Raw genomic sequence first — 72089 nt, forward strand, 5'->3', positions numbered from 1 at the left:
CCGCCAGTAAAACTTTATGACCTTACTACCAAAAGTACTAGATCCCGGGGTCCAGCTCTCTACAAGAAGCGTTTACAGGCAAAACCTTGTTTCTTCGGACACGAGGCCCGGGTACCATTCAATTCGGCCTAAAAGACGCTTTGAATGGATCCAGCTGCATGGCTAGCCCGGCAAGGAGTGCGCCAATGGAGCTCAGCACAGAACATCTTCACTCGTGACCAACACCGTAGACACTGGCAAAAAAAACTGGAGGTACTCCCAGTAGTGGGGGGGGGGGGGGAAGAGGGGTTATATAGGGAGTGTACTTTTTGTCTTAGGGCATGGCAGTGTCCATCACCTAAAGGTGGCCTATAACCCACATAGTAACTACTGTGGCTCTGTGTACCGTGATGTACGATAAGAAAATGGATGGGGGCAAAATACCAAATTCTTGAGGAAAATCTGCTGCCTCTGCCAGAAAGTTGTCAATAGGAAACAGTTTACCTTTCAACACGATGACCCAAACAGGGCCGGTGCTACCACTAGGCAAACTAGGCAGCCGCCTAGGGCGCACTGCTGTCTAGGGGTGTCTGGCCACTGGTTTTCCTCTGCGTCTGCATGCTCTGCAGGCTGCAGCATGTAACTCAGTCCCCAGGCAGCTGCTCCGCCTGACCGGTACTGTAATTCGCAGCACTGGAGCCAGTGCTAGAGGAAGCAGAGCCGATGCTTCCTGAATATCGCCGCTTCCTGTCACATGTGTAGAGCAAAGGGGGTGGAGCCAATGGGGGCGTAAAAATTAGGTTTTGCCTAGGGTGTGAAAAATCCTTGCACCAGCCCTGGACCCAAAGCATACAGCAAAAATTACCACACATTGAGTGGAAGGGAAAAGAGTGAATGTCCTTGCATGGCTTAGTCAGAGCCCAGACTTAAACCCCATAGAAAATCAGATTACAGTACTGTATAAAAAAATTACACACCCCCTTTGTCCCTAGTGGTCTGTCCAGTGCCCTGCATGCACTTTTATATTATAAATACTGTTTTCTGCCTGGAATTTGGAGATTTGACATAAAGGGACAGTTTTTGGTTGCTATGGACAAAGTAATTTTAGACCAACTAGAAAACAGCGATAAATTATAATCACTTGCAGAATTGAGCAATAGCGATTTGTGGGGAAATTCATCATCAAAACACCAAATCTAATGACAGCGACAATTCTGTAAATTAGCAAATTTCAGTGTTTTTGGATTTGATTACATTATTGAATCATTTTTATCATCATTATTTATTATATTATAAACTTTATCATACCCGGGATGTCTGCTAGACTCTGGTTTGAACAGAGAGTTATTCCTAAGAATTGCAGGCCTACAAAATAAAACACCAAATTTCCATGCAAAAAAAAAAATTGTACCGCTTTCAGCACCTAAAATCAGAACTAATCATACCGCCAGGGAGGTTAACTGAACTTGAGCAGTTCAGCAAAGAAGAAGAGTAGGCAAATATTGCAAAGTCTAGATGTGCAAAGTTAGTAGACACATATCCCAACAGGCTGTAATGAAAGCATAGGGTAGCCCAACAAAGTACTGACATAAGAGGGTGATCATTTTTACAACTCAGCGATTCTGTTTTTGATTTCATTTTCTGACATGTTGGTGTTATATCTTTCACTTGGATGTTATAAGTTGCACTGAGTAAATACAGCTAGATAAAACAAAAACGGTCTCTTCATTTCAGGCTGCAAAGTAACAAAATGTTATTTTAAGGGGTGAGTCTTTTGTATACCCACTGTAGCCTCCATTCACGACAGCTTGCTTACTATTGGGAATGCCGTTATTGGCCCACAGCTATCACATGGTACCTGGCATCCTGTACTATGCGATTACAACTTAAGAAAACGCACCATGCCTCTTACTAAAGAACTTTCCAAAAAGTGGTAATTTTGTACTGTCCTGGCATTTTAGGGGCTCAAGAAATGAGACAGACCATAAAGCCCCTTTCACACTGGGGCGGTGGGGGTATCGGCGGTAAAGCAGCGCTATATTTAGTGCTGCTTTACCGTCGCTAGTCGGCCGCTAGCGGGGCGGTTTTAACCCCCGCTACTGGCCGAAAAAGGGTTAAAACCTCCAACAAAGCGCCGCTGTAGCACCGCTTTGCCAGCAGTATAGCTGCGCCGCCCTATTTATTTCAATGGGTAGGAGCGGTGAATACACCGCTGCAAAGATGATGCTAGCAGGATTTTATTACCATCCTGCTAGTGCACCGCCAGAGGGATTTCACACTGGAGTAAAAGGAGTAGCTTTTTTCAGGCGCTATTTATAGCGGTGTAGCGCCTGAAAAATGCCTTAGCGTGAAAGGGGCCTTAGTACATCAAGTGATCGATTTCCAAATATAGGTACACCATAGCTTTTGGACTCTAGATTGCACACAGACTAAGTAATATACACAGATATGGGTGTTTCTTTTTTTTAACCAAGGAAATGTAGTGGACTACATTTTTGAAGAAAGTATTCAAAATTCTCTAACAGAAAGTAAAGAGAAAAAAAAAGGGTCTGGTCATGAAATAAACAGGGTAAAACCTTTCCAGAGGTCAAGTGGTTAATTTAAAGCATAAAATAGAAGTTCGATAGTAGGTTGAGCAAAGTTGTGTTTCTAGGGGGCACAGTGAACCCATCTTCCTTCATTTGTGAAGACCCCTCCCACCAGACACCTACTCTTTGCACTTGCGGCACAAAATTAAACAAGCTTGTATTCTGATGGATGAATTTGATCTGCAAAAATACGACCAATTCTTAAACTTCAACTATAACTGAAAGTTTTTATTTTGAATGCAGCATCAAATAAAAACATCATTAAAATATTATTCTTTCACACTTATAACTTGTCAATTCAACTGAAATGTCTATGCAGCATGTCAAAATTATTTTGCAGAATTCTAAAAGCTGGAGATCCAGTATGTATTTTAATACCAAATTTGGTATTTTTTTTTGCTTTTAATATGCAGACAGCCTCAGGGTTCTTAAGCGCCTATTGACACCTATGCATTTTTTCCATTGAAGTTAATGGAAACTTATAATAATGCATGTTTACACTCAATACTGTGAATTGTCACACAATGCAAAGTGCTTTGTATTGAATGTCAATACACGTCGTACATTTTGATTAATTGAAGTGTGTGTTAACATATGCATTGATATATACGTTTATGGTTTATGCAAACCAACCAAAGATGCAAAGCTGGGAATCCAGCCCTAGGCCCTGTTCACATCTATGCATGAAGACACATCAAAGCACACGTCACATGGCATCCCACTGTTTTCAGTGAGTCTGTTTCACACGTTTTGTGCAATGGAAAATAGTTGGAGTTTTTATTTTTTCATCTGCTGAGGTGTCGATGTGCCCACAGAAGTGAAAGGGCATGAAAAATATTTTGTTTCCCTTTTTCTAGGTGCATATCATGGCATCTGTTTGTGAAAAAAAAACAACAACCCCCCCCCCCCCACCCAAAAAAAAAAATTGAAAAAACAAAACTTTGGGCCATTTAATCATGTCAAATCCTCTAATGTCTGTGCACATGCCAAGAATTTGTAAATCTGATATTGTGCTACCCACAGAAAATCAAAATGTCACAATTATGTAGAACAATGTAGTTAAATAAAACACAGGTTAAAAACACACTGCGCTCTTCACCTCAGACCTAACTGCTTGCGCCGTGTATTATTTTCCACAAACGCAGTCACCTTGATAATTTTAATATCAGACAACACAATTAACTTGTGCTTTTTAAATAATAAAAATATCTAGTTTGAGCACAACTTACACAGTGGAATCCCAGATCTGCATTTCCATCCAGTACATCCACTCTCAAGCTCCCTCTTCATTAAAGAACTGCTAGTTCACCAGCTGGATGTTACTGTAACAGAATCAAAGCACAAATAGTGCAGTCCCAAGGGTGTAGCTATTAAACATTTTAATATATTCACATTCGGAATTAAATGAAAGCATTACTCCTATAGATTTAGCTTTTTCAGGGAATCTGCTTGCAGAGAGTTCCACTTGGAGGACTTTCAGTCCACTACCACAGACGAAGCCTTAGCCCCTGTACACACGCTCGGACATTCTGCCAACCAAATCCGTTGGATTTTGTCTGACAGATTTTGTCCGACGGATTGTGTCCGAAACTGTTGCATACACACGGTCGGACCAAGTTGTCGGAAAATCCGATTGTACATAACGTGATGACGTTATTTCGTTACGACGGGACTACGTTCAGGCTAGTAGCCAATAGCTTTGGTGTAGGAATTTGATCTGAGCATGCGTGGCACTTTGTCCAATCGGAATTCTCTACACATGATCTGAGTATGTCCGATCGGACCAGTTTGTCAGAAAATATTTCCAACAAGTTGGAAAATTGGGTTCGACGGAAACAGTACGATGCATACCACACACAGTCGGATTACCGACAACACGGTCCGATAGGACACATTCCGACGGATTCTCCGACCGTGTGTACAAGGGCTTAGTGTGGATATGCTACTGGAATGTGGATTCACAGATCCTGGATTCCACTGCATAAGCTTGTACTGAGTGAGTGGTAAATCAGTTTTAGTATCCAGCAGGAAATTTAATTTCTATTAACAGCAAAACAAAGAAAACACCTATTCCTTAGGAGTCAGAAACCTCTTCATCTGCATGAGAGGATTCTCTTCCTACAGAGGTCTGAGTACATTGCTACAGACTTTACTTTGTTTTTCCCCAGTTGCTACAACAGGATAGTTTTAATACAGCTTAATTGTTACTGCAGTTTTTGTAGTGTCTAGGATACAATAGAATCAAAGACACTTTTTTGTGAAAAATTGTTAAAACTTGAAACAAACCGTTTGATCCAAGATGGAGAACGCAGTGTGATTTAATATACGTAATTGCAATATAAACATGCATGCTCTTGTCAGCACACCCGGTCCTAGCCATATATCAGGGCAATTATTGCGATGGTCCAGAAAATTCCATATGCTTCCTAACCTTGTTGGTCCAGGGGAAGCTGCATATGATCCAAAGTGCTCATTGCTGCAAATAGGTGTGGGCTAATTTCAACAAAGTGCTGTTTATTCAAACCACCTACAATGTTCACTGCATCTTAATCTTGTTTCAGTGCCAAGACAGGGTATTTTGAGGATTATTTATTTAAGGGGTAAACAAAAACAATGCACAACATAACCTTAATATTTTAAAGAAAAAGCTGGCAAATGTCTGTGGAGGGCAGTCCCATGCTGCAGAACCAAAGGGATGTGGCTCCTCCACAAATAATATCCATAACGGACTATGCAAAAAAACAAAACAAAAAAAATGTAGTCGTCTTTCAGCAGCCTCCTCTTAGGGCAAGCACCAAATGTAGAACTGAACCACCCTGTATCTTATAGTCTGAAGCAGTCTTCTCATCATTCCTGTAAAAATACATACAATAAAAAAAAGGATTGGAGACCAATTATCACTACAGCTACTTAATCTTTAAAGAACAAAAATTACATTTAAACAATATCTTAACCAAAAAACTGAATATATTGCAGCTTACCAGTCCTTAGGAAATATGCTACAGTATGTACTAGGAAGGGACAAATGCTATGCCTCAAAGGTTCTGATGTCTTACACCTTTCACTGCGGAGATGCTTTTTACTGGGTGTTAAGGATGCCAGCGGCTGCTGGTTCGTTAAAAAAAAAAAAAATCACATGCCGCGACCACTACTTATTTACTGCATGGATTTTTTTATTTTATTTTATGAATTGACTTTCTCTCCTGTTTTATGCGCTATTTACCGAGCGTTTTTGCTTTATGCATTAAATACCGCATAAAGCAGTAGTGAATTGACATTTTCATGATTGAATGTGGTATTTGGGAAAACACCTAAAGGCCGCATGCAATTTGGTTCTGTGAATGGAACTCAATATTAACTTTAGCAACTAATGTCGCCAAAGGAGGGGTAATGATGGACTTCCAATATTGGAAGATTAGTTGTCTGCCAGCTGATAGGAAATGCCTCAACAGCAACTGACCCAGGAAGCACCGAGAGAAGTCATATGTGTGGTTGATGTAAGGGACTCACTATTAATATTAGATATTGCAAAGATAGATTGCCAAAAAGGGACGCATTTTGTCACAGTGTAGAAAAAGTAGGGCTTTAAACCAATCCTTGGATGTGAGCTTTGTGCCCAGTTCCTTGTTCCAAGCAGATATAAAAGGGTATGACTTAATTTAAGCTGGGAAATTGTAGAAATCTAGAGTTGAGATATAACATTAGAACACCATCAACTAGTGGCATCTCTCTCAAAAGGGAAAGACCGTAAAGAAAATACCTGTTGATAATACTAGAAAAGCACTGTCCTTGTTACTTCTTATGCGCTAAAGTGAAAGCACAACATTTTGACATGCCTTACAAGCTGTCCCCTGTAAACGACCAATTATCCTCCCCTGACATAATGGAAATGAACAGAGAAAGGCACCTTGGTAGCCCAAAACTGAAAGAGCCATATCTAAGGCAATAGATTACATTTTGTTTTTGGGTTTAGATATGCTTTAAATTCCTTTTACCAACCCAGAATCTGTAAAAGTATATCACTTTAGCACAGTACAGCCACACATTGGGATGAAGCTTCAAAAGAATTGCACCAAAAAGAAAAAAAAAAAAATCCACAGAACGAGGCAGAGCTGGTCCAACAAAATAGATATGCTGCTATTTACAAAAGAATTGATGACAAGGGTCACCAACTTACTTAGGTAAGACCATCTGACATCACTAAAGGGCTGTATAATATATGTAAAAGTTTCCTTAAAGATTGGACTTTGATTCCCTCACAACTGGCCAGCAAAAGTAAATGGCAGCTTTACTGTAAAGATGGTGGTTTTGAGTGGGGCAGAGCTCAACTTGGTTCTGGTTTGAATGTACATTTAAGTGTAGAAAATCCTCATCTATCATCCCCTGCTTCTGGAATTGGCTCAGTACTTCTCCCATAAGTCTGCACTGAGCTGCAAATCAAGTTGCAGTCATCCCCTACAATAGAATAATTTTTGAGAAAATGCTAAGGCCTCATTACCATGGGTGCAGTGGGCTGTCCAGCGGGCTATTCGGCTTGAATGAGGCATTTGTTAATGCGTCCAGGGCCATGCATTTGTGCCTGCACAAGTCTATGCTTGCTGCTATGTGTGGGAAGATTTTGCCATAGTTGCACAAAATAACTGTCAAATACGGGTGCTTTCCAAACACAAACAAATGCCTCAATCACACTGGATTCACTCAGTGTCCATGTAAAAGTGACCTAAAGCCTCGTACACAACACAATAGGATTTTCTGCAGACAAAAGCTCGGACTTTTGTCCGAAGGGCATTGGCCAGGAACTTGTCTTGCATACAAACAGCAAGGAATTGTCGGCCAACAAACACGAACGTAGTGACGTACATATTTTTTCAGCTCTTTGGCTCCTTCTGTTAATTTTGTGTTAGTAGAAGTTTTGGTGAGTGTTGATTTTGCGCTTTTCATTTAGTTTCTGAATGGCTGTTTGTCAACCAGCCATGTTGCCGAATTGGAGGAGATAACATGTTATATATTATTGGCCTTGGGAGGAGGAGGACCACAAATTGGTTGCTTTATTATTCATAACCAATTATGTCATATGACTTTGCTGCAAGAGCTCCAGGAGAATAATTCAGATGATTTTCATAAATTATGTCCGGATGACGGACCCCTGCTTTCACCAACTCTTGGCATTGTTGACCCCCTATATTAAGGAGCAGGACACATGCATGAGGCCTTTACTTTATTTTTTGGTTGAATAATGATTTGGTATATTTTCTATATTTTTGGATGCATAGAATGCACTTTCTGGTTAAGTTCTATTGGCAGATAGCATGTCTAATTTTGTTTTCTTTTTTTAATGCACAATAAAAAAAAAAAAAAAAAAAAAAAAAAGTCGAGACTACTACTTGGCTATATGTTTTACTTCAAATGACAGTTTGGTAGTAGGCAGTTACATTTAAAAAAAATACAATATAAAATTAACAAGGGACACCAACATAGTTGTATCTTTGATCTTAAAAGCTACGGGATAATGGTGGTGTGGTAACTTGCACCAAAAAAATAAAAAACACAAGCGTAATTTTATTCTTGCTATCACTAGAAAAAAAAAAAAATTAGTTTGCTAAAACTCCATCAGCATCACCAGAAAAGCAGCTTCATTATTATCCCATTAAAGAAGAGAATGTGCGCTGCATTTCGAGATTTCAGAATTTGCAGCATTGCGAATGTTAATTACCCATTACGAGCGCTAGTTTACAAGACCGACCGCTTCTGGCTCGTCCTTGCTTCCGAGCATGCGTGTGTGTATTTTGGACTTTTGTCAGACTGACATGTGTACACACGCTTGGAAAATCTGACAACAGACATTAGTCTGCGGAAAATTCGAATGCCTGCCATCCAACATCTGTCCGTGGAAAATCTTACAATTGTCTGCTGGAGTGTACAGTCCGATTTTTTGCCAACAGCCTGTCATCACACAATTCCTGTTGGAAAATCCAATCGTGTGTACGAGGCTTTAGGCTCAGCAATGCTTAAAGTGTTTGTAGAGGCAGAAGGTTAATTTTATCTTAATGCATTAATGCCTTCTGTGTGCAGCAGTCCCTCTCAGCCCCCTCTCTATCCAGTGATGTTGTAGGATTGTCTAAACCTGCCCTGAGAACCCCCCCATTGGCTGAGACAGCAGTGTGGCAACATTGGCTGCCGTAAAATTCAGTCATCCAATGAGGTGAGAAAGGGGGCGGAGCGAGCCATAGCTCCATGTCTGGACACAAGGAGCTGCGGCTCGGGTGCCCCCACAGCAAGCTGCTTGCTGTGGGGGCACTTGTTGGGAGGGAGAAACCAGAGAAGTGGAGGATTTGGGCTGCCCTGTGTAAATCCACAAAACGGGTTATTTTTATAACAAAAAAAATAAAAATAAACTTTACAATCACTTGAAGACATCTAAAAGTGGTTATAATGAAGCACGATCCCTCCCTCCCATTTGGGAAAAAAGAAAAGAAAAAAGTGAGCCAAACAATGCCTTTAGAACGGAGAAATACACTAAGCTGCAAAAAATAAAAAAAATAAAAAAATTACTGAAACCCTTATGATGCATATGGTTCTGAAGAGGATTGGTCATCTAAACTGTCATCTACATTAAAGCAGATTTCTCTTTGTAAACAGTGCCAAAAGGTCATGGATCAATTACAGAACTTACATTTGTTTCCCGCTATAGATCAGCCTTTGTTGTTGTGGAGGAATACCCTCCTTTTCTTCAACTCGCTCCTTAATCCTTTCCACCTATAAAAAAACAAAAAAAAAAAAAAAAAAGACAAAACTATTAATCTACTGCAAGCGCCAGTCAATGCCAAATACCATATAAAGTACCCAGCTAGGATACAGTTAACAAAAAAGCCTTGCCTGGCCGTGCAGGAGATCCGATTATTGTGAAATGTATCTTTAACACTTTTTTGTTCCTACAAAGAAAGGCTGGACAGTGAAAGAAGCAGCCTACTGAAGGGTTTATTGCTCTCATTCTGAAAGCATGCTCCTTGATAGCACATGAGCAGAGAAGCACAAGCGACTGGTCCCTTGTACTGCTTCTCTCTTCTAATCCACCATAGGTGGAATGCAAGCAAATTCAGCCTGCCTAGTAAGGTCCACTCATCTGGACTGACATCCACCTATCAAGAGATTTGCATAACTTCTCCCAAGAGCCAACTCACTAATTGCATCAGAGTTGAAGTTGCCTCCATTGCACCTAGGGGCACAATCAGTTATTGATAGATAAAATAAAGGTATTAGGCATGCGTCTAAAAATAAGGTATGTAGTAAAAACAAAAAGGTTGAATATACAAATGTCATTATCCTGTAGATAATGGTTCTTGGGGGAACCAGTAAAGACAAAATATAGGCAGATCAAACTCCAGTTTTATTAAAGAGGAAGTAAATTCTCCCATTCTGATGCTTTTTTTAATTTAGTCCATTATAATAAGTAATTATCAAAGTATAGCCACTGTAATCCAGCCCAAATCGCATATTACTTACTGTTTAAAGAAACTTTAAATACTCCCCCATTGTCACGGTGGGTATCGATTATTAACGACACCATGAGAATGGAGGAGATGTTGGCACTGGACAATGACACTTACACCAAATTTATATCTCAATGGTCGATCTGGCTCCGCTTCTCCTCCTCTGACGCCTTAAAGTACCAAATCTTGAACGCATAAGGACATTGTGGGCTCTCTCTTCCCTACCCCCCTTCCCCATACCTCTTCCCTCTCCCCTCTCCTCTTGCTATCTAGCTTTCCCCTCTACCACTTTGTTCCTCTTTATTTTGCTCCTCTTTATTTTGCTCCTCTCCTCCCTTCCCTCCTTTCTCTCTCTTTCTATCTTCTTTATGTTATTGATTAAATATTGTCTCATGTAGTAACCCATGAGTATTTTTCACTACTGTGGCCTCATGGATCGGAGAGCAGGCAGTCTTCCCTACTCTCCAAGCTTCCCATCAGGGACCGGCTGTGGTCGATAGTCATTAGCCGCCCCCCCCCCGTAAATGTACTCCTGTTACTGTTCCTGCTTGCATTTGCTTCATGATGGTTACTGTTTTATTGTTTTTACTTGAAATGTTTCAATAAAAATATTTTCAACACTAAAGAAACTTTAAAAAACTTGTTTCCAGGGGTTAGGCAGCGCCATCTTAAGTATTGTTTTCTGAGTCCACAGTGGAGTCTTTTTCCACCCTTACATTTAGCACTTCCTGTACTGTTAACCAAGCCTCCTTCTCAATTCAACGTTTCTATGGCAACCCTGCTTCCCTTTTCATAGCTGACTTGTTTTATTTCATAGTATTTACTTATGCTGATTATGTAGTGTTTGCCTGTATGAGTCCTATCAGCTTCAGCTGATAAGACAGCAGTAATGCTGTCCCATGCCCTGCTTTACACGGTATGTGAGATCACATGGTATGTAGAAGGAAGCTCTGAGTGATTACGCAATACTAAGCAAGTAAGGAGATAGCTACAAGCAGTGTTCATTAGGAATTTTTATGCCGATTTACATGGGACAAAGTTGTGGGGGAGGGTTTAAAACCACTTTAAATATTGAGCTACATTAACTTTGGTCTTATTTCTGCCTGTAGTTCAGCTTAAAGAGAATTAAAAACAATCAAGTATAATTGTAAGCACTTTTGGAAGTTTTCTATTTTGCTCCACTAGTCTGCATGTAATTGTGGAGAAAACTATAAAGACAAGTATAGTATTCGTTACATGAAATCATTAAAAGGGAAGTATTGACAAAAAAAAAAAAAAATATATCAAAGGATGGGTTCAAACTAGTGCAACTTGGATGTGGGTTGCACCGCATCCAATTCACATAACAGGAGACTGACCAGCTCTCAATGGAACAGAGCCAGTTTACACATGTCCTTGGCGGCTCTCACAGGGGTCCTGTGTGTCTTTGCCTCAGTTTCAGGGCCAAATTCAGGCAAAAATTCGGCCCCGATTTGTCCCTGAACAGGGACGCACCGGACCCCTGCTGCGAGACGCATTAGTCTTAGCCCTTGTACACACGGTCGGACATTCCGATGGACAATGTCCGATAGGACCGTGTTGTCGGATAATCTGACAGTGTGTGGGCTCCATCGGACTGTTTCCGTCGGTGTATCCGACGGACCAAGTTTTCCAGCTGGGCTATAAAATTTTCAGACAACATGATCCGATCGGACTTTGTCCAATCATGTGTAGAGAATTCCGATCGGACAAAGTGCCACGCATGCTCAGATCAAATTCCTAGACCAAAGCTATTGGCTACTAGCCTGAACATAGTCCCGTCCTAACAAAATAACGTTGTCACGTTAAGTACAATCGGATTTTCTGACAACTTTGTCCGACTGTGTGTATGCAACAGTTTGACAAAATCCGACGGATTTGGTTATCGGAATGTCCGATCATGTGTACAAGGGCTAAGATGTGAACCCAGGCTTATACTCACCAAGGTGGATGCAGCATTTGTCTTCTCCCCAGTAACCGAGCAATCAAAGACTGCTGATCATTTAGTTCTCCCCCTCTGCTCTGAACAGAAAGCTTTGACTGTCAGTCTCTGGCTCTTTGCTCTCCCATCCAGTGGTCAATGGGGTGCTGGACTGTGGAAAAGATGGGAGGGTATGGCTGCCTCTCAGTGAATCGCTTAGAAGTTGAGCCAGCTGCAAGTCCAGGCATCTGGGTGGATGCTGACCAGTTGGTTGGGATCTTTCCTGGGCCAGGATAGGCTGAATGATGTCAACCGACAGTGGACTTAGCCTGCTGTCAGCTAAAAACAGGTCACAGAAATGCAGAACTAAATTCCTGTGACCTACAGGAAAGGTACAGCCAAAATAGCTTTGACTATATACTTTTCTTTTAATCAAATGTGTACATTTATCACATTTGACAGAATACAATTGGTTTCGTAATAACAGTGCCTATTTGTAGCCACATGCAAGTTTCACCAAAATAAACATATGAAGACACATGCTAACATGTTTCTTTTGGATGCTACTGAAATGATTGCGTGTTAAAAAGAGATGTGAATACAAGAATTTTTTTTTTTTTACTTTGATCAAGCTTAATTTTTTTTCTTTTCCTTGTGAAATTCATTAGTATAAACCAAAAACATACCTTGTCAGTTGGCTCAATATCAATTTCTATCTCCTTCCCAGTCAGTGTCTGTAAATGAACAAATCATTAGACTTGACATGACAAAGCACATCTGTTTAAACAATAGACTTTAACATTGATTTTTGCCAGATAAATACAGTTTTCTTTGATTCCCTGTTTGAAGTTTTACATTTATTATCAACTTTAAAAAAGCTTAAAGAGGTTGTAAAGGCAGAAGGTTTATCTTCATGCATTATATGCGTGAAGAAAAAAAAAAAACCTGTGTGCAGTAGCTCCCCTAGTACTTAGCCGAGCCCTATCTCTATCCAGTGATGTACACAAGTGCCTCGGCCATCTGGGACTCCCGCCTGATTTGCTGAGAGACATCAGCGACGCCGCTGGCACCATACAGGCAATCAAAGTCAGTTAGCCAATCAGGGGAGAGAGAGAGTCAACGGACCACAGCTCTGTGTCTGAATGGACACAGGGAGCTGTGGCTCAGCTGCCCCCATAGCAAGCTGTTAGCTGTGGGGGCAGTCAATAGGAGGGAGAGGCCAGGAGCACCAAAGAGGGACCTGAGAAGAGGGGGGATATGGACTACTCTAAGCAAAACCATTTCACTGAGCAGCTAAGTAGAACAGTTTAAAAAAAAAAAAAAAAAAAAAAAAAAAAAAAAACACCACAACAGACATGTTTGTATCACTTTAAGCTGGCTAACCACTAGCAGAGGTTTTTTTTTTTTTACCAGAGGTGCATAGTTTTAAAGTGATTGTAAAGGCTTGTTTAACCACATTTGCTGACCAGCCACCGTCATTATATAGCGGCAGGTCGGCACGATCCAGCGAACCACCGTGGCTTTACATTGGTACCTTTATGCTGGATAGCAGGCGCGCCCCCGTTGCACAGCGGGGCCGCCGATGCTCATATAAACACACACGTCCTAGGAGAGGGAGAGAGAGAGGGAGAGAGAGGGAGAGAGAGGGAGAGAGAGGGAGAGAGAGGGAGAGAGAGGGAGAGAGAGGGAGAGAGAGGGAGAGAGAGGGAGAGAGAGGGAGAGAGAGGGAGAGAGAGGGAGAGAGAGGGAGAGAGAGGGAGAGAGAGGGAGAGAGAGGGAGAGAGAGGGAGAGAGAGGGAGAGAGAGGGAGAGAGAGGGAGAGAGAGGGAGAGAGAGGGAGAGAGAGGGAGAGAGAGGGAGAGAGAGGGAGAGAGAGGGAGAGAGAGGGAGAGATTCCCAGCTCATAGGAACTCACAATCTCATCTCCTATAGTCAGTGCCACCCCCCACAATTAGAACACGTACACAGGGGACACAGTTAACCCCTTCCCTGCCAGTGACATTTATATACAGTAATCAGTGCAGGTTTGCAAGTCAGTGTGAACTGCCTGTGAACCCTATGCAATGTGGGAACCGGCGCAGGAATTGTGTTGGTTGCCGCATTCAGCTAGCGTGAACTGGCACGCAAAGTAGAACTAAATTAAATTTTTTTTTTTTTACATTTTGGACAGAGTAGAGAGGGATTAGAACACTTGTCAGTTTGTACTGAAGTCTGTGCCCTTATTAGGAGGATTTGCCTTCCCTATTTAGCATAATGCATTTAGCACAGTAACCAGCATCTGAACCACACCACATTCCTGTGCAACTTGCATGCGATTCAGTACAGTGCAATTTCAGCCCATTCATTTTGAATAGGCTCAAATCGCATCAGGGAAGTTCAGGCACCTTTTTTGGAGCCGCGATGCAACCAGATCGCATGGTCATTTCATACCATGCGAACCGCACTCTGACTGCAATGCATTTGAGGTGCCCTTCTTTGCGCGTTCAAGAAAAAAAAAAAAGGGGGGGGGGGGAGAACTTTTGCCTTTATTTACACTTCACATTTTCCATTCTCTCGCAGGCCTCCCTCCTCCATTCAGGGGGGTGATGACACCCACTTAGTCTCATTACCCCTGTGTGAAAGTAGGAATGTGGTGACACTGCTCATATGCAGACAATAGACGTACACTAACTGTCCCATCGGCTTCCTGGCACACAATGCTCTCTCAGAGGATGAATGCATCAGAAAACGGCGTCTCCCTTAATGCTTTGCTCTACAGTGTTACAGGGACGGGTAAACGTGCTAAACAACCCCCCAGTAACTGGGACCTACCTTCACTTTGATGAGCATGTTGCCGGTATGTGTTCGCTCTCCCCGCCTCTGAGTCTCAGCACAGCGCAGACTGTCCCCACTCACTTCCGGCGCGGCGGGAAACGACACAGGAAGCAGCGGCGGACAAGTCACGTGACGTCAGTGCGTCTTCCCTGATTCCTTGCAGACAGCGGTCACCTATAACAGGTGCGTATGTGCGTCACATGGGTTGTGTTCTAGGCCATGGCTGGGGCTATCAGTGGGGTGGGGGGGGAGACTGGCTGGGCACTAGTCTTCCCTGAGGTCACGTGCTCCTCTGCAGCATGTCTCTATCTGCTGTCATTCATTCACCATGCTGATGTAGGGGCGCCTCCACATTACAATCTCCTCCATAGAACTATACAATCATTGGGTATCCAATTGATGATTGTAATGTGTGGAGCCAGCTTTATCTACTCCTAAAGTGGGGCTCGCCCTAAGTTTAAAAGTTTGAAGTAGAACTAAAGGCTAAACTTTTTTTTTATTTTGGATAGAGGAAGGGAGGGTTATAACCCCTGTCAGTTTGTTTCCCACCGTCTGTGTCCCATTGCAGAGATTTCCCCTCACTTCCTGTCCCATCGCCAGGAAGTGAGGGGATATCCTTCCAAAGTGTGCACAATTCACCAGAATTAGTGCCCCCCCTTCCCATTGGAAGATGTCCCCTCTCTTACTGTTCTGGGGACAACCCAAAATGTGCAATTTTCTTTTACTTAGCACAGCACAGTGAAGGGGCACCCACGTGGGTGTGCTCCCGAGCTGGACTGTGCGCTTCTATAGACACATAGCACCAATAAGCAATGTCCCCGCTCCCTCCTCACAGAAGTTTTAATTGACAGAAGAAGGAGCCAATGGCTGCTTGTGCCTTCTGTGAGGCCGGAAAGAAGGGAGAGTGGTACTGCAGCAGGGACAACAATGGATGGGCAAGAGGAGGCAGGTAAGTAATGGGGTGTTTTTTACCTTAACGTGATTCTGAAGGCAGAAGGTTTTTTATCTTAAAGTGGAACTTCAGTCATTTTTTTCATCATTCCATCTATTAAATCTTCTGCCCTTGTTTTAGTTTGGATAGTAAAACATTTTTGTTCTGCCAGTAAATACCTTATACAACCCACTTACTGTTTGTTGTCCGGTAAAAAGCCTAGGCTTATGACATCATGCACAGCTCTCTCTCACACTCTCATGAGAGTTTGCCAGGAAGGGAGGGGGGTGAGTCATAAGAGGGCCAATCGGAGCTTCAGAGCTGGAGGTGTGCCTCTATGTAAATCCACAAAGTGAACAGGCAGCAGCTTCAGCTGCCCACAGTTAAAATGGTTGCTGCCAGACTCAGTGGAGGGAGATTTCTGCAGCATATTTGGCAAGTACAGAATCCCAGTATATATAAAATAATGTGCAACGTGGTTGGAGGGAAGCTTCAGAATGGCAAAGATGTTTTTATTACAAATTATGTGAGCAGACTGCAGTTCCTTTTTAACCACTTGCCGACCAGCGCACAACGATGTATGTCGACAGAATGGCACGGTCAGGCAAATGGGCGTACATGTACGTCCCTTTAAATTTGCCGCCCTGCCATCGGGAGCGCGCCGCCGCCGGCGCGCGGGACCCGCGGACTCGATCGCCGCGGGCATCCCCGCGATCGTGTCACGGAGTGGCCGAATGGTGAAGTGCCATTGTAAACAACATTTCTCCATTCTGCCTAGCAACTAGTGACGCTGATCTCTGCTCCATGTGATTGGAGCAGAGATCAGTGTTCACTAAATGAAAGCCCAACCCCCCCACAGTTAGTAACACATCCCTAGGAACACTTAACCCCTACACTGCCACCCACTGGTTAACCCCTTCACTGCCAGTGTCATTTACACAGGAATCACTGCATTTATATAGCAGTGATTACTGTATAAATGACAATGGTCCCAAAAATGTGTCAAAAATGTCCGATGGGTCCCCCACAATGTCGCAGTCACAATAAAAATCGCTGATCGCCGCCATTACTAGTAAAAAAAAAAATAATAAAAAATTATTAATTAAAATGCTATAAAACTATCCCTATTTTGTAAACGCTATAACTTTTGCGCAAACCAATCAATAATCGCTTATTGCGATTTTTTTTACCAAAAATATGTAGAAGAATACGTATCGGCCTAAACTGAGGGAAAAAATTTTTTTTTATATATTTTTGGGGGATATTTATTATAACAAAAAGTAAAAAATAATGCGTTTTTTTCAAAATTGTCGCTCTATTTTTGTTTATAGCACAAAAAATAAAAACTGCAGGGGTGATCAAATACCACCAAAAGAAAGCTCTATTTGTGGGAAAAAAAGGACGTCAATTTTGTTTGGGAGCCACGTCGCACGACCGCGCAATTGTCAGTTAAAGCGACGCAGTGCCGAATCGAAAAAAGTGGTCTGGTCTTTGACCAGCAAAATGGTCCGGTCTGAAAGTGGTTAATGAGTTCTATGCATTAAAATAAGAAACCTTCTGTGTTCAGCAGCCCCTCTAATACTTACCTGAGCCCCATCTCGATCCAGCAATGTGCAAGAGTGCCTCGGCTATCCAGGACTCTCCTGATTGGCTGAGACTGCAGCGGAGCGCCATTAGCTCCTGCTGCTGTCAATCAAAGTCAGTTAGCCAATCAGGAGAGAGAGGGGGCTGGGCCAAGCTAAAAATCTGTGTCTGAATGGATACACAGAGCAGCGGCTCGGCTGCCCCCATAGCAAGCTGCTTGCCATGGAGGCACTCGGCAGGGGGGAGGGGCCAGGAGCGCTGGCAAGGGACCCGAGAAGAGGAGGATCTGGCCTGCTCTGCGCAAACCCACTGCACAGAGAAGGCAATTATAACATGTTTGTTATTTTTAAACAAAAAAAAACGAGACTTTAGTATCACTTTAAAGTAATATTAAAGTTTTTTGTTTGTTTGTTTGTTTAAAAATAACAAAAATGTTATAATTACCTCCTCTGTGCAGTGGGTTTGCGCAGAGAAGCCCAGATCCTCATCTTCTCGGGTCCCTTGCCAGTGCTCCTGGTCCCCCCCACTAGTAAGCAGCTTGCTATGGGTGCAGCCGAGTAGCTGCTCTGTGTGTCCATTCAGACACAGATCTGTAGCTCGTCCCCCTCTCTTTCCTCATTGGCTGAATGACTTTGATTAACAGCAGTGGTTGCCAATGGCACCTGCTGCTGTGTCTCAGCCAATCAGGTGGGAGAGTCCCAGACAGCTGAGGCTCTTGGGCAACTTCACGCTGGTAAGTTCTTAGGTAAGTTTCAATATGTGAAACTTACCTTAAACGAAGCCCTCCAGGCACGCCATCACCACTCACAGAGCTTCCTTCTTTACCTGGTCTTCCTTCCGGGTTGGCAGGCTCTGGTCTTTTAATTTGCAATGACGTCACTCCCGCGCATGCACGCGGAAGGCGCTGTTCAAGGCACAGAACTTTGGAGGAACGGCGGAGGTATGCCATTCCCTCGGAGTGCATGTGTCTCGGGGATGTCACTGGCAGGTTTGCAAGTAAATATCTTTTAAACAGTGTACGTTTAGGAGATAATTACTGTTCCTATAGGTAAGCCTTATTATAGCCTTATATTACTCCCACTTTAATACAGGTAATAAATTAAAGTGGTTGTAAACCCTTACATATACCCAGTGAAGTGACTGGCCTCAGGTGATGCACAGATGAAACAAATCCTCCTACACAAGTTGTACCTGTTTTATTTGCAGTCTTTATATCCATTAAAGTGCTGGATTTTTAAAGCTGAGAGGTCAGAAGGCGGGGGGGGGGGGGGGGGGGGGAACTAAAATGGCACTATTCAGAGCTCAGTGAGAACTCTTCTTTTTCAATTTCTTCTTAGTTTATTTTCCTCAGTTTATTGAGTCTTTCAATTCCCTTCTAGGACATAATGCCTCGAATAGACAATGACATCAAGCTGGATTTCAAAGATGTGCTACTTAGGCCAAAACGAAGTACGCTAAAATCCCGCAGTGAGGTAAATATATCATGACAGCTCTACACCCAGCCTTGAATTAAAATTGCACTGAACAAACACATATGTGGGGGGGGGGGGGGGGGGGGGGAGGAAGATCATTGAGTGTAATGGCTTGGTGGGGAGAGAAAGGTCAGAGGGAAGAATTATTTAGGAATAGACTTAAGCCCCATACACACTATCAGTTTTTCTGCTGAGTTTTTCCTTCAGGTTTACCAAAACCATGTAGTAGAAGGGCCTGCCTGATTGCATACATATTGAAATTCCTAAGGTTTGACCTCATATTATATGGTTTTGGTAAATCTGAAGGAAAAACTCAGCAGAAAAACTGATAGTGTGTATGGGGCTTTAATGTTATTCTTTGGGGAGTGGAGGGAGATTGGGAAGGGAGACAATGTGTCTCAGCTCTGCAGCATGATAGATATCCATAGCAGTAAATGTCTTACCTTAAGAGAGATGTATGGGTTTTTTTTTTTTTTTTTTTTAAGAATCATACTTAGGTTTATGCAACATCAGTAAGACGCTGCATCTGTCCCCTGGCACCTCTAACACTGAGAACCGAGTGATCGAACAACGCTGATTGCTTGGTTCTTACAGCTCCCTGAGCAGCTCTCTACTCTTCCCCCCTGTGCTCACTGGAGCACTGGGCTGTGGAGGGGGCAGGACCATCTGGCTTAGGCTCTCAGTGGGCGGATCCTGACTTCATTGTCACGATCTTGCCCGAACCTGGACCGACTCTGTGACATCAGCTGACAGCGGGCTTCATCAGCACACTGTTTGCTGAAAACGGGTCACAGAGGTGCCGAATGAACTGCACTCCTGTGATCCACAGGAGAAGTATAGCCAAAGGAGCTTTGGCTGTACTTATTCTTTAAGCCAGCTATAGAGGCATCAAAAAAGGAACAGGTTATCATCCACACATTTGAGTTGGATGGGGAATCCTCCCTGCTGCGCTATTGTATTCTGATAGTGGGACTCCGCTCAGAATACACTGGTTAACGCTGCAGCTAAAAAAAATTCCAGCAGTCTCGCGCAAGAAAAGCCAATCACTAGATCTCGAACGGGAACGAATATTGATGGATCAAAATTTTACCTGTCCCTGCTGAACTGGCCAAATTTTGATCCATCTATAGCAGCGGTGTCCAAACTTTTTTCAAAGAGAGCCAGATTTGATGAAGTGAACATGCACGAGGGCCGACCATTTTGCCTGACATTCTTTGAACCATTGAAAATTCGGTCTAAGTGTGTCCATCCGAGCTCTAATACACGGCCCAACAAGAATTCTCTTGCCTTTGTCGCGCTCGTTCCCAACACACAGACGAATGCTCTGCACTTTAGGGGGTACCGTTCATTTTTAATGGTACCCCACTCATTGGAAAATGTAGGGTGCTTTTGGTGCAGTGCAATTTAAAAAAAAAAAAAAAAAAAAAAAGCTTGGGGGCTTCTTTCCCAGCATTTTTGTGAGTAGGGAAGTCCCTTGAAATTAATGGGCTGCCCTGCACACAGTACGCAGCCACACAGATGTGAACCAAGGGCTTGTTCACATGTCAGGTTGGAGGGGCAGTAAAACCACATGGTTAAGCTGTTTTTACCACCCCCAACTTCTCCCCGTTTAGCTGCAGAGGGAGCAGCTGGGGGTGTACACCTGCTGTGGCTGCAGCTGGAGGTATACCCAGGGTGAATGGGCCTTCACTTCAAGTACACACAGTTGCGATATAGTGATGCTGAATTTACGGGCTTAAAACAGGTGGTGAGGAGGCAACATAATGCCTCTTTACCACCATTCAAATGCCTCTGAAAAGAGATCTGTGTATGGATTGCTTTTCAGAGGAGCAGCAGTACTGGCTAATATCACACACAAGCCCTACAAAAGCATTTTTGATGGTATAAGAATGGGGGGGGGGGTCCGGATTAAAAGTAACAGACACATGTACACACATGCAGACACACATGCAGATAAATGCACGCCGCACACACATACATACAGACATACATGCACACACATACAGACACATGTGCACACACACAAACATACAGACACATGCATGCACATACATACATACAGACACATGCGCGCGCACGCACACACACATACAGACACGTGCACACAGAGATACAGACATACATGCGCACACATACAGACATGTGCACACACACACATACAGACATACATACAGACACACACATACACATACATGCACACAGACATATGCATACACATACATGCACACACACAGACATACATACACATGTGCACACGCACACACACAGACACACATACAGACACATGTGCACACACACACACAGACACATACAGACACATGTGCACACGCACACACACAGACACACATACAGACACATGTGCACACACACACACATGTGCACACACACACACATACAGGCACATGTGCACACACACACACACATACAGACACATGTGCACACACACACACATACAGACACATGTGCACACACACATACAGGCACATGTGCACACACACATACAGGCACATGTGCACACACACATACAGGCACATGTGCGCACACACATACAGACATACATACAGACACACGCATACACATACATGCACGCAGACATATGCATACACATACATGCACACACACAGACATACATACACATGTGCACACGCACACACACAGACACACATACAGACACATGTGCACACACACACACAGACACATACAGACACATGTGCACACGCACACACACAGACACATGTGCACACGCACACACACAGACACATGTGCACACACACACACACACACACACATGTGCACACACACATACAGGCACATGTGCACACACACATACAGGCACATGTGCACACACACACACACATACAGGCACATGTGCACACACACATATACAGACACATGTGCACACACACATATACAGGCACATGTGCACACACACATATACAAGCACATGTGCACACACACACATATACAGGCACATGTGCACACACACATATACAGGCACATGTGCACATACACATGTGCACACACACACATACAGGCACATGTGCACACACACACATACAGGCACATGTGCACACACACACATACAGGCACATGTGCACACACACACATACAGGCACATGTGCACACACACACATACAGACACAAGTGTACACACACACATACAGACACAAGTGCACACACACAGACACGTGCACACACACATACAGACATACATTCATACACACACACATGAATAAAGCCTTTTTAACACCAATTTAGCTTTTAGCATAGTACAGTACCTTTGTAGCTTCCTAATTCAGCCGGGTACTGCACTGTAGGGGGAAGCAGAGAGCACAGCACACTCCTCTGCACTTTACTTTCACTTTTGAAGCTCACTGAGCTTCTCACAGTGCCTGGGATCAGGCTCATCTGACAGCCCTGATCCCACGGCACACTAAATTGAGAAAGACCAGGCGGGCCATTCAAAACCAGACCGCGGGCCGCAATTGGCCCGCGGGCCGGACTTTGGACATGCCTGATCTATAGTATGGCCAGCTTAAAGCGGTAGTAAAGTCCTCTATTATTTATACCTACAAGTAAGCCTATATTAAGGCTTACCTGTGGGTACAGTAAATATATATCCTAAATGTACACAGTTTAGGAGATATTTTTCACGTTCAAAAACAGAAAACAGGTTTTGGGGTCCAGTGATAAGGGAGATCCCATTTGGTCATGTAAAAATTGTACCAGCTGAGCCCAGAACATCTGAACTATTGGACAGGACCAAATAAGGTGGAAAAAAGTACCTGTATGTTGCCGACATAGAGGACTGTAAGAAGATTTGTACCAAGTGACACAAACTGGAGTCAGATAAGCCCTATGTAAAATATACATCTGGGTTAACCGATCAGAGACTCTGGTAGAGACCATTTTATAATTATCAAGTATTTGCTCCCACTCATCCTCCCCTACCACTCCCAAATCAGGTTCCCATCTGGTCTTAGTACGGTAAGCCAATTTGGTCGTAGAAGGTGTCTGAAGGGTATTATATAATACAAAGATGAACTTTGCGGGTTCTGAGCCTAAAATCACTTTTGTCAAAGAAGTATGTGGGTGAACTGTGCTCTCACTGCATGTCTCAGCTGTATATATAAAAAAAAAAACATAAAATTAGGGAGAGACAACTCAGCTTGTAATTCCAGAAATATTTTAAGGCCTGATCTAGTGCCATGTGATCTGCACATCTGTCTATTGGGTATACTAGATGAGGAACAATGGCCAAAATTGACTAGAATAATGCTGAGAGAAACACAGGAACATGGAATCAATCTGCTTCTCTCCCATCTACTCGTACCAGATGGTGAATCAGATACTGCCTTATGAAAAAATCATTTTTGAACATGGGGGTTGTCCCAGCAAATACGACAAGGTGTGGGACACTTGGTGCTCCTCCACTCTCATTATTTCTTCTAATTTGTGAGTAGTCTATTTTCTATACTTATAATGTGTGAGAATTTAGAGAACAACATTTTGTACTGGGAATGATTTTATAAGGAATCCAGCCTACTCTGTACTTATATGTAACTCAAGTATATACAATTGCTAATTTGTACTTCTCATGTATCTGTGTACCAAATATTATGACTCTTTACGCTCATGTTGAGCGCATTGGTTGTTGTGCCAATATGTTTTTTATATGTCTGTTGATAAAAGAATAAAAAAAAAATATATATATATATTATATATATATATATCTGATCTAAATATAAAATACCCTTTGAGGCCCATAAAACCAGCTCAGAGATCTGTAGTAATTCCAGTAAGTGGTAATTGTACTGTGTGGTTATGAAAAAGAGGATTCTCAATCTTGTATAGAGCCAATTCCCAGATATGTTGATTAATAAATAAAATAGTATACTATCCCAGGTATGCAGAAAGTTAGTACCCCTAACTCTGCAAAATATTAACTGTATTGGAGTATAGGCTGGGTGGGAGGGTAGCCTGCATACTAAAGTTTGATATCTCTCTAGATCAGTCTTGTCAAATTGTTAAAAATGAGACAGCTGAGCAGCGATAAGTTAAAGTCTGTTTAAGAAATATTTACAGTGAACCCGGAAATTATTCACAGTACTTCACTTTTTCCACATTTTATGTTAGTTTTATTCCAAAAATTGATTAAATTCATTATTTTCCTCAAAATTCTACAAACAATACCCCATAATGACAATGTGAAAGAAGTTTGTTTGAAAACTTTTCAAGTTTATTAAAAATAAAAAATCCCATGTACGGTACGTAAGTATTCACAGCCTTTGCTCAATACTTTGTTGAATCACCTTTGGCACCAATTAGAGACTCAAGTCTTTTTGAGTATGATGCTACAAGCTTGGTACACTTATTTTTGGGCAGTTTCTCCCATTCTTCTTTGCAGGACATCTCAAGCTCCATCCGGTTGGATGGGGAGCGTTGGTGCACAGCCATTTTCACATCTCTCCAGAGATGTTAAATCGGGTTTAAGTCTGGGCTCTGGCTGGGCCACTCAAGGACATTCACAGAGTTGTCCTGTAGCCACACCTTTGTTATATTGGCTGTGTGCTTAGGGTTTGTTGTCCTGTTGGAAGATGAACATTCGCTCCAGTCTAAGGTCCAGAGTACTCTGGAGCAGGTTTTCCTCAAGGTTGTCCCTGTACATTGCTGCATTCATCTTTCCGTCTATCCTGACTAGTCTCCCAGTTCCCGATGCTGAAAAACATCCCAACAGCATGATGCTGCCACCACCATGCTTCACTGTAGGGATGGCCAGGTGATGGAGTGGTGCCTGGTTTCCTCCAGACATGACGCTTGCCATTCAGGCCAAAGAGTTTAATCTTTGGTTCATCGGACCAGAGGATTTGTTTCTCATGGTCTGAGAGTCCTTCAGGTGCCTTTTGGCAAGCTCCAGGTGGGCTCTCATGTGCCTTTTACTGGGGAGTGGCTTCCGTCTGGCCACTCTGACATACAGGCCTGGTTGGTAGAGTGGTGCAGAGATGGTTGTTCTTCTAAAAAGTTCTCCTCTCTCCAAAGAGAAATACTGGAGCTCTGTCAGAGTGACCATCGGGTTCTTGGTCACCTCCCTGACTTAGACCCTTCTCCCCCGATCGCTCAGTTTGGCCAGGCAGCCCACTCTAGGAAGAGTTCTGGTGGCTCCAAACTTCTTCCATTTATGGTTGATGGAGGCGACTGCGCTCATTGCCACTTTCAATGCTGCAGAAATTTTTCTATACCTTTCCCCAGATCTGTGCCTCGATACAATCCCGTCTCGGAGGTCTACAGACAATTCCTTGGTCTTCTTGGCTTGGTTTGTGCTTTGACATGCACTGTTAACTGTGGGACCTTATATAAACAAGGTATGCACCTTCCAAATCATGTCTAATCAAATGAGTTTACCACAGGTGGACTCCAGACAAGTTGTAGAAACATCTCAAGGTTGATCAGTGGAAACAAGATGCACCTGAGCTCAATTTTGAATGTCATGGCAAAGGCTGGGAATACTTCTGTACATGGGATTTTTTTATTTTTAATAAATTTGCAAACAAACTTCTTTCACGTTGTCATTATGGGGTATTGTTTGTAGAATTTTGAGGAAAATAATGAATTTAATCCATTTAATGAATTTAATCCATTTTGGAATAAGGCTGTAATATAACCAAATGTGGAAAGTGAAGGGGTGTGAATACTTTCTGGATGCACTGTACTTTAGTAGCAGACGTTGACATCACTGGCGCATACACACTGTGCTCTCAATGGATGACATGCCATCCATTGAGAGAGCTGTGCTGCGACCTTGACTCTCGCGTATGCAGGAGTAATGTCATCATTAGCGCTCAAACCCGGAAAGGAATACGGGGTGGAGATGAAAGCCCTATCAGCGGTGACAGTGTGCTGCTGGCATAGGACGCACTGAGTGAGAGCTCCGGCTTCAAGACATCCTTATAACCGATCTTTTGGGACAAAAACCAACCCCTTTGCCTACCAAAAGCACCGCCCCCTACTGGTGAACATATCCAGCTCATGTCACCACCAAAGAGAGCCCCATCAGTGCTTTCAAAGCTCAGCAAATTCCGAGCTGATGACCCAGACCCTGTGGAGTAAGATGGCGCTGCGTCCAGCTTCGGCGAAGATGCTCTGCCTTCCGGGGATACTGCCCGAATACTGGCTGCTGTCTCCTTATGCCAAACCACCCTCACCTCTAGGATTGAAGAGGTCAAGGTGGGCATTTCTTTAATTCGCCAAGATCTACACAAGCTCCGGGAGAGAGTCGGCGAAATGGAGCGCAGGATCGGGCAAGTGGAAGTTGATATCCCTCCCCTGCAGATTGCCACCGAATGGCTCCAGCATCAACTAAGTGTCGTCCTGAGCAAACAGGACAACATGGAAAACAGACTCCGCTAATCTTAGGTTTGTGGGGTTGCCGGAAAGATCGGAGGGATCTGGCCCCCCCACATTCCTAGAACGCCTGCTGATTACCAACTTTGGCAGAGAGGCCTTCTCCACCACGTTTGTGGTGGAGCGCGCACATCGTCTAGTTTCTTGTCATCCCCCTCCTGGTGCCCCAACATGCACGTTCTTTGCAAAGATGCTAAATTGCAGAGACCGCGATACTGTGCTACGCCTCACTGGCGAGAAGGGCAACATACCGTTCGGTGACTCCCACATCGATGTATTCCTGGATTTCTCCGCCGAGGTCCAGAAGAAAAGGCCGCAATTCGTGGAGGCCAAGCGTCAGCTCCGTAACCACCACCTTGCATATGCGATGCTGTTTCCAGCGCGCCTCCATCTCATCCGAGATGGGAAAGCACACTTCTTTGAAGACGCCTCAGCAATCATTCCATGGTTGGAGAGACGAGATGCCACTGCACCATTGCCGCCATAGAAGCCTGTGTGCCTTCATTGATGTCTGATACACCAAGGCTCAATATCATGCACCAATGTCACCCTTGCTGCAAACTGTGAGTAGGCCTCATCTTAGCCTCTCCCCTGGCTCCCCTTGACTGCCCTTATTTTTTATCCCTCATAACAAGCACTTACTATCCTCGCACCCACCCCTCCCCCCATAACCGCTGCAATTGTGCCACAAAAACGGCACAGCTCAACATGCATTGTTCCCCCTTCACATAGAAGTTGCAGCCACTCACAAATTAACTTGTGTCCCCTGCTGCACCTGCACGCTGGCTCCCCCAGCAACGCTATGCACCTCAGAGCGATTCTGTTCGCCCTCGTTAACAGATAAGAATGCACCCAGACTTCCATCCCCACTGCAACCCAATGGTTTTGCAACCCAATGGTATCTGTGTTATGTTATGCACTTGAATGTTTTTTTATTGCTTTAAATGCGCGTGTGGGATCAGGCTCCCCCTTGTTGGTCCGACCAGGCTGCATATTCCTGCTAACACTAGGATGGCGACTCTTAAGCTAGTCACATGGAATGTGAGAGGAGTAACAGCCAAACCCAAACGTCTGGCTGTCCTCTCCCACTTAAAACAGCTATGTGCAGACATATCTGTGTTAGTGAAAACGCACATAACAGGTCAACTACAGATGTCTCTCAAAAAAAAGTGGGTGGGTTGGCTATACCAGGCCCCTTACGCAAACAATTCCAGGGGAATCGCCATCCTGGTAGCTAAAACAGTTCAATTTTGCCTACACAGCCTTTAGTCGGACCAGCAGGGCAGGTTCCTTTTCCTACATGCAACAGTGGGCAGCCGTGAAATTCTCCTGCTGCCATTTTATATTCCCCCACCATTCCACTTCGTGGCCCTCAGGGAGGGAATAGCCTTTATGACGCAGCACTCCACAGTGCCAGCCATCTGGCTGGGCGATTTCAATGCAGTAATTGACTCCCACCTCGACAGACTCTACCAGTCCTCTGTATCACCGATCCAACCTACACTGACAAGATTTGGCAGGTTCCTATCTGAATTTGCCATGTCTGACACTTGGAGACTCAAATATCCCAATGCCAAGGCCTATTCCTGCTTCACCCCCTCCCAATCTGCTATGTCGCATATTGATATGATTTTGCTATCCCCTACCCTAACTCCATTATTGCAACAAGCCGGCTTCTGCACCCGGATTCTGTCGGATCATTCACCATATTGGGCTACCCTATGCTTGCCCTCCTCTCCACAGTCCCGCATATGGAGATTGAACCCATTCTGGTTCACGGTCCTCACCGATTTGGAGGCCATCCAGCGAAAGTGGACTCAATACTTCCAGTCAAATGCAGGATCAACCTCAATTGGTCTGATTTGGGAGGCCTTCAAACTTCATGCTCGCATGATCATGTCAAACCGAATAAATAGACACAAAGCCTCTTCTAAACACACCCTAAAGCAAGCTGAGGAAACACTGGAATCTTTAGAGCAAGTGTTCCTCACTAACCCCACGCCCTCAATCTCAGCTAAACTACATTTACAAGCCAGGCTTACAGACCACCTGCACTTTGAAAAAGCTAAAAAGGGAATCTTATTTAGCAAAAAGAGAATATATGAACACGGAGAACAGGCGTGTAAGTTATTAGCATATGGCTCATTTAGATCACAGCCCCCCAGTAGTAATCCAACTCCTGTCAGAAACTGGGACCACCCTCAGAGACCCAGTCCATATTGGCTCAGGAGTTCAAACACTTTTACGCTGACCTCTACACCTCCAGGGCCAACCGCCCCCTAAATGAATTACGTGCCCTCCTGCAAGATATAGAATTCCCCACCCTTACAGACTCCCAGATAGACCTCCTTGAGGCCCCCATTACAGAAGAATGCATGGCGTAAGCTATAGCATGCTTGCCACCATCCAAAGCTCCCGGCTCAGGCGGCCTTCCCTTAGAATTCTATTCTCAATTTTAGGAAACTCTACTACCCCAGTTACACGCATTATACTCCCATATATTCAAAACTAACACGCTCCCACGCAACATGAGTGAGGCCCTAATTGTCCTTATCCTGAAGCCAGGTAAAGACCCCCTGTATCCCGAATCATACCGCCCCATTTCCCTCCTACAATTAGACGTTAAAATATTGGCCAAAATTCTCGCCCTCAGACTGAACAAGGTAATACTCCATCTCATCCATGCTGATCAAACCAGCTTCATGCCCAATAAGAACATGGCATTAGACCTTAGAAGGTTATTTATGACTCTCCAAGCCCCCCACAACAATGCCGGTACTAGGGTGGTAGTTATCCTTGATGCCACCAATGCTTTTGATTCAGTAGAGTGGAGGTACCTATGGGAGTGCCTCTACAGATTTGGCTTTGGCCCCAGGTTTGTCAAATGGCTCCAGCTCTTATACCAAACCCCTACCGCTCGCATCCAAGTAAATGGACAAACATCTGGCTCCTTCCCATTGTCCCGAGGAACCCGCCAAGGCTGTCCCAGCTCACCCATGCTGTATGCACTAGTCGTTGAGCCACTAGCCATCTCCATCAGGGCGCATCCTGACATACGGGGCCTACACATGGGGCAGGTGACGGAGGTGATCAGCCTCTATGCTGATGACATGCTGCTCTACTTGGAGGATGCTGGTCCCTCACTGACGGCAGCCCTCCACTTAATCCAACACTTTGAGGCTTTCTCGGGACTCCAGATAAATTGGGGCAAATACCAAATTCTCCCTATAGACCTCACCGCCCCCACAGCCACACAAGCTGCTCTGCCCCTTGTGCGCACCAACCAAATTAAGTATCTTGGCGTACAATGCTCCCGCTCCCTTACAGACTATGTAAAATTGAACCTAGAACCACTTTTTGAACTCTTTAAATGCAAAACCCAGATATGGTCCAGACTCCCTCTAGGGGTCACTGGCCGGCTCAACCTAGTGAAGATGATTCTTCTTCCCAAACTACTGTACCTTTTTTGGCACGCTCCACTCTATGTTCCAGTCCATATGTTTAGAAACATGGAATCTATCCTTAACACATTTGTGTGGGGCTCTTCCAGGCACAAACTGGCGTGGCAGACCCTCAAATGCCCCGTTCATCTGGATGACACTGTCCTGCCCGACCTGGCACTATATTACCTTGCTTACCAACTATCCCACTTTTTCTACTTTTACAGCCATGATAAAGTCAGATACTCTACATTGGTGTGCGGCCATGGATGTAGTAGCTCACCCCTTCCAAATACTACTCTGCAAGCACCAGGGCCTTTCGCGACTGGGGGACAAACCTCACATGCTACTACATCACAACAAAATTTGGCACATAGCATATGCCATCACTTGGGGCCCTCCCTTACATGCCCATACACCATTATGGGAAAGCCCTCTCCTTCCAGAACTGCTGACCATCCCAGACCACAAAATATGGATAATTAAGAGAGTTATTTACCTATCCCAACTTTTTACCGGACGCACACTAAAGACGTTTCAAACCCTAAAAGAAGAATTTTTATCTCTCCAATTTCACACTCTTTCGATACTTACAAGTCCGACACGCCATTCGAACTCAATTTGGAAACCCCGTCCCTCTACTATAAACAATGATTCTGACGGACATGATACTTGGAGACGACTCTAAAAAACTGATATCCCTCCTCTATACCCAGCTCCTCACTCCCAGAGCTACGGCTCATGCTTACCGGCTTAAGACGAGGTGGGAGCCGGACCTAGGGGAAATTGAAGACGAGCAATGGGGGGAGATCTTGGAGACACCCAAAAAGGTGTCGCTTAAGCTCTCCGATAGACTTACGCACCACTATATCCTCCGTAAATCATACATTACTCCTACCCGAATCTCCAAATATAAAGCTGACGCCGACCCGACATACCCCAGATGTGGTGATGCCAACAGCACTTTCCACCACCTCATATGGTCCTGCCCTCCCATCCAACAGTACTGGACACAAATCATCAAATTTCTTTATGACCATATGGGATCCCCCCCTAACACCGTGCCCACGTCAATGCATACTTGGCCTCCTTCCTCTACCTGAAGAAGAGAAATACCTCACAACGTTCCTGCAGGAAACCTTGTTCACTGCCAGGATGCAAATAGCTCAATTATGGCTTAGACCTACTCCGCCCACAATCCAACAATGGAAGAGGGATGTGAACCTCACACTACCTTACAAAAAAATTCTTTATTCCCATCGTGGGTGCCCGGATAAATTCCACAAGATATGGGGTAGACGGATTGATGACTCCTCCACTTGTGATGCCTAGGGCCGATGAAAATATAGAAACAAAGAAATAGGGCAGACCATAACGACATTTTGCGATTACCCACACTGCCTAATATAGGAAAACATGTATGCACTGCTGTTTACATGCTACAAAGAAAATGAGGTAACAGATTGTATTAGTTCTAGATACGTATGTCAGACAAACATTGTACATCCTTTCAACACATTGGGGTGCCTGTTGCACCCGGCACCTGTTGTATTCTATTCTGTATTGACTTTTCTGCTCAATAAACTTTATTTTGGTTAAAAAAAAAAAAATTATGCATACTAACACATTATGACCTTAACCACTTAACAACCGGCCCATAGCCGAATGACGGCTACAGGGCGGTTGCTTAACTCTGAGAGGCCGTCATATGACGTCCTTCCAGAATTCCGCTCTTGCGCGCCCCCTGGGGTGTGCACTCGAGAGCATCTGTGCCCACCGGGTCCTGTGGCTCATCGCGGCCGTTTACCACGTGATCGCTCCGTCAAATGCAATACTCTGCAATAGCCTGCAATACCCTGCCAATACTCTGCAATACCCTACCAATACTCTGCCATAAATTGCCATACTCGGAGATACCCTGCAATACCCAGCCATACTCGGAGATACCCAGCCATACTCGGAGTTACCCAGCCATACTCGGTGATACCCTGCAATACCCAGCCATACTCAGTGATACCCTGCAATACCCAGCCATACTCGGTGATACCCTGCAATACCCAGCCATACTCGGTGATCCCCTGAAGTACCCAGCCATAGTCGGTGATACCCTGCAATACCCAGCCATAGTCGGTGATATCCTGCAATACCCAGCCATACTCGGTGATACCCTGCAATACCCAGCCATACTCGGTGATACTCTGCAATACCCAGCCATACCCGGTGATACTCTGCAATACCCAGCCATACCCGGTGATACTCTACAATACCCAGCCATACCCGGTGATACTCCGCAATACCCAGCCATACTTGTGATACTCTGCAATACCCTGCCATACTCGGCCATGCTCAGCCATACTCTGATACCCTGCAATACCCAGCCATACTCGGCCATGCTCAGCCATACTCGGTGATACCCTGCAATACTCGGTGATACCCAGCCATGCTTGGCTGTACTCGGCCTCTGTATGTGGCCAGGCTGTGGAAGTGTCACACATGTGGTATTGCTGTACTCAGGAGTAGGAGAATCTATTTTGGAGTGTAATTTTTGGTATGTACATGCTATGTGTTAGAAATATTGTATAAATGGACAACTTTGTGTTAAAAAAAAAAAATGCATTTTAACCACTTCCCGCCCGCCGGCCGTCATATGATGTTCTTGAATTTGTGCGGGGATATCTGAATGATGCCTGTAGCTACAGGCATCATTCAGATATTCAGATATCAGCTTTTTCAGCTGGCGATTCCCTACACCATAAGAACAATCATAGCGGCTGTTCCACTGCTTGATCATTCTTACAGGAGGCGAGAGGGGACGCCCCCCCCCCCCCCCGCCGCCCTCCGGTGCTTCTACCGACTCGTCAATACGATCAAAGCCAGAATCGTTTTTTTCGTTTTTTTTATTTCAGACTTCCCAGCCTAGAGGTGAGATGTGGGGTCTTATTTACCCCATATCTCACTGTAAAGAGGACCTGTCATGCCATAGACCTATTACAAGGGATGTTTACATTCCTTGTAATAGGAATAAAAGTGATCAAAAAAATTATTTTTGGGGAAAAAAATGTCAAACTAAAATAAATAAAGTAAAATGAACAATAAAAAAAAAATTTAAAGCGCCCCTGTCCCCATGTGCTCACATGCAGAAGCGCACGAATACGTAAGTCCCGCCCACATATGAAAACGGTGTTAGAACCACACATGTGAGGTATCGCTGCGAACGTTAGAGCGAGAGCAATAATTCTAGCCCTAGACCTCCTCTGTAACCAAAAACATGTAACCATTAAAAAAATGTAAAGCGTCGCCTATGGGGATTTTTAAGTAGCGACGTTTGGCACCATTCCACGAGCGTGTGGAATTTTGAAGAGTGACATGTTAGGTATCTATTTACTCAGCGTAACTTCATCTTTCACATTATGCAAAAACATTGGGCTAACTTTACTGTTTTTTTTTTTTTTTTTAAGCACAAAACCGTTTTTTTTTTTTTTTTAAACGCGTTCGAAAAATTGCTGCGCAAATACCGTGCGAGATAAAAAGTTGCAATGACCACCATTGTATTCTCTAGGGTATTTGCTAAAAAAAACATATATATATAATGTTTTGGGGTTCTATGCAATTTTCTAGCAAATAAATGATAATTTTTACATGTAGGAGAGAAATGTCAGAATTGGCCTGGGTGCTCCAGAACGCCTGATGGTGCTTCCTGCATGTTGGGCCTCTGTATGTGGCCACGCTGTGTAAAAGTCTCACACATGTGGTATCGCCATACTCGGGAGTAATAGCAGAATGTGTTTTGGGGTGTAATTTGTGGTATACATATGCTGTGTGTGAGAAATAACCTGATAATATGACAATTTTGTGAAAAAAAAAAAAGGAAAAAAATCTTGATTTTGCAAAGAATTGTGGGAAAAAATGACAACTTCAAAAAACTCAACATGGCTCTTACTAAATACCTTGGAATGTCTTCTATCCAAAAAGGGGTCATTTGGGGGGTATTTGTACTTTTATGGCATGTTAGTGTCTCAAGAAATGAGAAAGGCCGTCAGTCCTTCAGGTGTGATCAATTTTCAGATATTGGCACCATAGCTTGTGGACTCTAAAACTTTCACAAAGATCAAATAATATCCACCAATTTGTACTTATTTTTACCAAAGATATGTAGTAGTATAAATTTTGGCCAAAATTTATGAAGAAAAATTACTAATCTGCTAAATTTTATAACAGAAACAAAGAAAATTCATTTTTTTTACAGAATTTTCTGTCTTTTTTCTTTTATAGCACAAAACATAAAAAACCCAGCGGTGATTAAATACCACCAAAAGAAAGCTCTATTTGTGTGAAAAAAAGGACAAAAATTTCATATGGGTACAGTGTTGCATGACTGAGTAATTGTCATTCAAAATGTGAGAGCACCGAAAGCTGAAAATTGGTGTGGTTATTAAGGGTGTTTAAGTGCCCAGTGGTCAAGTGGTTAACCTACAGGGGGAACATTTTATTTTATTTTATTTTTTTACAGTTTACCATCGCTTTAAGTCCCAGTGTGTGAAGTCAGCGTTTTGAATGTATTCTGAGGAGGTTGTAAAGTCTAGCCAGCAGAACCTTCTCCGTTGGAAGGTGGTTTAACCCGTTGTAACTGAATGCGGGTGTAAGCTCCAAATTGTTCTGTTTAGAGCTTACACTCTCCACCCATACCTCCCTCTCCTACGTGACAACACATGGGTCTAATGATTACCAAACCATAGGTTCGCTTTCATTTACACGTTTGAAGAGGTGTCATATACAATTATATTTTATTAAAGATTTTAGCTAGCTTCCATATTTTTACCTTCTTCTCTTCTGAAGACATAATGTAACGCAATCACTTTTCTTCTCTCTGTTGTCACTAAACATAGGTTGATTGGGAAGATGTTAGCTACAGGAAGCTTTGGTAATCCCTAGAATCATAAGGATAATGTTATTTCTGGGGCTGAATTGCACACACACACACACACACACACATATATATATATATATATATATATATATATGTATATTGTTGCACATGCCATACGTTTAATTCTAGTTTTCTTTGTGTTTTTCTAATCATAACATTGTTTAGCATAAACTGTTAGACACTGAAAATATATATGTATAAATAAGTGCAGCGCTTAAAGACACCTATATCAATAAGTGAGAGTATGCATTTAAAGTGAAAAAACAAATGATATTGACAGAAAAGTCCACTAAAATCCAAAAGAGGTATAGACAGTCTCACAGTCAATCTCCATGGACCTCAAAGTGGTATGTCTGGGACTTCTGAAGTTGCCAGATGGCATTCATAGAAGAATAACTCGCAACCTTCTCAGACCTCAGAACCTCTTGAGAACAGATTGGAAGAATATTAAAGAAGGTAGGTACTATTAGCAGATGAGTTGGACACATCCACCTTATAGTAGTGTGTCATACGAGCTTATGGGGGGGCTCCAACAGCAGAACCTGATGCAACCAGCCGGATGGTGTTTCACCTTGGAATTCCTTGTAGTCTCCAGTTGAAAGAGGTAGATGACGTTTCCAAGCCGTGGATCGCTATAAGACTTGGCACCAGAAATCTCATAAGGATTCACCATAGGGGGGACAAAGCATAAAAAAACGCCTCGCATATTGAAATACAACCAATGATGGTTTATTGAAAATATTCAAATTAACCACTTGCCGCCCGCCCTATAGGCAATTGACGGCTGCAAAGTGGTTGCATAATCCTGACCGGACGTCATATGACGTGATCAGGATTATGAGCCGCTGCGAGCCCCCGGGGGCGCGCATCGCGGCGATCGTTGTTGCGGGTTGTCAGTCTGACACCCGGCAACTACAATCTCGGTAAAGAGTCTCCGACGGAGACTCTTTACCACGTGATCAGCCGTGTCCAATCACGGCTGATCACAGTGTAAATGGGAAGAGCCGGTGGTCGGCTTTCCCTCACTCGCGTCTGTCAGACGCGAGTAGAGGAGAGCCGATCGGCTGCTCCTCTGACAGGGGGGGTCTGTGCTGATCGATTATCAGCATAGCCCCCCCGAGGATGCCCACACTGGACCACCAGGGACGCCACCAGACCACCAGGGAAAAGGTAATGCTCCCTAGACCACCAGGGATGCCAGTCAGCACAATGGATGCCAATCAGTGCCCATAATGGATGCCAATCAGTGCCCACAATGGGCATCACTGATTGGCATGCATTATTGTTTGGCACTGATTGGCATCCATTACTATAGTATAACACCAATGCCGCCAATAACCCCCCAGCTGTGCTGCCTATGAGTGCCCACCTGTGCCGCCTATGAGTGCCCACCTGTGCCGCCTATCAGTGCCCACCTGTGCCGCCTATCAGTGCCCACCTGTGCCGCCTATCCATGCCCACCCATGCCCATCTGTGCTGCCTATCCATGCCCATCTGTGCCGCCCATCCATGCCAATCCGTGCCAGCTATCAGTGCCAATTTGTGCCACCTATCAGTGTTCGTCCGTGTCGCCCATCAGTGCCGCCCATCAGTGCCGCCTATCAGTGCCACATATCAGTGTCCATCAATGCCACCTCATCAGTGCCACTTCATTGGTGCCCATCAGTGCCCATCAGTGTAGCCCCATCAGTGCCCATCAGTGAAGGAGAAAACGTACTTATTTACAAAGTTTTGAAACTGAAACAAAAAAAAACATTTTTTTATTCAAAATTTTCGGTATTTTTTTATTTGTAGCGCAAAAAATAAAAACCGTAGAGGTGATCAAATACCACCAAAAGAAAGCTCTATTTGTGGGAAAAAAATGATAAAAATTTCATTTGGGTACAGTGTAGCATGACCGCGCAATTGTCATTCAAAGTGCGACAGCGCTGAAAGCTCAAAATTGGTCTGGGCAGGAAGGTGTTTAAGTGCCCTGTATTGAAGTGGTTAAAATAGGACTAATAGTCCATAAAAATCACGTGACACATAAAAACAAGAAATTAGCAATGTGGGGAACAGAAAAATGCAGGGCCTACGCGTTTCGACCTCTAAGTCGTCTACAGGGGCAACGTTTTTTATGCTTTGTCCTCCCTATGGTGAATCCTTATGAGATTTCTGGTGCCAAGTCTTATAGTGATCCACGGCTCGGAAACTTCATCTACCTCTTCCAACTGGAGACTACAAGGAATTCCAAGGTGAAACACCATCTGGCTGGTGGCATCAAGGTGTGCTGTTGGAGCCCCCCCCATAAGCTCGTATGACACACTACTATAAGGTGGATGTGTCCAACTCATCTGGTAAGAGTACCTACCTTCTTTAATCTTCTTACAATCTGTTCTGTTCTTCTATGAATGCCATCTGGCAACTTCAGAAGTCCCAGACATACCACTTTGAGGTCCATGGAGATTGACTTTGAGACTGTCTATACCTCTTTTGGATTTTAGTGGACTTTTCTGTCAATATCATTTGTTTTTTCACTTTAAATGCATACTCTTACTTATTGATTTAGGTGTCTTTAAGCGCTGCACTTATTTATACATTATAGTTTAAACTTGGTTTGTTTGTGTGCTAGCAGCTTGGCTGTGTTTGTCACAGGAATATTGCAGTTTCGCTATTTTGCAAATTCACTATTTAATTAGTGCAGTGTTTTTCCTTTGTATTAGACTGAAAATATATAATCGTGAAATATATTTTTCTCCCTGCTGTATACTCCTACTTTTTGTCTTGCAGGTGGAGCTCACCCGTGCATTTACATTCAGGAACTCAGGCAAAAGCTACCAAGGCATTCCTATAATTGCTGCCAATATGGACACTGTGGGGACTTTTGAGATGGCAAGAGCCTTGTGCAAAGTGAGGGACAGGCTTCAATTATTAATTTGCGTACTGTCATGGTTTTATTAGTCATCAAGTAATTTAAACAACAGCTATTCATTTTTAAGGAAAGAATTTCATCATATTAATGCAAAAATATAAAAACAAATTTGTCACCCTTCACGCTTAATCTACAGATGGCACTTGCAAGGGCACAGTGTTTTCCTAATATTAGCCACAAAGTGAGTTTATTTTTGCCCAACAAATGAAAATAATACATCTTGAGTGTTGGTTCTTAAAACCCAGTTGAAGCCTCCCTAATTACTACTATAATGCAGTAAAGTACAGTAATAAATATGCTATTTTTGTGTAATTTTTTATATTATGTGTTGCAGCAGGTTCAGCTTCCTTAGGAAGAATGAATGCTGGTGTCTGGAATTCTTAAACCAACACAAATATTCTTTATATCATTACTAACATTGCCCCTGCATTCCCTTATCCCTCTCCCACACTTTTTTTTCCTCTTTCCCATCCCCCTTTTCTTGCCACCTTCTGTGCCTCCCTTTCCTTACCTTTCTTGCTTGCCCCTACCCTTACCCAAACCTGCCACTCCTACACTCCCTGGACCCTGAAGAGTACACTGTGTCTTTTGGTTGGCACCCAGTTGTGCAGCTTACATTCTGCAAGGGCCCAATATCCATCCCTTTAACCACTTGCCTACTGTTTATAAATGGCGGCTGGTTGAACAGGATTTTAAACGCACTCCCAGCTGCTATCTGGTCTACCTTTTCACAAGTTTCACCAGGCGGATGTTACAGCCTCATCTGATGCCAGTTTTGGATGTAAGGTCCTTTAGGCGGCTCATTGAGTTTCAAGCATTCTCCAGTTTTCTGCTTTCTTGAGCTTGATATCAGTAGTTGCTGCGTTGCCCACCCCTGAGTTGGACTGCTTTTGAATGTTCTGAAGTTTTAAGACTTCCTGTGTTCCATAATGGGCAACAATGAAAACAGGAGTCCATTGAGGGACACAGGAAGTCCCAAACCTTTGGGTTATACTGTTACCCACAGGACGGTTGGACTCTGGCAAACAAAACAAAAAGCATCCCTTGGTTTTGTTGCAAATGACTACATTGAGCATGATTACAAGCACAAAGAGGTGGGCTCTGTGTCCCTTACTAGGCTCCAAAAAAAAAGGATTTAAAAAAAAAAAAAATATATATATATATATATATATTATTACTGTATATGTGCCTGACTGCATTACAGTAATAAATAAGGAGGCTTTGATGGGGCTTTAACTTCTGACAAATGCTCAAATGTTACTATTTTCATGAATATGAGGACCTACCTAAACTATCCAATTCATTTGTATCCAAATCAGGTTGGCCCTTGTACTACATAGTTATGGTGGATCAATAGAGATTATACAATCAGATTGTGACGTGTGTAGTAATCTTTAGAAATATAGAGGAAATGACTTATGAGGCTAGGGGTGCCCCCAAGAAGTTTAAGAAAGTATGGTTCCGATGGGTTGACTCCAGCGATACATTGGAGGAAAAGAGAGAATAGGGCGTTTGCATAGATTTAATCCTTCTTGAACTTAGAGGGAAGAAGGTCTCTTTCCAGTAGGAGCAAAGGTGGGCTATTTTAATTCTACCTAAAATGGCACTGAAGGTGGACATCCCTTGGGATGGGAGTTTTTTTTCTTAGGGGTTTTCAATTTGTTTTAGGTTTAAAAAAAAAAAGGAAAGCGCATACATGGGAAAATGGCTGGTTTGGAAACAGATTTGGTTTGGATATGCCATGGTTGATATGCACAATGTTACTATTCTTAATACATCTTGGTTGTTTGTTTGTTTTTCTCAATTTTTATGGATGTAACCCATGTCGGATATATTGTTTGTAAAATACTTACATGTGCAATAAAAATCTTTTTACACTGTGAAAAAAAAAAAAGAAATATAGAGGAAAAAGTGGTCTTACCAAAGATATTTTGAATGATTCCAGGGAAAAAAACATGTTTTATAGGAATGAGCAATCTTTTCAGCAGGAATAATTGTTACTGCTTGCGCAAAAACAATACAACACACATAAAATTATTACAATTATTAAGCCCCATACACACTATCAGTTTTTCTGCTGAGTTTTTCCTTCAGGTTTACCAAAACCATGTAGTGAAAGGGCCTGCCTGATTGCATAAAAATGGTTTGACTTCATATTATATGGTTTGGGTAAATCTGAAGGAAAAACTCAGAAGAAAAACTGATGTGTGTGTGTGGGGCTTTAGAATTAAATGTTTATTTTCATGTTCTTTAACCCCTGTGACAATGATGCTATGTAGTCACATAACTGAATATAATCAGCACTGTGAATTCACTTTAATCTTTTGCTTATTTCCCTTCAGTTTTCTCTGTTCACGGCAATACATAAGCATTATTCACCTGAGGAGTGGAAGCAGTTTGCCTGTGACTACCCGGAATGTCTGGATGTGAGTGAGAAATTCTTCTAGTTTCCTTCAAATATTTGGTTTTGCAGTCTATTACTGACCTTCTATCCAATCAGCAGCACCTTTTTCTCTTATGTACAGATTTAATTGTGAATATATTGTTCTGCATGTTCTGCAGAATGTGGCTGTGAGCTCTGGCACTGGGCAGACAGATTTTCAGCATCTGGAGGACGTTTTGTCTGCTGTCCCTCAAGTTCGTTATATATGCCTTGATGTGGCTAATGGCTATTCTGAGCAGTTTGTCCAACATGTGAAGGATGTAAGAGCCAGGTTCCCCAACCATACAATCATGGTGAGAAAACATGACTTCTCTCTTTGTCCAAGTTTTAAATGCGCACTATTCTTGCCCTGACTTCTTACTCAAAAGGTGCTTTCTGTCTGCAGGCTGGAAACGTGGTTACTGGAGAGATGGTGGAAGAATTAATTCTTTCAGGCGCAGATATTATCAAAGTTGGAATAGGGCCAGGTACTAACTTATTTAACTGTAGCACATTCAGGTAGCATAAAGATTCCCTTTTGCAGTCATCTCTTTGCAGGATTTTAGGACTGAACTGCACAACTGAGTTGTAGTTGCATGTTTTAATTGCATTCACTGATCTAATTTATTTAACAAATTGATTTGTTTAACTGTATATTTCTGGGATTAGCATCATATATGTACATATTTTACTGTAGTTTATACACACATGGCGTTAATGCAATATCCTTGCCCTTTGATTTCATTAGGTAATGTGGTCCATGTGGTTACACTTTTATCTAGTCATAGCACAGTATAATATACTCTCCTGTTGGTCACTGTGCTTAAATCCACACTATTAGAAATCATCTATTGGACTAAGTACTCAGTCATGCTGTACTCTACAAAAGAATACATACAGTGAAACTATATCTTTAAATTTAATTTTTTTTAACCCCTTCCTGGGAAATTAACACATATATGCGGCCCCACTGCACTGGGCTTTTTTTCCCGTGGGGCTCACCGAGATCCCGGGCCCCGTACTAACGAACGGGACCCAGATCTCCGGATTCTGGGTCACCTGATCGCTTTGGTAGCCTCTGGTTGGCTACCACAGTGATCAGTCACTGTGAAGCCTGCCCCTGTGTTTTTCTCTCTCTGTAAATGGAGAGTAAAGATGCAATGGGAGTTATTTACGAAAGACAAATCCACTTTGCACTACAAGTGCACTTGAAAGTGCAGTCGCTGTAAATCTAAGGGGTAGCTCTGAAATGAGTGGAAGCTCTGCTGATTTTATCATCCAGTCATGTGCAAGCTAAAATGCTTTTTTTTTATTTTCCTTGCATGTCCCCCTCAGATCTTCAGCCACTTCAGTGCCAGTTAGGCTGCTGTCACACTGGGACATCGGTGGCGTTGGCGGTAAATCGCTGCTATTTTTAGCGGCGATTTACCGTAGTTTTTGATGAGGTTTTCATCCGCTAGCGGGGTGCTTTTAACCCCCGATAGCAGCCGGAAAAGGGTTAAAACGCCCCGCAAAGCGCCGCTGCAGCCAGCACTTTGCCATTGGATCGGCTGCTCTGCCCATTCATTTAAATGGGTAGGAGCTGTTTAGGAGCAGTGTATACACCACTCTTTCACCGCTCCTAATCCCCCGTACACACAGTCGGACATTCCGACCACAAAATCCGTTTGATTTTTTCTGTTGGATTTTGTCCGAAACTGGTGTTGCATACACACGGTTGGACAAAGTTGTCGGAAAATCCAATCGCTCGGAGCGTGATGACGTTCGTTTGTTATGACGGGACTACGTTCAGGCTAGTAGCCAATAGCTTTGGTCTCGTAATTTGATCTGAGCATGCGTGGCACTTTGTCTGATCGGAATTCTCTACAAACGATCGGAAAACGTAAGATCGGATTTTGTTGTCGAAAAATTTGAGATCCTGCTCTCAAATATTTTTCGTCGGAATTTCCGATGGAAAAAGTCCAATAGAGCCCACACATGATCAGATTTTCCGACAATATGATCCGATCGAACCTTTTCCGTCTGAATTTCCGACCGTGTGTACAGGGCCTATGTTGCTGCTTGCAGGAGATCCCTTTCACACTGAGACTGCAGGGGAGCCATTTTTCAGGCGCTTTACAGGCACTATTTTTAGCCCAAAAGTGCCTGAAAAACCTTTCAGTGTGAAAGGGGTCTTAGTGACAGTGGGTTTTAGGTAGAACAAAAATAAATAAAAAAGGCAAAATGCACACTATTGCTTCTGGGATGTACTACGGCTACAAACAACTGACATACACATATGTGGTATCGCTGTGATCATTAAGTAGGTAGGTTATGGTAGTAACAAGAAATATACAGCGTACACACAACCGTTTTTCCATCAGAATAAACTCGTTTAGAACGCAATGACGTACGACGGGACTAGAAAAAGGAGGTTCAGTAGCCAATAGCTGCCCTTGCGTTGTTTTTGTTCTGTCGGACCAGCATACAGACGAGCGGTTTTCCCAATAGGAATTGATTCCGTTGGAAAGATTTAAAACATGTTCTATTTCTTGGTCCGTCAGAATTATTGAAACAAAAAGTCAGATGAAGCCCACACACGATCGGAATATGCGATGAAATGATTCCGTCTGACCTTTTCTGCCGGAAAGTCCGGTCATGTGTACACGGCATAAGTGACAAAATTAGACCTCTATAGCCCCTGACGCTACGGACGTCCAACAGGACCAAATTTTATCAAATTTATTCGGACAACCTCGGGCTGTATAGGTCAGTTTGCATGTAGGTAAAGCCTTATTAACTAAGGTAATCCACATTTGCAAACTAGGAGGTTCTGACTTTTTCTACTGCAGGGCTATAGCTTTTTTCACATAAAAGAAGAGGAATTGCAGCAGCACCTTACATTTCAATGCTACATGTGCCTCAAAGTAGCATAATAATTGTTTTAAGTACTGGGATAGCTCATATTTGACCTTCTTGTTATGTATACATCACTTGGATGTCCTAGTTATGATTTCCTATCACATGTGATTCTCTTGCCATTCATCCTTTAACTTTACTTTGCCAATCAGGTTCTGTCTGCACCACCAGAAAAAAGACAGGCGTTGGCTACCCACAGCTAAGTGCAGTCATTGAATGCGCAGATGCAGCACATGGGCTTAATGGTCATATTATATCAGTACGTATAAAGAAAAGTACTAATACATACTTCCATCACTGTTATTAATTTTAACAAAACCATGTAATCGGGGTGCCTGTTAAATGCATATGAAAACCCAAAGTGCATATCTGGGAAAAATAAATAAGAAAGCATATTTAGTACATCTCTGTAATACATGCACATTTTCCCATGTAAGAATAGAAAAATACCTGTTAATCTGCAAGAAATTAATTGAGCTCATAACTTCATGTTTTTGCTGACAATACAATACCTGTGATGTACTGAAATCTTGGAACGTGTTGTCAGCCCTGCCTACTTCTATGCTAAACTACAGAACACCTCCCCTCTCCTCCATAACATATGGGGGAGGTCTTTTGTAGTCAAAGAGAACTTGGCAGGGCTGTTAACACTGTTTGTATTTTCGGTGCAGGAGAAGTACTGAATTGTAAGCGCAAAAAAAAAAAACTGTTTGGTAAACACTGGATTTTTGGCAAGTATAAAATGTAAATTTACTTCTGACACCTACAAGAAAACTACAACTATGTATAATACCTATGTATAAAATATTAGAATTTATTAGTTCATATAGATAAAAGTAAAGCCCCATGTTAAGGAGCATTTTTGGTTTTTCACATACATTTTAATATTTTTTATGCAAGTAGCATGTAAATAATTGTACACATACTGTGTTTTTCAGGATGGAGGCTGCACTTGTCCAGGAGATGTTGCAAAAGCCTTTGGTGAGTTTTGTATTAAGTGGACACATTGGGGTTGATTTACTAAAATGACAGCGTGCAACATATGGTGCAGCTGTGCATGGAAACCAATCAGCTTCCAGGTTTTTGTCAAAGCTTAATTGAACAAGCTGAAGTTAGAAGCTGGTTGACTACCATGTACAGCTTGCACCAACTTTTTCCAGTTTTAGTAAATCAACCCCAGAGTGCCAAACTGACATATTTTTTTCTCTAATGATACTGTAATGTTAGTTAATACTAAAAGCAGTATTCATTGCTTTTACACACACACACACATATCATTGGGAATATCAGCTGTAAAATTCAGTTTCTGTATAATGCTGTGACACAGAATGTTTCAGATCAGGCCACTGACAGGCATAGTCTTGAAAGGACAGTAAAACAGCTTTTGCCATTAAGTGAGCAGATTGTGACATTTTTGTACAATATATTCAGAAATACTAACTTAATGTGAGCCAAAGAGTTCAGTATAGAATGAATAGCAGAGTAGCAACATATCTTCAGTTGTACACTTCCAGACATTGATTGATATGTAGCATATTAATCTATCTGATGTGATTATAATAAATCCCAGGATTTATTGGTGCAAGAGAAAGAAATCTAGCTGGGTGCCTTCCTTATATTTTCTATGTTTTAATAGCCTTTAAAAAATGTACATATCATAAGAACATGTAGAGTTCTTAGAAGTGTCCCTGGGATAAATGGTGCTGATCTCCTATGGCCGAATACTTTTATTGGTTGGTGACATGTTATTTACAGCGGCTTTAGCAGTTGTGACAGTTAGGGCTGGTTCACACCACAAAAATGCACTCCAGATCCGTTACAGATGTGTTTCTGCATGCAGAATTTGACACATTTGGGTGCATTTTTGACCTGTTTCCAGATGCATTCCAGGTTTTTATCTTCTTTTTTTCCTGTTTTTTTCCCATTGTGCTGGGTCCATTGTGTTTTTGATGCATTCCAGTGCATTCTGGTGCACTTTACCACTTTACAGTACAGTCCAGTGCAGGAAAAATGCAGGATGTTCTACTTTTTTTTTTCTGAAACTGGAACACCCTGCAACTGACCGCACGGGTGTGAACTGTGCCATTGGAAACCATATAACCTACTTTCCATGTGTTTTTGATGCAGAAAAAATGCACTGGACTGCATGTGGTGTGAACTGGCCCTTAGTACATTTTATGGTATATTCAACAACATCAGTCAATAGTCTCAATTCAGAAAGCTTCAGAAAGCTTTACCACAAGGATAAGTATCTTTTTTTTTTAGCCATGTGACTAAATTTAAAATCTCAATGCACTCGTTTTTTTTAAATTAAAATATTCATATTCTTGTGTGTTCGTTTTGTGAATTGAGCCTAATATGACAGTTGGTGGGAGATTTTAAACAGTGACTGGTAGGGTCACTGGGACGATTTGTCAGGGGACTTAGCCGCCTGACAAGTCGCGCTACATTCTGTACGATGGAACCGTTCTAATCGGAGCAACACAAGGCGCTCCGACTTAGAAAAAGGTTCCTGTACAACTTTTGGGGGAGACTTGCATTGACTTCTATATAGAAGTCGTTTTGCAAGTCACCGCAGCGGTTGTGTCCAGGTCATCTGAGGCAGTCGTGATGCAAGCCGTGCTGCCTCAGTGTGAACCGACACATACTGTTATGTGATTTACTTACAATGGTACAGCCACTGGTGAGAGCAGACCTTTCACTAAGCCAGTGTCACAAGCTGTGGAAGACCCCAGAGACAGGAAACAGAGTTGTGTAGAGTATAGAGCTATAGGAAGAGGGGTAACAGAACAGATGCACAGAAGGTCAAGCCAGGAGAAAAAGGGGGGAGGGGGTAGACAAAATGGAGCGCGCATACACAATTCCACACTACAAAGCTCACACTCAGGCACTACACACAATACTGTACTACAGACATTTACATACATACTTACATACTATGTACGAGCTATAGGAAGATGGGTAACAGAACAGATGCACAGAAGGTCAAGCCAGGAGAAAAAGGGGGGAGGGGTAGACAAAATGGAGCGCGCATACACAATTCCACACTACAAAGCTCACACTCAGGCACTACACACAATACTGTACTACAGACATTTACATACATACTTACATACTATGTACGTCCAGAGAGTGAACCATCAGACCCCATTCACACCTGAGCGTTTTGTAGCTTGAAGCCTGAAGCTACAAAACGCTAGAGGGGAAAAATTCTATTATTCTCAATGGAGATGGTTCACATCTCCCACTACATGTCGCCTGAAGCTGAAACAAGTTCCGGACCCTTTTTTGTCACTCGAATTGAGCAGATTTGGGCGTTTTTCTTCACTTTTGCCCTGCACAAAATCGCAGCAAATCATGGTAAAAACGCTTGAAAACGCTACGCTCAGTTGTGAATGCAGCCTTAAACACAAGCTGATGGATGCACGAGCAGCCATCAACCTGTGTGGGTTTTGTTCAGCCAGCAACCGGCTTCAAAGTGAAAGTGATGCGGCAGCTCCATAGCTCCCGATCACTTTCACACAGCCGGCAGCGTGGCACCACCCCCCCCCCCCCTCCTCCTGTGGTTCCTGGGCTGCCCGTGCTTACTGTTGTCCAGGATCACATCCGCCAGCTGGAATAGAGAGATGGCAGTGAGACTGAGGCAAATACATGCCTCGATCTCACATGCAAACAATGAAACTGGAAGTGATGTCACTTCTGGATTCATATGCACACTTTCCTGGCCAGTCCAGCCAAGTTACACATCTTACCAAGCCAATCTGTGCTTGATTAGATACTGTGAAGGGCAGGGGAGACATTGGGGTTTATTAGACCCCTAATGTCTCCATAAAGACTACCTATCACCTGCCTAATTCTGTCACATAGGTGTCCTTTTATGAAGCAGTGAAATCTATTCACTGCTTCATTCTCCGGCATTCACATAGGAGATCTTTCTCCTCTGTGTGCCACTTTATGAAGCGGAGTAGATCGCTTCACCCTTGGAGGAGTGAAGCGATCTACAAACGCTTCTAACACTGGAGAACGGCCCCTAATACTGTAATCTCGTGAGACTTTACGAGATTACAGTACTAGAAATTCACAGATACACACAGATGTCAATTTTTTAAGCAGTGATAAATTATCACAGCTCAATACACTGACACGCGGTGTGATTAATGTTAGTGAAATAAAGCGTCCCCCTACATAATATATACATGTATACACACACAGACATTATATATACATGTATATACACACACATTATATATATATACATATACACATTATATATATATATATATATATATGTATATATATGTATACACATACATATGACAGGGGGACATGGTTACAGTGTTGGGGGGTCTGAACGAGGCATAAGGAAGTTAATTATCTTCCTCTTTCCTCCTCAGATCCCCCCACATTCCCTCTTCACTCCCCGGTTCTCCACCTCTGAGTTGGTGAATCGGGGAGTGTGAATTCTGACACAGATCGCCAGTGAAGCGCTGAGATCACAGCTTCATAAAGTGACCGTTACTGTGTCAGTCTATGAGGATTCTCAGTGTGTGGAGATAATCGGCGGGAGAACAAGTTCAAACACTTCTCCCCCGATTATCTCTGGTTTATATACTGTTTATGGGCTGTGATCAGCGGCGATCCTCTGGATCTCCACTGATCACTCCTTCATAAACGGACACCTTAGTGGTTTATTAACCCCTTGTGATAGCAATCACATAAAATGTAATAACAAAAAAATTATAATAAAATATATTTAAAAAATTGCCCTGTACACCTGCATATATATTAAAAGACCCCCATTGCCCAGTACACCTGCGCAAACATAAGCCCAGGGTGGGCATGTGTCAGTAAACCAAGGTCGCACCACACATGTGACATATCGCCGTGAACATCAGAGTGAGAACAATAATTCTACCACAAGAACTCCTAGTTACCTCTAAATTGATGAGCTTTTAAAGCATCATGTATGGTGATTTTTGGGCACCATCGTTTTTGCTGATATCACAGGCGCATGCAGTTTTAAGACATGGTATGTTAGGTATGTATTTACTCGATGCAACCCCATCTTTTATATTTTAACCAAAAATGGGTATTATATGGTGTGGTTTTGTGCTAAAATGTATTTTATTATATTTTTTCCGGAAAATGTGTGTTTTATACACAGTTGCACAAATATCACATGGAAAAAAAATTGCTATTACTACTATTATTATACTATATTACTATATTATATTATTATTATACTTTGTATTGTACGGGGCCTCTGCTTTCAGAAAATAAATAATGTTTTGGGGGTTTATGTAATTTTATTGATAAAAATTAGGATTTTTACATGTATGTGACAAAGAAAAAGAATTGCTCTGGAGCCATCTTATTCCACCACAAATTCCCCCAAAAAAATTTCCTCATTCTAAGACCCCATACACAGTATAACATTTTTGTTGTCTGATTTCCTTTAGATTTACCAAAACCACATAGTACAAGAGCCTGCCCGATTGCATTCAGATTGAAACTCTTAAGGGCCAGTTCGTTTCTGTGCGTTTTTTTTCTGCATCAAAAGCGCATAGAAAGTAGGATATATGGTTTTCAATGGCATAGTTCACACCAGTGCTTGCAGTTCCAGTGCGTTCCAATTCCAGAAAAAAAGGTTTTCCTGCACTGGACTGTACTGGAATGCTGAAAAAAACTCACTCCAAAACTCACTGGAATGCATCGAAACGCCCCAAAAAAGTTAAGGAAAAAAAGGGGGGAAAATGCACTGGATTGCATCAAAATGCACCAAAACGCATCACAAATGCACTGGAACACATCAAAACTGCGCATGCAAAAAAGCATCTGGAGCGCATGCGGACTGCATTTCTATGGTGTGAACTGGCCCTAAGGCTTGACCTCATATTATATGGTTTTGATAAATCTGAAGGAAGAAATCTACAGAAAATGGTATAGTGTGTATCCAGCTTTAGACATCAGAAAGACAGGGCAGGAAAACAGGCTTATTTGGAGTAGGGCTGGGTGACCAACCAAACACCCAATAGGTTATATCAAGGTGGGACAAAAAGCCCTTCCTTGAACTGATGCAAACCACAGCAGAGACTTTTTCATTGAATGCTGCCATTTTCATTCAAAAGAATTTGCATGTGTCTAAAAGGAAAATTTACCATTTGACAAAAAGAAAAAAGGCTGCGTTTAACTTGCTTTACCGCAGTTCAATGGCACCTACAAAGGACATGCTGCTTTCAAAGAAATGAAGCATAATACAGTGCAAATCAGTATAATCTTTTCCTCAGAACTGTCATGTACTGCTCCTTTGGAGTCAATGCAGATTTGCTGACCTGTGTTTGATGTGTGTGCTTTTCAAATGCATGCAATCTTGTACATGCCTTTAACAGTCTCATTCTATTATAAATGCTAAAAAGAAGAGGATTACCGTATATACTCGAGTATAGGCCGACCCGAATATAAGCCGAGGCCCCCAATTTACCCCCAAAAAACTGGAAAACGTATTGACTCGTGTATAAGCCGAGGGTGAGACATGGCTGTCCATCCCTGTGTGTCCGTCCATCCCTGTGTGTGTGTCCATCCATCCATCCCTGTGTGTGTGTCCATCCATCCATCCATCCCTGTGTGTGTGTCCGTCCATCCATCCCTGTGTGTGTGTCCATCCATCCATCCATCCCTGTGTGTGTGTGTGTGTGTGTGTGTATCCATCCATCCATCCATCCATCCATCCCTGTGTGTGTGTGTGTGTGTGTATCCATCCATCCATCCATCCCGTGTGTGTGTGTGTGTGTGTGTGTGTGTGTGTGTGTGTGTGTGTCCATCCATCCATCCCTGTGTGTGTGTCCGTGCAGCCTTGTGTGTGTGTCCAGCCTACCTGTGTCCCGAGCCTCCGTCCCGAGCCTCCTCCGTCCCGAGCCTCCTCCGTCCCGTGCCTCCTCCGTCCCGTGCCTCCTCCGTCCCGTGCCTCCTCCGTCCCGTGCCTCCTCCGTCCCGTGTCGTGCCGATGGATCGCCGCTCTTCTCGGCGGCCATTCTACAATTCAAAAGCCGCGCCTCCGCCTCCGCCTGTGATAGGCGGAACACTCAATTTCCCAGCAGCCTGTGTTCCGCCTATCACGGACATCCTCTCATCGTCGTCCGTAGTATGAGAATGAGCGGATGTCCGTGATAGGCGGAACACTGACTGCTGGGAAATTCAGTGTTCCGCCTATCACAGGCGGAGGCGGAGAAGGAGGCGCGGCTTTTGAATTTTAATGTCCGCCGTCTGTCTGCTCGATACGCTGATCGAGCAGTCAGACAGCGGTGACTCGAGTATAAGCCGAGGGGGCACTTTCAGCCTCAAAAAAGAGGCTGAAAATCTCGGCTTATACTCGAGTATATACGGTATGTCTATTTGCCCAACAATACACCGAGAGCTGCTGGTTTACAGATTGGATGCTTCAGGTCTGTTGGCTATCATCAGTGCAATACATGGAATCAATGGCTTCTATTGAGTAGGGCTTGGGGATCAACTAAAAAGTATAACCCAAAGGGTTATGGCAAGGTGGACCAAAATATACCTAAAAAAAAGACTCTGCTTAACTAGTGCAAAGCACAAAAAAGCATTCTTAGTACAGAAGGTATATGCATATCTTATTACATCACAATCCCAAAAATATTGACACTTATTCTTATATTTTGGGATATCAGGGAAAATCTTGCAAATCATTTCTTTATGCTGGTTTAGCCAACTGTGCATCTTGCTGTGCTCATTTATAGCACAGATTCCAAACTGCTCACAACGGTTTCAGGCTTGTTGGACATGATCAATGCAATGCTTGAATAAAATGGCTTCAATGGAGTACGTCTTGGAGACCACTGACAAACTATAGTCCAACAGGTTATACTGAAGTTGGCTGAACAGGAGCAAAAGGCACCCAGCTGAACTGGTGCACACCATAGCAGAGGATTCTCAATAATATAGGAATACATGCTAATCATTTCTTATTTCTTATCGTTTGGTGGACCTTGGAGACTGTTCCATATGCAATTTGTGTGGTGGACTTCAGATACTTCATGCCGTGTGTAAACTGGAAAGCAGGGAAAAGACCAGTGTGTGTGTTGGACACTGTTCAACATGCAATTTGTGTGGTGGATTGTGGGGACTGCATTCCATATACCTACTGAACTATGAATGATCTGTTTGTGTAAGGTGGGATCTCAGGTGGCAGTAAAGTTCGGTGTGTGTGTGCTAGAAGTGGGATCTCTTGGGGAAAGACCAATGTGTGTGATGGAGGTGTGATATTTTTGCTGGAATATGCTTTTTTCAACTAAGTTCAAGATTGAAGGCAGAATCCACCGCAAAATGAAAGTAGAACATACACATTATATTTTGAAAAAGTTAGCAGCACACAGATTGCTTAAGTGAGTTTCAGGAAGCTGATAGGAGTGAGACAATCTTTATGTTTTATCATGAAGGAGGAAATATTATAAATATTATTCACAAAGCTAGCGCATCAGGATAAGGACCTTTATTATTATTTATTAAACCCTGATAGGTTTTATTTCCTCTTTTTTCCCCTGCAAAGCAAAAGCATAATGGGCTAGTATGCATTGCATACCAGCCCATTATGTTGCATTTACCTGCAAACAAAGCCAGGCATGTCCCCGCTGGTGGCCACATCCATCTTCACCCCTCTTCCTTCTGGGGGCTGTGAACTCTGGCTCTGTGACTGTCCAGAGTCACGTAACATCAAGGGCCCTTTAGAAAACTGCACAATCGTGCAAATGCGTCAATGACGTTGGCGCAAGCGTATGTGGTAAATATCTCCTAAACCGTTCAGGTTTAGGAGATATTTCCAGTACCTACCGGTAAGCCTTAGTATAGATTTTTTTGGGAGGGGGATTTGTGCTAGTAGGGATGTTTGGGGGGCCAATTGTGTTTGCAGGGGAGGATTATTGAAGGAAGAGACGGGATTTGGATTGGGAGGGGAGGTATTGTCCCAGCACTGGCCTCCACTAGCAAGCCTCTTGCTATGGAAGCACTCAAGCAGACTCACTCCCGAGCCTCGCTCCTGTGATGGACATTCACACACAGAGCGCAGATTGGCCCCACCCCCAACCTCTCATTGGCTCACTGGCTGTGATTTACAACACCAGGAACCAATAGCTCCCACTGCTGTGTGAGCCAATGAGAAGAGAGGCCGCTGCTATAATGCACATTGCTCGATAAGGTAAGTATAAGGGGGGCTTGGGAGTGGAGCTGCACCCAGAAGGTTTTTTTACCTTAATGTATAGAATGCATTAGGTAAAAAAAAAAAACTTCTGCCTTCAGAACCACTTTAAGGGAAATTAGAAGGAATACCATATCCTTGGTGGCAACAGTCAGTGCATCAGGAGTATGAGAAGAGGGGCAACATGCACTCATCATCCTTGGTGGCAACAGTCAGTGCATCAGGAGTATGAGAAGAGGGGCAACATGCACTCATCATCCTTGGGGGCAACAGTCAGTGCATCAGGAGTATGAGAAGAGGGGCAACATGCACTCATCATCCTTGGGGACAACAGTCAGTGCATCAGGAGTATGAGAAGAGGAGCAACATGCACTCATCATCCTTGGGGGCAACAGTCAGTGCATCAGGAGTATGAGAAGAGGGGCAACATGCACTCATCATCCTTGGGGACAACAGTCAGTGCATCAGGAGTATGAGAAGAGGGGCAACATGCACTCATCATCCTTGGGGACAACAGTCAGTGCATCAGGAGTATGAGAAGAGGGGCAACATGCACTCATCATCCTTGGGGGCAACAGTCAGTGCATCAGGAGTATGAGAAGAGGGGCAACATGCACTCATCATCCTTGGGGACAACAGTCAGTGCATCAGGAGTATGAGAAGAGGGGCAACATGCACTCATCATCCTTGGGGGCAACAGTCAGTGCATCAGGAGTATGAGAAGAGGGGCAACATGCACTCATCATCCTTGGGGACAACAGTCAGTGCATCAGGAGTATGAGAAGAGGGGCAACATGCACTCATCATCCTTGGGGGCAACAGTCAGTGCATCAGGAGTATGAGAAGAGGGGCAACATGCACTCATCCAGCTCCTAAGCAGTTCCCACTAACACCCCGCCACCAGATCTGAATTTCTGTTCTAGTGGGAAGCTTGAGAGCTGCTTGTTTCTAAGACTTGATGACAAATTTAAGCTATGTTTTGGATAAATTTAAGAAAACCTTATATATGATAGGTTTGTGTATTTTATATGAAATGTATTCAGAAACTCCATAATCTTTTTCACTAAGTTACACTGCAAAATAAGGGATAGCTCAAAATATGAGTCATGGTTGTATTTTTGTAGGTCAAATAACAAAAGATAACAAATGTTTTCAAAGCACAATGTCCCCTTGCCCGACTTTGCTGTTCTAAGTAAGGAAACCATGCATGGCAAAAGCTACTGTTGGAAAATTTGTCGCAGAAAGTTTTTTTTTTTTTTTTTTTATTGAGAACATCCACTTCAAAGACAGTAACAGTTTACACTGATTGTTCAGACAGATAGTATCTCTGAAGTAGGGCGGCAGCTGGGTCCTACTAGATAATCTATAGGAAAAAAGATAACTTTGAAAAATGAAACAGTGTTAATCTGCAAAAACGACCATGCTTATAACATTCCAAATATTCTTTGATGATCGTTTTTAGGAGAACACCAAGAAAACAAAGGGTAATAAAATGTTGGTAGTAGTATATTATGAAAAAGGATAATTGATAGTTTAGAATGCAGGGTGAGATGAGGCCAAAGTGTTGGAAGAAATCTAGAAAGTTGGATTCCAGGAGTAGAAGCCAATAATTAAATGTACTTACTTTATATTCCTCTCCGCGCCCTAGTTCCATCAGGCTGTTACTTGAAATTGCTGGGACATTTCTGAGACTCTTTATCTGCTCCTGCATCTTAGCTTTACAAAGTGGCACTATGGTTGCACCAAAGTCAAAAATAATTTCCTTAATTTCATAGATAACAAAACTGGAGGTAATTAAGGCTGCCCATACATTACCGTATATACTCGAGTATAAGCCGAGATTTTCAGCCTCTTTTTTGAGGCTGAAAGTGCCCCCCTCGGCTTATACTCGAGTCATCGCCGTCTGACTGCTCGATCAGCGTATCGAGCAGACAGACGGCGGACATACTACAATTCGAAAGCCGCGCCTCCGCCTCCGCCTTCGCCTGTGATAGGCGGAACACTCAATTTCCCAGCAGTCAGTGTTCCGCCTATCACGGACATCCGCTCATCCTCGTACTACGGACGAGGATGAGACGATGTCTGTGATAGGCGGAACACAGGCTGCTGGGAAATTCAGTGTTCCGCCTATCACAGGCGAAGGCGGAGGCGCGGCTTTTGAATTTTAGAATGGCCGCCGAGGCGCCGACGAAGAGCGGCGATCCTGGCAAGGCACGGGACGGAGGCAAGGCAAGGCACGGCACGGGACGGGACGGAGGCAAGGCACGACACGGGACGGAGGCAAGGAGGCAAGGCACGGCACGGGACGGAGGCAAGGAGGCAAGGCACGGCACGGGACGGAGGCAAGGCACGGGACGGAGGCTCGGGACACAGGCTCGGGACACAGGTAGGCTGGACACACACACACACACACACACACACATGGACACACACACACAGGGATGGATGGATGGAGACACACACACACAGGGATGGATGGATACACACACACACAGGGATGGATGGATGGAGACACACACACACAGGGATGGATGGATGGAGACACACACACACAGGGATGGATGGATGGATGGAGACACACACACAGGGATGGATGGATGGATGGACACACACACAGGGATGGATGGATGGATGGACACACACACACACAGGGATGGATGGATGGATGGACACACACACACACAGGGATGGATGGACGGACACACAGGGATGGACGGACACACAGGGATGGACGGACACACACACAGGGATGGACAGGCATGTCTCACCCTCGGCTTATACACGAGTCAATAAGTTTGCCAGTTTTTTTGGGGGTAAATTGGGGGCCTCGGCTTATATTCGGGTCGGCCTATACTCGAGTATATACGGTAAGCAATTTTCTTTCCTTCAACCATGGATTGAACGACAGAAAATCACTTGATTTTCCCATGAACACATTTACTGTTGATGGGGAAATACCTCCCACTACGCTATTGTAAATGTCGGGGCAGTGGGAGTTTTTCCTACCGTAAAAATACATTGACAGAAACCCGACAGGCTGGTCGATCAATAGCTTGACTTCAGTAAAACCATCCTGCCCATAGATGGATTGAAATTCAACCATTGCTGCTGAACTGCCCGATTTTCAAACTGTCTGTGGTCGGCTAAGGACAAGCTCTAAAGCTGTCCATAGACAGATCACAATTTGGCTGGTGTAGGGACAGATCAAATTTCAAGAATTTGACCGCTTGATTAATTTCTGTCGAATTAATAAGTTGTAAAACTTTTCATGATCAGGGGCTGCAGCCGCTGATCTATGTATTCTGACAGCAGTGGGTGCCACTGTCAGAATACAATGTTCTGGCAAGGGGGATTCTTCCATCCACCTCATTTGTGCGAATGGAGGAATCTGTTTTCTTTTCTTTTTTTGTCCCTCCTACTGCCTAAACAAATGGACAGCTTTAGTTGGTATACAGAGACAGGCAGAGTGCTTGCCTCTGTATGCTGAGTAGCAAGGTGGTATGTTTCCCCCCGATACTCCTTCCCCTGCTGCTGCTGGGACTCCCAAGAGTCTTTGCACCGACATGAAAATTCAAGTACCGAAACCAAAAATTCAGGATGACCTTGATGCAAACCGAAACAGAAATTATAGTTTATATATATATATATATATATATATATATTTTTTTTTTTTTTTTTTTTTTTAATAATTGCATTATATTGGACTTTTTAATTAATATCATGAATTTAAATGAATATAAATATATTGTCGGCCAATATCGGCACCTTTTGAAGCAGTGTTAAAAATCCTGCTCGCTGCATTTTTGGTTCATATTTGGTCAGCACCTTCCCATTGAAATGCATCAAAATGCAGCAAGAATGCATAAAAAATGCACCCATGTTGTGGTTTTGATGCATTTCTTGAGTCACAAGACCTATGAAAAACACACCATAAGCATGGCAAAATCACGGTAAAATCACAGGCATTTTTGGCAGCCATTATCTAAACCCTATGATCTTAGTATCTTAGCGAACACAATATACAGGGATATAGGAATTATTATTGACATAAACACATGCACACACCCACACAGGTTAAACTGCTGTCTTGATTCAACTTTACCAACTATGTAACTATATAGCGCCAGCAGTTCATGCATCGGTTTACAAAATGGAGGGAGTCAATACAGTTAAAATACAATTCAATACAAGTGGAATCAGAGGGCCCTGCTTGTTAGAACCTACGATCTAAAAATCTAAAAAAGGCAAAAAGTGATGTTTAAAAGGTACAGAACAGTTGCACTTTACTTTCACATTAGATAAAAGATATTTGGATATCCTTTAACATAATTTAATGTATCTCGTGAAATTAATGTGTTGATTTAATGTGTTTTTTCTTCCAGGAGCGGGGGCTGATTTTGTCATGTTAGGGGGCATGCTGTCTGGACATACAGAGTCTGGAGGAGAAATCACTGAGAAGGATGGAAAGAAATATAAGCTTTTCTATGGCATGAGCTCAGAAACCGCAATGAAGAGACATGCAGGTGGAGTGGCAGAGTACAGGTGACTATAAACTTCTTTCCTTTTAGCTCATGATTAATAAAGCCTTTGATTAAAGCGACTCTGTCACCAAAAGGATTAAAGAAAAAAAAAGCACCTTGTGAAAAAGATCATTAAAATGTATCTGTCTGATATGCAATCTGTTAAAGAACTACTGCCACCAGAGAATCTTCAGCATCTAAAACTTCCACTTCTGGGAGTGCCGAATGCCTGATCTCCCACTGCACTCCATGGTTCCATCCACTACTCTCTACATCACTAGGGCACACTAGTGACAAAGGGCCAATGGATGGAACCACAGCATGCTGCGAGGGACTGGTACTGTGTAAGATGGTGAAGACTGTAACTGTTCATCAGACCAAAGATAGGTCTGAAGTGGTAAATGTTAAAGTGTATGTAAACCCTAACAATTAACTTCTCTTATTTTCTCCCTTTTGGTCTGTTAAATATACAGTATCTCACAAAAGTGAGTACACACCTGAAATTTGTGTAAACATTTTATTATATCTTTTCATGTGGCGATACTGAAGAAATGACACTTTGCTACAATGTAAAGTAGTGAGTGTACAGCTGGTATAACAGTGTAAATAAAATTTGCTGTCCCCTCAAAATAACGCAACACACAGCCATTATTGTCCAAACTGCTGGCAACAAAAGTGAGTACACCCCTAATCATGTGACTCGTTAGTGTTACAGGGTCTCTGGTGTGACAGGGGAGCAGGTGTGTTAAATTTGCTGTTATCGCTCTCACTCTCTCAAACTGATCACTGGAAGTTCAACATGGCACCTTAAGGCAAAGAACTCTCTTAAGATCTGAAAAAAAGAATTGTTGCTCTACATAAAGATGGCCTGGCTATAAGAAGATTGCCAAGACCCTGAAACAACTGCAGCATGGTGGCCAAGACCATACAGCGGTTTAACAGGACAGGTTCCACTCAGAACAGGCCTCGCCATGGCCGACAAAAAAAGTTGATTGCATGTGCTCAGCCTCATATTGTCTTTGGGAAATAGATGTATGAGTGCTGCCAGCATTGCTGCAGAGGTTGAAGGGGTGGGGGGTCAGCCTGTCAGTGCTCAGACCATACATCACACACTGCATCAAATTGGTCTCCATGGCTGTCATCCCAGAAATAAGCGTCTTCTAAAGATGACGCTCAAGAAAGCCCACAAACAGTTTGCTGAAGACAAGCAGACTAAGGACATGGATTACTGGAACCATGTCCTGTGGTCTGATGAGACCAAGATAAATTTATTTGGTTCAGATGGTATCAAGCGTGTGTGGTGGCAATCAGGTGAGGAGTGCAAAGACAAGTGTGTCTTGCCTACAGTCAAGTATTGTGGTGGGAGTGTCATTGTCTGGGGCTGCATGAGTGCCGCCAGCACTGGGGAGCTACAGTTCATTGAGGGAACCATGAATGCGAACATGTACTGTGACAATTTCACTTAGGGGTGTACTAACTTTTGTTGCCAGCTGTTTAGACATTAATGGCTGTGTGTTGAGTTATTTTAGAGGGGACAGCAAATTTACACTGTTATACAAGCTGTACACTCACTACTTTACATTGTAGCAAAGTGTCATTTCTTCAGTGTTGTCACATGAAAAGATATAATAATATATTTACAAAAATGTGAGGGGTGTACTCACTTTTGTAAGATACTGTAGCATTGAAAGTGTTTTGTTATATCTGTTCAATAACTTCAAGGAAATACATGTTGATCGTGCCAGAAATCCAGAGAGAAACTTCCTGTTCTCTCTGCCTATTCTGACTATTATCAGTTAGTATTATTTCCAGTTTGCTCTGTGGATTTGACCTCTCTCCTTTTATTATTATGGAGAAGGGGAGGGGAGTTCTGTAGTCCTAACACACTTCCTATCTTATGGTGACAACAGTGTTCTTTCATGATATACAGTTGAATAAGTGTGCACCTGTCACCCTAGAACAGGAATTGTATTTTTTGCACAATTACCAGGGGATAAACCTTATGCAGCCACCACATCTAAGGACTGGTAAAGCTGCAACATGATACATTATTCTTGGGTCTGGATACACTTTAATGTTCTGTGTTAGGAGGGTGCTTTTTCCAAGAAAATGTTTACTTTAAAGCTGACAAATAAAACATTATGAACCTAAGTTGTTACTTCTTTTATCATTCAGAGCTTCTGAGGGGAAAACTGTTGAAGTTCCTTATCGGGGTAATGTAGAAGATACAATTAAAGATATACTTGGAGGAATTCGGTCTACCTGCACATACGTAGGGGCAGGCAAGCTGAAGGAGCTAAGCCGGAGAACAACCTTTATTAGAGTCACCCAACAACTTAATCCCATATTCAGCAACCCTTGATAATAATCGACACCATCTTAAAGTTCTTGGTTAAAAAAGCTTTAGTTACATTTTTTAGCTATAATGAAGTATTCCCCACGATAAGTAGGCTGCTGGATTCTGTAGAAATCCTCACTGTTCTCTTCCTGCTCCTGAACATTGTGCACTATGAGGTTAGCAGCTATGCTCCCAACTGCTTTTCATTCATTGGGGAAAGTTCTTGAACAGAATACACTGCCTGTAACACTTATCAGTGAATGTGGTAGAAAATCCCTTGACTGTTTAGACTCTTTGAACTTCCAAAGATTGTGTTAAAGGCAATGTGATCAGTGGAAGAATGTTTTTTCAATGGAGGAGAGGCAAGGAGTGGGTGTGTTCCCATAAGAATAATCTTGTGTAGAAGAGCCTGGAGGCCAGAAGCTGTTAACCCCTACAGCTGCAGGAAGAGGACAGAGCAGCCCTGCAGTGAAGATTTCAACAGAATCCTGCAGCCCTACACATCGTGGTACATACTTCATTACAGGTAAATAATGTAACTAAAACTAAAGAAAACATGTTTTTTGCTAAACTTCAGCTTTACTTGATGTCTTTTAAGCCAATTTAAAAAATCCATATAATAGGGCTAAGGTTTTTGCTGTTACATTCACAGTTCATGAATGACACATACTTTTACCATTCCATTCATTGTCACTTCATAGATGCCTTCAAATGTGCAACTACTTTTTATGTGTTATAATTGCTTGTAACATACCTTTGCATGGACCATTCCATTTTTGAAAATATGTATGAGTTAATGTAGTCTGTGCATAGTTGAACACATTTAAAATAAACATTTTACCTTGAATGTGCAATTTATTCATCAAGCAAACATTATATTACATTGTATATAACTTTTCTTTATATTCACATGAGGTTCTGCACAGCATTCCCAACTTAATTACAGATTTGAGAATATAATACAAATCAGAGTCTGTCTTTAGGATTATTGATATTAAATTTTTAGGTTCGTAAAGCGTATGTCAGAAAAGCAAACTGTAAAAAGTAAATATGTACTGAGAGAAATACAGTATGTTGTCTGCTCACCTTCTAGGCTAGGTGACTAGAATTTAAAAACATTCAGAGTCACTAACCTGGAATAAGCAAGCAGTAAATGAAGTCAGAACCAATGATCTGTATACTTGTTTAAGTCAGTGACTCAACTTATGCTGCACGTGGTTAGCATGGCATAAAATAGGCACGCGTTGCATGCTCAATAGCCACGCATAGCTTTTCCTCCCCAGACAGCTTGGATCTCCCGGAGTCATCTGGACTTCCTACCCTTAAACGGTGGCACCATGCAGGTCTTCGTTTTATAAAATCTTTGGTGGATGTTAACAATAAGCAACCTCTCCCCTCCAACATAGCCCTAGAGAAATGTCCACACTTATCCACTAAACTGTTCCTTTTCCTAAAAGTGAAATCCTACATTGTCTCTACGATTATGAAATTCTCTTGAAAGGACAGGACAAATTCATTTGACACACTTTTAGACTATCCAAACCCAAGTAAAAATAGCTATTTCCACCTTATACATTTTTTTTTTCCATCAACCGCTGGTCTTACCAAATGGACCAAGAATTTGCCCCAACTTCAAGTTGACACACTTTTAAAATCATTCTGTTTATCTTGGGGAACAGTCAAAGCTACAATTTACCACAAGATGATGTTTTGGCTTTTCCCTCATTCTTACGTATCTCCACATCGCTCATACCTTATGGGCCTAAATGCTCCTCTTCTTGCTGCCTGAAATGTGGACAACTAGGTGCAGATTTGTTCCATGCCTTCTGGGCATGTCCCAAGATTAAATGACTGGGAGAAGACAGTGATTATTGCTGGTGGCTATAGTAGCCACTAGCAGTAATAGGAAGAGAATCTAGCAGCGTGATTGTACCCAAGTTGATTATTCGATGAACTTGGTACAGTCAGCCTGCCTATTAACAGTTTGAATCTCAGCCGGTTCAGCAGGAACTTGAGAATTGTGTGACCGGCCTTAGTAAACTACTTACCTCTAACCCCTGAATGGGCACTCTTTGGCCTTAACATCCCAGGTGAAAAAATCTCAAGAGGATGTAAACAACTTCTACTTGTCATATTCCTTGTAGCACCAATTTTATTTTATTTTTTACATAAGTGGATCTATGCAGAACCATCTATTTGTTCATAGACAAACTCATTTATGTTTTCCGTGGAATGGGTGGAGGCCTCCCTACATAAGGAGTGATGGGTCCAAAAATTCTTTGATATCTGGGAATCTGTGATTCAAACCTTGCCTACAGATACCCAACAATCGATAGTACAATGTTTTTAATATACCTAATGGTTTCAAACCAGACTGTAAAAGGGGTTGTAGACCCTCATTGTTTTCCACCTCAATGCATTCTATGAATTGAGGTGAAAAACCTCTTGTAGTCCACCAGAGCCCCGCTTTTACTTACCTGAGCTCGATCGTTCCTACGGGACGAGCACATGCGCTCCAGTCAGTGTCTCTGGTCCTGATTGGATAGATTGATAGCAGTGCAGCCATTGGCTCCCACAGCTGTCAATCAAATTATAAGGGAGTCAAGGGGCAGAGCTGAGTCCTGCTGTCTGTGTTAATGGACTCAGCAGCAGGACACGGGAGCGCACCCGCACGGGTGCCCCGAGGGAGAGTAGTTCTCTAATGGGGCACTCGAGAAGAGGAGGAGCCAGAAGCGCCGTGGGGGGGACCCCAGAAGCATAGGATCAGGGGACACTCTGTGCAAAACCAGCTGTACAGAGGTGGAAAGTTTAAAACGTTTGTTTTTTTTTATTTGTTTTTTATAGATGAACCTTTAGTTATCCTTTAACCAATGGCCCTCCAATTGATATCCTACCCTCCAGCTAAGGCCTCCCCTCTTTCTATCATCTGCTAGTTGTTAGACCAACTGACTGTCTTTTTGTTTCTGAGTCCTGGTGCACATTGCTACGATTTGACATGTCAAATCACATGTCAAATTGGCGGCAATTGCCGGCAATGGCACCTTCCTAATCGATGCGACTCTGCATTTGCAGCTCCGCACTGATTTAAAAAAGTAGTTTCTGTACTACTTTTTGCGATTTCGGGCTTTGATTTACAATGACATCTGTCTCGCAATTTCACTCCCGAATGTCAGTCCCGTTTCGGCCACGATTAATCTCTGAAATCGTGGCCGAAACGGGACTGACATTCGGGAGTGAAATTGCGAGAGTTCAGCTGAACTCGCAAGGCTTCATTCCCGCAGCTAACAGTGAACCTGGGCTTAATGTCCATCCTTCGACTCAGTACTGATACCTGGTTCTCAAACTATACGGACAAACTGTATGCTGTCAATTTTGTATTGCTCTACTGGCCAAATGTTGTGGCCATTTTCATTGTTAGCTGCATTCTCACATAAAAAATAAATAAAAAAATCAGTGACTCAAAGTACTGGAGCCTTTAAATCAGTAAGACAGCCAAATAGGTAGCAGTTTTAGATAAAGACATCCGCAGTAGAAGCCTGTTTAAATTTCACTCAGTATATGTATATATATATAAATCATATAAAAATGCAAAGGTGTGTTTGAGCCAAAGGAATTTTTAATGTAACAAAAGTGAAGTGTGGACAGGTTTTGAAACATCTGTTAGTCTTGAACTCTATCCCTGAGTCCCTTGAATCCCAGACCAAGTGTGTACATTAAGTACTTTAAGCATAGGTTGATCCACCTGTCCCACGGCCCTAATGCATTTCACTCCATGTGGAGCTTATTTGTAACATTGATTGGAAAAAGGTGCAAGCCCTCATCCCCTAACACACCCACTGCTGAGTCAAGGCTAGAGCTCCCTAATCAGCAAATCTCAAGTTCCATGCTCCTTGGTCTTGTTCATGTTCTGATACTGCTGCTCACTCACTTAGGGCCTCATTCACATGGGCATCTGAAATGCCACATTAAGATGTGTACAGTTGTGTGCGCTATGATGTGTCCCGCTTTCTCATTACAGAAAATTGGGAGGTATGGTTTATATCTGTATGTAGTGTACTTGCAATTACCATTAAACTGGCCATTGATGAATCCAAATTCATCTGGTTCAACACGGATTTGCCAAATTTTGATCAATGTGTGGCTGTCTTTTTTTTAAAGTAGACCTAGGCATCACTGATAGCTTAACAGAATGTAGAGTGTAAGTGAGCTTCATAGCCTTTGCCCTTTTGACATACAGTTCTACTTTGATGCTTGGCCTGGGTGCCTCTTTGGATTTGAATTTAGTTTGTGAAAGTATGTGTGTGATGAACCGCGCTACCTGTGGCCTAATACGTCAATATAAAGTGCATACAGTGCAGAATAAAGATTGTATAACCAATCGGATTCACTCCAATGGAAAGTTAATCAAACACTAAATAATAAACATAAGTGTACATAAAATTGTGATCAATCATAAAATTCAATCAACAAAATAATGTCCAAATAGCCAAAATAAAGAAAATAATTTTAAGTCCAAAGAAGGTCATCAAATATTTTCCAGTGAGAGGGTGTTTTAATTTACCCAATGAATGGATGACTAGGAATCCTCCACCAACACCAAGCACTACTCACCAGATGAAGATGATCTCTGTTACAGAGATCATAACAGCTTTGGAAAATGGGATATTTCTGAAAATCCATCTTAGCAAACCCAGTGATACCTTCAATCAATCGTTCAAGGAGAGAAGGCCACACGTATCTGGGTACGACATGAAACAAGGCACAATCTCCCATGGTGAAGTATATAATAAAAAGGTTTACTCGATAAAAAGTGGCTCTTAAGGCCATCCACCAAAAAACAGAAGTAAAAAACATACAAATGGACATGGGGATGCCATTCTGCGATCCACTGTGGGCGGAAGTGACGTATCACGCTCGACCACAACCAGTGCATTTCGTCAGTACATCTGATGTCATCAGGGGTCACATGACCTGATACATCACCTCCCTTTTTTATACTGCCACCCATTCAAGAATATCCAATCCAATCCTTCTGATTAGCATTGAATCGATTAAAATAAACTACCGTGTTTCCCCAAAAGTAAGACAGTGTCTTACTTTCTTTTTATCCCCAAAAGACCCACTATGTCTTACTTTCGGGGTATGTCTTATATTGGAAAAAAATTGTCGAATTTTTTGTTTTAACCATAAAATTAACATTTATTAACAACCTGAACAGTATTGTATTCACCACAAAACAGTTTTATAAAAGGAAGTGCCAAGAATGTCTTGTTACAACATTGCATAACATGTAAAACAATGAAAAATGGTAAGAACGAACAGTGGAATACTGGAAGATAAAACAGATTTATGTGTGATACAGTACCACCTGCTGTATTTAATCCAGTGTGACACCTGCTGATACCCACTGGGTTACATACAGCAGATGATACCCCAGTATGCCAGTGTGTATGTTTTACTGATGTATGATTAATACTGTGTGCATTACCGTATTTTAAGCAGGAGGCGGCAGTGACAAGTGCAGGGGACGGCGCGGTGACGTATGGAGAGGGGGACGGCTCAGGCGTGGGTAGGAGGCGGCGCTCATTAAGATCAGAGGGAAATGGCAGACGTGGTGACGTATGGAGAGGGGGACGGTGCGGACGTGGGCAGGAGGCGGCGCGCAGCTAGATGAGAGGGAGGCGGCAATACCCCCGTGTTTCCCCGAAAGTAAGACATATGTCTTACTTTCGGGGTATGGCTTATATTAGCCGACCCCTCTGAAACTCCCGATACGTCTTACAATCGGGGGTGTCTTACTATCGGGGAAACAGGGTATGTACTGGTGAGTGTACATGTTCAATAGTATATACAAAGTTATATTAACTAAAAATTTAAAAGAAAATAAGTATTACAGAAAATAGGAGATTTATATATTTTGACCTCACATGCGACACCTTGTGGTGGCGAGTAGGGATGAGCCAAACACTCCCCGGTTTGGTTCGCACCAAAACTTTCAAACGGACCAAATATTTGTCTGAACTTTAGAACCCCATTGAAGTCTATGGGACTCAAACGTTCGAAATAAAAAGTTCTCATTTTAATGACTAATATGCAAGATATTGTCCTAAAAGGGGTTTGGGGACCTGGCTCCTGCCCCAGGGGGCATGGGTCAATGAAAAAATAGTTTTTTAAAACTGCCGTTTTTTTCGGGAGCACTGATTTTAATGACGATTAAAGTGAAAAAAAAGTGAAATATTCCTTTAAATATCGTGCCTGGGGGGTGTCTATAGTATGCCTGTGAAGTGGCACGTGTTTCCCGTGTTTAGAACAGTCCCTGCACAAAATGACATTTAATGGAAAAAAAGTCATTTAAAACTGCTTGCGGTTTTAATGTAATATCTGGTTCCGGCAATATGGATGAAAATCATTGAGAAAAATGGCATGGGTAGCCCCCCGCCCATTACCAGCCCCTTTGGGTCTTGTACGGATATTAAGGGGAACCCCGTACTCAAATAAAAAAAAAAGGAAAGGTGTGGGGCCCCCAGGCCCTATATACTCAGAACAGCAGTATACAGGCGGTGCAAACAAGACAAAGACTGTGTAGGTTTGTTGTGTTAAGTAGAATCTGTTTGTAATTTTGAACTGGTACATTTTGAAAGTGTAGCTCCAGTCAAAAAATCTATTTTTAAGCTTTTTGGAAAACATGGGAAGGGTTATCACCCCTGTATAATTTTTTGGGCTGTTTGTCTTTTTTCATCTCACTTCCTGTTGTCTCCTTCCGTTTGAAAGTAGGGGCCTTCCCTATATGCTCTGCAGAAATGTCGGAACAAGGTGTTGGCGTTGCCCTCAAAGGGACTCTTGGGCGCTGGAGCGCCCTGCTGTGAACAATTATATCAAAAATTGTAATTACATGCCATTGTTGAACAGTGGTATAAAAATTGGGTCTTTGGTGGTTGTGGTGGTGGTGCTGGTGCCACAACACTATAAGTCCTCACAGTTACTCTCCGTGGGTGCAGGAATGGGCCCTGCTGTGAAATATTATATCAAGAATTGTAATTACATGCCCCTGTTGAACAGGGGCTGAAAAATTGGGCCTTAGGCACTGCTTGCTGGTGCCACGACACTTCAACCTCTCCCAGATACTCTAGTTGCAGTGCAGGAATAAGCCCTACTGCAAAGCATTGCATCAACAATTTTATTGCATGCCCCTGTTAAACAGGGGCTGAAAAATTGGGCCTGTACACTGCAACCTCTACCATATACTCTAGTTGGAGTGCAGAAATGAGCCCTGCTGTAAAGCATTGCATCAAAAATTGTGATTACACGCCCCTGTTAAACGGGCTGAAAAATTGGGCTGGTGGCATCACCCAGAACCAAAAATGTTCTTCCAAGATATCAGCCGGATCATTGAGGAGGAAGAGGATAATCAGTCAACATAACAGGACAGTCACTCAGCATCAGCATAGGCAGTCTTGAAGGGATGTGACATTTAAAAAAACATTATTTGGTTACATCAGCTTTAGGTGCTTGGTAGCTGGTGGTGATCCAAGACTGATTCATCTTTATGAAGGTCAGTCGATCAACCGAGTCGGTGGACAGGCGCACCCTGTGATCGGTTACAAAGCCACCAGCAGCACTGATGGTGCGTTCCGAAAGAACGCTGTATGCAGTACAGGCCAGTAGCTCAATTGCATACTGTGCAAGCTCTGGCCAGTGATCCATCCTCGAGACTCAGTAAGCCAGAGGATTTTCGATGGGAAAGGTGTCCAAGTCTGACCTTGCCCCCTAGCTACCTTGTAAATCAGACGCTGGCGATGGTTGCTGGAACCGATCATACCTTGGGGCTGAGGACTAAAAAATTGTCTGAATGCATCGGTCAGACGGCCACCTTCTCCTTCTGACCGAAGCCTCAGCAACACGTTGTCCAGGACCAGGAGTTTGTAACCTCCCAGTTTCTGGGAACGTGTTGCACAGACCTTTCTGCAAGGCCTCCCGGAGATGTCTCATCCTCTGCGACGGCAAGATAAGGTCCACAACCTTACCCTTGTACCGTGGATCAAGGAGAGTGGCCAGCCAGTAATGGTCCCTCTCCTTGATCTGAAGAATACGCGGATCCTTCCGCAGGCTTTGCAGGATCAGGGAGCTCATGCAGTGTAGGTTAGCTGAGGCATTCAGTCCAGAGTCCTCTGGATCACTAAGGACAACATGATCCGCAGCCACCTCCTCCCAGCAACATAGAAGTCCACGGGTTTCTTGGGACTGTAAATCATCCCTACAAGACTGCTGATGCTGAGTGCCGGGCTCCACCTCCATGCTGACACAATCCTCCTCCTCCTCCTCGTCCTCTTCCTGTGTGATGGGTGGGACAGCAGGAAGACTGTCTGGATAAAGGGGGCCTTGAGAGGCAAGGAAGTCCTCCTCTTTCTGCCTCTGTTCTGCCTCAATAGCCCTGTCCATTATTCCACGCAGCATATGCTACAACAGGTGGACAAGAGGTACAGTGTTACTGATGCATGCACTGTCACTACTCACCATCCTTGTGGCCTCCTCAAACTGATAGGACAGTGCATGCATCCCTGATCATGCCCCACTGGCGTGATGAGAAAAAACCGAGCTCCCCTGACCCTGTCCTGGTGCCGTAGTCGCACAGGTACTCATTGATGGCCCTCTGCTGCATGTGCAGCCGTGTGTGGAAAGGCCAACGTTGAGTGCCACCTGGTGGGAATGTCACATATAAGGCGGTTCTTGGGCAGGTTCAACTCCTTTTGGAGCTCAGCCAGCCGAGCACTGGAATTAAATGATTGGCGGAAATGCACACAGACTTTCCTGGCCTGCTTCAGGACATCCTGTAAGCCTGGGTATCTGCCCAAGAACCACTGCACCACCAGGTTAAGGACGTGAGCCACACAGGGCACATGGGTCAGTTGTCCCTGTCGGAGGGCGGAGAGGAGGTTGGTGCCATTGTCGCAAACCACCATTCCTGGCTTAAGCTGGCGTGGCCTCAACCACCTCTCGGCCTGCCCCTGCAGAGCTGACAAAATATCTGCCCCAGTGTGGCTCCTGTCCCCCAAATAAACCAGCGCAAGCACGGCATGGCATCTTATTGCCTGCGTACTTGCATAGCCCCTTGAACGCCTACGGAGCACTGCTGGTTCCGAGGACAGAGCACTGGAAGAGGCCATGGAGGAAGAAGAAGAGGAGGGGGTGGAGGAGAGAGATGTGTCACAACCAGTAGTAGCATTTTGGAGACGTGGTGGCGGAACAACCTCCAACACTACTGCACCTTGTCCTGCATCCTTCCCAGCTGCCAGAAGAGTGAACCAATGGGCCGTGAAAGACAGGTAATGTCCCTGTCCATGCTTGCTGGACCATGAGTCAGCGGTAATATGCACCTTACCGCTGACCACCCTGTCCAGCGAGGCAAGGACATTGCCTTCCACATGCCGGTAGAGAGCAGGAATCGCATTCCGTGAGAAAAAGTGGCGTTTGGGGACCTGCCACTGAGGAACCGCACATTGCACAAACTCACGGAAGGGGGCCAAGTCTACCAACTGAAAAGGCAGCAGTTGAAGTGCTAGCAATTTAGCCAAGCTAGCATTCAACCGCTGGGCATGTGGATGGCTGGGAGTGAACTTCTTTCTACGGTCCAGCAGCTGGGGCAGGGAAATTTGCCTGCTACAATCGGACGTGGGTGTACTGCTAGCAGAGTGCCCGCAAGCACTTGGCTGTGACACACCTAATTCTACACCTTCATTCCTCTCAATGCAGGTTTCAGAGAGGACTGAAGGTCTAGTGGGGTTGGAGATCCCAGCTGATGAGGAGCAAGGAGAGGTCCACTTTGTTCTTTGGTGTGGGTCTTTCAGGTACGCTTGCCAACAAGCTGCATGGCAGGTCAACATATGTCTGGTCAAGCATGTGGGGCCCAAGCGGCTGATGTTTTGGCCACGCGAGATACGCTTAAGACATATGTTGCAAATAGCAGTGGTGCGATCTGATGCACTCGTCTCAAAAAAGGCCCACACCAAAAAACTTTTAGAATAACGCGCAGAGGCAGCACCCTGCACAGGCGGAGCTCTGCGGTGTGATTCAGTCAGTGTGCTGCCCCTAAGCTGGCCCCCGGAGGGCATCCTGCCTCGTTGGAGATGTGCTCTCCTCCTCCTCTCTCCTACCAGGCACCCACGTGGAGTCAGTGACCTCATCATCCGCTCCCTCTTCATCACTGGAGCAAACCTGGCAGTATGCTGCAGCTTGTGGAACATGACTGCCAGATTGCTGTCCTTGAGCATCCCCTCTCTCTGCGCTCACGCTACTGCCTTCCTCTAGCTGAGTATCATCATCAGAGCCTACAAAACACTGGGCATCCTCCTGGAGCATGTACCCAACACTGTGCTCAAACAGTTCAGGGGACTCCTCAGGAGGACATGGTGGGTCTAGGGAAGGAGTGACTGATGATGACATTGAGACAAGGGAAGAGGATGCATTGGCAGCTGCTTTGCTAGTACCCTGAGCCTGGATGAGAGAGGATGAGGAGGATGAAGAGGGCTTGGTCATCTACTCTACCAAGTCTTCGGCATGATGCGGCTCAACACATCCAGCTACCAAAAATATGGACAAACGTGTCCCATGGCCACGTGCTGATGATGATGCACCACGTCCACGACCAGCACTGTTGTCTCTAGACACAGAGCCTGCTTGCCCTCTTTTATTGGCTCGTGCCTGTCTGCCTCTCCTTGTTGGCCTTCCAGACATGGTTATGGCCTGCAGGGAGATGGGGAAAACCAGCAATTGGGTAGTGTATATTGTGCTGGAGGCACACGACACCCACTAACTCCTGCAGATGCCTATATGATAGAACACCAGCAATAAAGTGTAGATACAGGTGTATACTGCGCTGGAGGCACACAACACCCACTAACTCCTGCAAGTGGCTGTATTAGAGAACACCAGCAATAAAGGGTAGATACAGGTGTATACTGCGCTGGAGGCACACAACACCAACTAACTCCTACAGATGGCTCAATTAGAGAACACCAGCAATAAAGGGTAGATACAGGTGTATACTTTGCTGGAGGCACACAACACCCACTAACTCCTGCAGATGGCTCAATTAGAGAACAGCAATATAGGTAGATACAGGTGTATACTGCGTTGGAGGCACACAACACCCACTAACTCCTGCAGATGGCTCAATTAGAGAATAGCAATATAGGTAGATACAGGTGTATATTGCGCTGGAGGCACACAACACCCACTAACTCCTGCAGATGGCTCAATTAGAGAACAGCATTATAGGTAGATACAGGTGTATACTGCACTGGAGGCACACAACACCCACTAACTCCTGCAGATGGCTCAATTAGAGAACAGCAAAATAGGTAGATACAGGTGTATATTGAAATAAAAGAAGAAGAAAGTTGGGACTTTATATGAGACCTTGGACATCCCGCACAAAGGTCTCCATCCCTAATCTATACATGCACAAGGGGGAAAAAAGCTAGGGGGACATGGGGGACAAGGGGACTTTATATGAAATACAACACTCAGGGTTGGCTGAGACATTAATTAATATATAATATAAATAGTGTTCTGAGGTGACAATAATGGGCATAAAGCAATAATTCATCAAGTATTTAATTGAAATCAATCGGTAAACAATAAAAAATAATAATTAATGCAGATACAATATATTACTATGTAATTAAGTTAAATCAATTGTATATTAAATAAATATAATTAGTATAATATCTCATGACATAATTTTATATCAAACAATATATCATAATAATAATGATAATATTAATAATAATAATAGGTATAATAACATAATAAATAATGTATCATATAGTAAAAATAAATAATAGATAATAAATAGCAGCAGTACACCCAGAATCGACACGACCATGATGAACATATTGTAGTAAAAAATAAATAAATAATAAATAAATCAATGTCTCCACCCTTTAATAAAACCCCTGATAAGAACTATGGATACTGTGATATAGCAGCAAGGGTGAAAGCTCGACGCGTTTCGTGGACTTATATCCACTCATCAGGAGCAGCTGGTTGGGAGTATCTAAAATAAATTATATGCAAAAAATTAATAATGGTTTAAAAATTAATTGATATCGGAAAGAGAGGGAGCAACACCTATGATCCTAGCCCTCTTACCTGCAGTAATATAATGTAGTAGTAGAGAACAGGTAAAAAATGATGATAATAAATAGTAATTGGGATTAAATGTATCGGGGGATGATAAACCATCGTCCACCCGGGAGCTGAGGTAGTGACGAATGCGGCAGCAGGACAGAGGCATCCAGGGGACAAAAAGGAGAAAAGTGTGTAGACAGGATCCCCCTTCCAATGCAGTAGTATTCGATATAAGTCATGAAGGTGTACTGTAACAAATAGTAATATATGATATAGTAAGTATATGGGTAAAGTAATATAAAAGTAGAGGAGGGGGAAATAAACAGGAGGGGGGGTGGGAAGGAAATAATTGTGTGATAGGGTGCATAGGTGGACAGCTTCTGATATACAAAGACTGAAGTATACAGGTGTATACTGCGCTGGAGGCACACAACACCCACTAACTCCTGCAGATGGCTCAATTAGAGAACAGCAATATAGGTAGATATAGGTGTATATTGCGCTGGAGGCACACAACACCAACTAACTCCTGCAGATGGCTCAATTAGAGAACAGCAATAAAGGGTAGATACAGGTGTATACTGTGCTGAAGGCACACAACACCCACTAACTCCAGCAGATGCCGAAACACGACACAAGGCCACCGAGCTGGCAGCCTTATATAGTGTGGGGCATGTACTAAACAGCCTGAGCTATAATTGGCCACAGGCATCCTGCCTCTGGCCAAACATGACTCTCCTCACTGCTGGCGCTGTGATTGGCCAAGCATGCGGGTCACAGTGCATGCTTGGCCAATCATGAGCCAGCAATGCATAGCGATGGCGCAGTGCATTGTGGGCCGTGAGCGCCACACGAATTTGGCACTCGCGGCCCACAGAGTTCTGGCTTTGCCGAATGGGCGAACAGCCGGTGTTCGAGTCGAACGTGCGTTCGACTCGAATACCAAGCTCATCCCTACTCCACACCTCTGCATGTTTGGGCATGCTGAAGTCATGTGGTGACTTTCCTGGGTTTTGACTGGATGTGTGATCATGGGGCATAATCCACAAGACCAGCAGAAGTTCAGTGTAATAATTATTGATACCTGGCCAAGGG

At 43.3% G+C, this 72089-nt stretch overlaps 2 protein-coding genes across 2 annotated transcripts; one reads left to right on the forward strand and one right to left on the reverse strand.

Annotated features, from left to right (window-relative positions):
• Positions 1 to 5141: 5141 nt before the first annotated feature.
• NEDD8 (NEDD8 ubiquitin like modifier) lies at positions 5142 to 14937 on the reverse strand. Its single transcript, XM_077469704.1, has 4 exons — positions 14808 to 14937; positions 12683 to 12730; positions 9241 to 9323; positions 5142 to 5420 (listed from the first exon to the last, which is right to left on the reverse strand). The coding sequence occupies exons 1-4, from the start codon at positions 14823 to 14825 to the stop codon at positions 5336 to 5338; spliced, it is 234 nt and encodes a 77-aa protein (XP_077325830.1). The 5' UTR covers positions 14826 to 14937; the 3' UTR covers positions 5142 to 5335.
• On the forward strand, positions 14902 to 59712 carry GMPR2 (guanosine monophosphate reductase 2). The gene is made up of 10 exons (XM_077469689.1): positions 14902 to 14993; positions 18705 to 18797; positions 37335 to 37454; positions 39819 to 39902; positions 40039 to 40212; positions 40305 to 40386; positions 42949 to 43055; positions 43735 to 43777; positions 56390 to 56549; positions 58703 to 59712. Exons 2-10 carry the CDS (start codon positions 18711 to 18713, stop codon positions 58887 to 58889), a joined length of 1044 nt encoding a protein of 347 aa, XP_077325815.1. The 5' UTR covers positions 14902 to 14993; positions 18705 to 18710; the 3' UTR covers positions 58890 to 59712.
• The last annotated feature ends 12377 nt before the right edge of the window (positions 59713 to 72089 follow it).

The sequence above is a fragment of the Lithobates pipiens genome, unplaced genomic scaffold, assembly GCF_037356315.1.
Source record: "Lithobates pipiens isolate NorthernLeopardFrog02 unplaced genomic scaffold, aLitPip1_a1.2 Scaffold_11, whole genome shotgun sequence".
NCBI lineage: Eukaryota > Metazoa > Chordata > Amphibia > Anura > Ranidae > Lithobates > Lithobates pipiens.

Bases quoted from the DNA above. Each gene is read 5' to 3' on its own strand.
- GMPR2 (XM_077469689.1), top strand. From the start codon at position 18,711: ATGCCTCGAATAGACAATGACATCAAGCTGGATTTCAAAGATGTGCTA. The intron at 43,778-56,389 runs GTGAGTTTTGTA...TTTTTCTTCCAG, and splicing joins AGATGTTGCAAAAGCCTTTG to GAGCGGGGGCTGATTTTGTC. The intron at 56,550-58,702 runs GTGACTATAAAC...TTTATCATTCAG, and splicing joins GGTGGAGTGGCAGAGTACAG to AGCTTCTGAGGGGAAAACTG.
- NEDD8 (XM_077469704.1), bottom strand. The intron at 9,324-12,682 runs GTATGTTTTTGG...GTTTTTTTATAG, and splicing joins ATATTGAGCCAACTGACAAG to GTGGAAAGGATTAAGGAGCG. The intron at 5,421-9,240 runs GTAAGTTCTGTA...GTATTTTTACAG, and splicing joins ATCTATAGCGGGAAACAAAT to GAATGATGAGAAGACTGCTT.